Source organism: Squalius cephalus (genome assembly GCF_949319135.1).
Source record: "Squalius cephalus genome assembly, chromosome: 7".
NCBI classification, from domain to species: domain Eukaryota; kingdom Metazoa; phylum Chordata; class Actinopteri; order Cypriniformes; family Leuciscidae; genus Squalius; species Squalius cephalus.
Window position 1 is genome coordinate 9310812 of NC_137128.1, and position 72089 is coordinate 9382900.

The 72089-nt window shown below is 39.3% G+C and overlaps 2 protein-coding genes across 2 annotated transcripts; one reads left to right on the forward strand and one right to left on the reverse strand.

The window, feature by feature from the left end:
* The first annotated feature begins 15995 nt into the window (after positions 1-15995).
* LOC307161151 (uncharacterized protein) lies at positions 15996-28058 on the forward strand. Its single transcript, XM_079875703.1, has 6 exons — positions 15996-16530; positions 25682-25815; positions 26222-26369; positions 26472-26720; positions 27168-27432; positions 27758-28058. The coding sequence occupies exons 1-6, from the start codon at positions 16163-16165 to the stop codon at positions 27959-27961; spliced, it is 1368 nt and encodes a 455-aa protein (XP_079731829.1). The 5' UTR covers positions 15996-16162; the 3' UTR covers positions 27962-28058.
* Positions 28059-28299: 241 nt separating this feature from the next.
* Positions 28300-32861, reverse strand: LOC307161787 (uncharacterized protein; the record flags this gene model as incomplete). Its single annotated transcript, XM_079876731.1, has 10 exons — positions 32649-32861; positions 32347-32456; positions 31704-31873; positions 31325-31522; positions 31151-31237; positions 30698-30951; positions 29481-29609; positions 28939-29079; positions 28639-28753; positions 28300-28520 (listed from the first exon to the last, which is right to left on the reverse strand). The coding sequence occupies exons 1-10, from the start codon at positions 32829-32831 to the stop codon at positions 28300-28302; spliced, it is 1608 nt and encodes a 535-aa protein (XP_079732857.1). The 5' UTR covers positions 32832-32861.
* Between the last annotated feature and the right edge of the window lie 39228 nt (positions 32862-72089).

Below are 72089 nucleotides of genomic sequence, written 5' to 3' on the forward strand. Positions count from 1 at the left end.
AATTAAAATGCATTTTATTGCACTTTAAAACATATACAGTATATCAAGTAATGTGCATTAATTTGTCATATAGTCTATTTGCACATAACTAGTTCACTCCAAACAAGAAAAAATAATTTTCTAAATAAATGAAATCCACTGAAGGCAGTTCCTTTAACATTATATTTTTCAACACTAGTGCAGTAATGACAATAGGCAGTTTGAACAATCCACTTAAAACCTGAATGTGAATACCAGTACTTGCACACATCAATATAAAATATCAGGTATATATACTAGAAAAACTCTCTTACATGTTTAGTTACACCAAGCTTTCAACATAAATAGCCAAAAGAGGATAAATAATCAGTATATAAAGCATTTTATGCAATTCACTAATTCAAGTTTTTCATTGCAATACAGCTGCAATGATTTCAGTCCCTTTCAATTTTATTTGGCAGGGCTACGACATAAATCTTCTCTTTCAACTCAATCACACATTTTCTTTTCAAAGACTGCGTATGCACTGCATAAATAGTGTTTGACTCTTTTACCGCTTGAATAAACTTCATGTCAGAATCTCTACAAAGGTGTCCTGCAAAGCTCCTCAACAATAACACAACTCATTTGTGTATTACAACCTTCAGGGTTATATGCCACAATGGGGGGTTGGGCTCGGTTCTGATTCGGGAGTATAGATAAAAGCCCGCCCGCACTTACAATTGATTGGTTGGGTCAGTCTATGGTCCTTACATGCGCTTCGTGAGGCACACTAGCACACACACGCAAGGTCTCTCGCTCCCTCTCTCTACACGTTCTTCCCCCGGTAGACGTAGAATCCACGGCTAGATCAATGAGAAGTCCTATTACAACGACCATCATTTGAAGTGTCACACAGTTCTGAAATTATCGTACATTATAGGATTTTTTCCATTATTGATCGTACATCGTACAGAGGTCAAAATTATCGTACAAATACGATAATTATCGTACATCTGGCAACACTGCTCTTCTTGCATGTTTAATTGTGCCATAGCCATCGAGCACTGTGTCAAACAGCTTCTTCACTCTAGGGTGAGCATTTATCATCACAATCTTGCCAATGCACTCTACTTGCTTCAGTAAGAGAAAAGATGTTACTATCTGTAAGGGTACAGATTGTGTGCCATTGTATAGTTTCAGCAGAAATCCATTGCACCCTTCAATACTGTATGCACTATAACACCATAAGGGCCCTTAGTTTCTGACACTGTCACTAAGATGAAGAAGAATGTGAACATTGTATGTCATATGTGGTTGATTTACCATACAAGGTCTCAAAATTCCACACAAACTCATCCAGGTGTTGAGATGCGTAAAAGAGCTCCAGTTGTGTAATGGTTGTTGTTTGCAAGACAAAAACAGCTTGGCACAAAAGGAGGAAGTGCTCAAAAAATCTACATGTAAGAACAGATTTCAAAACAATGGGAGCATAAAACAAGAGAAAAGCTCGCCATTCTGAGGCTTTCCAGTAGGCTCTGGTTATGATAGATCTAGGCATTCTTGTGATGTTAGATGGAGGTTGAAAATGTCCCATCTTCCTATCTATCTCATTGATTCCTGTTCCTATATACCAGGGCTCTCTATGGTGAGAACTGTCGAACCACGGTAGACAGCTGTCTCATCACGCATAAATCAGTGCAATGCATGGAGTCAACAATAAATACAGAGACAATGTCAAAAAAGGCAGCGACATCAGTGGTGTGGGTCCTTTCACACCAAAGGTTTCACCAACCACTACATTTCTTCTGTATTCAACCGTATCTTTGTGAGAGCGTTCGGTCACTTCCTCCATATAAGGATATACTTGAACATATCCTTTACCTTTCTCAACTCTTTCCCCTGGATGTAGACACCAGTTGCAGCCAAATTTCCCATTGAATTGCTTGATATTTTGTATCATAGCCCGAGCTACACTATCACATGAACAAATTATAGCATATACATAAGATTTTATAATCTTTCCCTTTTAACACCACTCAAATCCTGCTGAACCAAGAGTTTTCATTTCACTGATAAATGGTCTAAAAAATGTGGATATGGTTGGTTTTTGCACATTTGTTCATACAATTTCCCATCCATAACATCTGAAATCGTGTCAGAGTTCCTTGGCCTGGTCTTTTTGTAGTTCAATGACTCTCCAAGATTCAAAGTCTCTAGGGCATGTTTCAGTTGGCCGATAAGCGGCACTGTAAAAAAGAAGTTACAAATTTCCATTAGTTCGGTTTTGCCAAAGAACTGATTGCACGTCTTGCATTCACTATTTTCCAAAACACAACAGCAGTTGGGGCAATAAACACTGTTTTGAAAAGTTTTTTTAACAGGTATTTGGTGGCTGGCAAGTGGCAATCTTGTGGTAGAATGAGAATTAACATTTGGAGAAGTGTTTCCAAACCATATGTGACCCCGCCTGTGAAACCCCGGCTAAAGTCGCAGAATCGAATTATGAGTTAACGAGCGTCAAAGTAGTCATAGCCATAAAAATGACAAAAATAGTCCATGTGTGTTTATTGCTGTAAATGATAGATTATACCATTGGTTTTGAGATGCAATACTTACATTTTCATTTATAACATGATAAATACTGAAATTAATGATTTTATTGACACTACGTTATACTTTTGCGCAAAAAAAAAAACGGACGTGGGCTTCCTAAACATTGATTTCAGTCGTCTCTGCGTTTATTTCGCGCAACAACACTGCTGATTCGTATATCAATCGGTTCAGGAACTTCTTTTCTGTGTATTTTCTATTAGAAAGAGTAAAAACAGACTTTAATATCAATCCGCGAGCGCCGGTAATCAGGTCAACACAATGCAAAAAAAGAGAGAGATGTCAGCCGCGTTTAGATGTCTGTGGTGATTTTTTCTTGTCATAGCCAATATTTTAAGAACTGCTTATTTGTTTTGTAGCTTAGTATTCTGCCAATAATATTAAACTTATTTTAAGGACATTTTTGGCCTGCTACGTGTTATTTGCTGGATGATGGTAACGTAATGCGTTGTTTTGACATCTGCCGGCGACACCGAAGTATGAGCAGGAACGGAAAATAGCTGCTTGCTTAAACAGCTTGCTTGATATTAATCTCGGTGGAATTGAACCCAAATTATGATTTAACCGGTTTTATTGCGGATTATTTTCTGGAGGATGATTGTGATGATGAACAGGACACTTCTTTGACGAAACTGACGAGGAATTTGACGGTAAGTTTTTGTTATTATTGTTTTATGCTAAATATGTAGGCCTAAATGTATACTGTCAGTGTCCAGCCAATGTAATGCTAACACATATCTGTGATGCAAAAATAGTGGATTTAAATGTTTATTACATTTGTTGATTGGGATTTAGTCAGTTTAAATGAATTACGTTTATGGCATGATGTTTATTTGTTTCATTACACTCTGAATTGAAGTCTGCTTACCAGCTATAGGCTGTTTCTTATTCCTATATGCCCTCCCCTCAATTAATCAGATCCAGTCTGACTAAACTGAAAAAATATTTTCTGATATTTTCATATAAAATGCTTCATTATCCATTTTAAATGTGAAATTAAACCCATTTCCCATTCTTGCATGTTACACAATCATGTTTTTAGGTATCTTGCTTTGAATTGAAAAAAAATGATCTTTGCTTTTTCAGGCAGTGACCAACATGATGAGGAGGACAAGCCAGTTTTGGTGATTGAACCCCAAGCTATTTGTCTGGCGAACATGAAGAGGGAACACCAGCAAGAAAAATTTGCTTTGAATGCTGGAAGTCCAGATGTGAAACTGAAAATCAGTTTCTCTTGCAACTGCAAGTATTTCAATGGGGAAAAGTGTTCTTTATTTTTCAAGGAGGGAGAGTTGCTGTCACTCAGGATTTTATTTTGCATCTAGACAATTTTAGAATGTGTACAAAGTTTGAGACTGACCTGTTAAAGGGATAGTTCACCCAAAAATTATTTACTCATACTCATACTCACCCTCATGTTACCCTATCCAATCCTGTATAAGTTTATTGCTTCTGTTTAACAAAAAATAAGATATTTTAAAGAATGTTGGTAACCAGACAGTTGGCGGCACCTATGGAAGTCAATGGGGTCCGTCAACTGTCTGGTTACAAACATTCTTTAAAATATCTTATTTTTTGCTCAGCAGAAGAAAGAAACTCATACAGGTTTGGAACAACATCAGGGTGAGTAAATTATGACAGAATTGTAGTTTTTGGGTGAACTATCCCTTGAAATGTTATTTGTTTATTTATTTTTTACTCCAGATTTACTCAATGTTACACTGTGGGCCAGTAAGAGAATGATAATTTCAGAGAATGAGAAATGGTATGTTATTTAATTGATATATTATTGACATTTCACTGATATTTCATTTTACTAATAAAGTTATACAAATCATTCCACTGAATTGACATGGTAATTGTTGCTACGATAAAGCTCTTGTGGTACCCCCATTCGTTTTCAATGTTTTTATGCTTTTAGCTTTTTGGACATGCACATCATAATAAATAGATCTGTTTTACAAAACTTTAAGAATTTTTCCACTGATGTGTCATATATCACTAAAAAGGGGAGAATCTCAGCTTTAATGTGTTATAAGTCACATATGCAGGATAACTATGGATCAAATGTGTTGCAGTTTTAAAAAATAACTTATCTTTAAATTGGAATTTCTCAAAAATATGATTTTCTGAGGCCGAATTTGAGCAAATCTTTGACATGGCCTTACTCAGTCAATTTTAAAGATATCAAGGTTATATTTTCACAGAATGTTCTTTACATTGTGTAGGATGATTTTATGTAAAAAACACTGAATCACAAAAAAATGACTTTAGCTGGGTTTTCACAGGCAGGGTCACATATTGCGTCAATCCCACAGTTCCAGCAAAGGCCATCAGAAGTAGAATGGTTTGTCCAAGAGTAACCAATGCACCTTTGTACAGTGGAGACCTCATCATGTCATCATTAACCTGGAAAAAAAACCAGGATCCCAATAAGTTATAGTTCTTGTGGTTAAAATGTAGGAGATGTGTTCGAACCATTTGGCATTTTGACAGCAAGAGCAATATAAATTCTCAGAAAATGCATTTAATACCAATATATTGAAACGTCTGTTTATATATTCATACTCCCTTAATAAAGGAGTCCAGACATTAGAAAAATATCAGTCTACACATCCGTTTTATATTTAATATGAGGGAAATACACATGTGACACAAAAAACTAACTTTTAGGTGGCAAAATATTTTTTAGTAATTCTGTGAATTACATTGCGCAAACCAAAGGTAATACTACCGACTGAAGAAGGGTTGTCTCTCCACAGACCATAATATATCCATTTTATTTAATTTTTCGTGTTCGCATTTATGAGGAAAAAACAATGTTACGGACATGACAGTTCTCCGTTACAGACGTGACCGCTCTGAAAGCGGCACTAAAAGACTGCATTAAAACTTTCACAGAGACCTCAAACAGCCTTTCTTTAAAGTGAATTTCGTTTTGTATTAATTGTACCTTAATTTTATTCAATGTTTCATCAACCAATTGCCTGGATTTAATAAATAAGAATATTTAATAAATATAGCAGACAATAGATAATCACAACACGGAGGCGCCGGCGTGTGAACTGGAGCTCATCTCATAAATTAACCGAAACTCAGCGTATAAGCTACTTGCCTCACAGACCTGAGAAATATATCTATAGAAAACAGACTGCTCTCTGCTTATGTAATCTGTATGAAATGTGCATTTCTCTCTGGCGCATTTACTACTGCAAAGTAGGGCTGGACGATTTTGGAAAATAATCTAATTGCGATTTTTTTTACCAATATTGCGATTGCGATTTAATATGCGATTATTTTTTAAGCTCTTTATCTTTTCTATTATTCAACAAAAACAAGCAATAAATCATTGTAAAATAGGGAAGGGAATCTTTAGACACCTCATGAGCCGATACATTTTTTTTCTTTAATTGATCTTATTAATAAAACTTAAAATATTTAATTACATAATTATAAGTAGGCCTACTTATAATAATTACACATTAAAAAACAAAATTAATACAATTACATGTTAATAATTTTAACAAATATAGCTTCAAAACAAATAACAAAGAGGGAAAAAAATATTACAAGCAATAAACAAAGAGTGCTTTCAGTATTTAAGAGTAGGCTGTCTGAACGTGTTCATCTCTTGAAATTATAAGATGTGGTTTGTCCTGTTTGTTTAATAACTGACTGTGTCACATTACCGGTAATTTCGCGTCATAAAAGCATTTTGAGATGCAAATGTAGGCTACATTTAACCACGTAAACTCGCTCACAGCCGCATACTCAAATGCTCTTCGCAAAACGCACGTGAGTATTTGAAATTGAAAGCAGCTTCTGTCGGTGATTTTCATATTTTTAATATATAAGCCAACTGCATTCCAAGACATATGATGCCTTCGTAGAACATTTGTAAGTAAAATACCGGCGGGCGAGACCGCGCACTACTGAAGTAACATCACGCAGACCGCGCGTAAGTTATCTCATATCTGGTGCAATGAAGCCTGCGAATGTCCTTGTAACTCGCTTCAACTTTTCCGAACTTTATTAAAGATTATTTCTCGTAAGGTTCGAGTGGTGTCGTGTGTGTGTGTGTGTGTGTGTGTGAGAGACAGAGGAATTAGAAGCAAGCAGAATACGGTTGTTTATGCACGCGCGTCGTACACGTCTGTGTTTAAAGCTCAGACATATACAATACAGAATCGTTGGAGAGAATCTATAACACAATATCACATAAATTAAACATAAACTGTTATTTCCTGTAGCCAGGTCTATATGTGTCGCGTGCCAAGTTGATGCTTCATCTGCAATACAGACTGGTTTACTCTCGCGTGTCACGTGACCAGACTATAATCGCAGCTTTGCAGTTTAAAAAATCGCATTTCATCATATCGCGATATTATCGCAAATGCAATTAATCGTTCAGCCCTACTGCAAAGATCGCGAGTCTGCATCGTCAAACTTCATCTTTGCAGCCGACCAACAATATCATTTTGACACTCTTTAATGTGGCGTGACAGATTGCTGTAGTGCCTCAGTTCTAGAGGCAGCATGGAGATCATCTTTTCATCTCTTCCTCTTTACTATAAGTTATAGCACCAAATAAACATTAATGAACACCAGGGAGGGTATGTTGAAAGACAGTATAACTAGAGCTGGGCGATAAACAGGTAATTGTCGCAATATAATTTCTCAATATAATTATAACAAAAGTTTGACAAATGTTCGATATAATATTTATGCACCAAAAGCAGAACGGAGCTACTCTTTTGAACCATGTCACACTGATCATTTATCAGCTTGACTCAAACAGCAGCACAGTGATAGCTTACTAGAAACTAAACAATACTTTGAGATTCAGTGAGAAGCGCTTGAATTCAGCGAAGAACACGCATGTCTCTGTGATTTAAACTAGTTTAAACCAGATGAAACAGTGCTGACATTCTCTTTTCCACTGCATGGTACGGCACGCTTTGGTGCTTTTCCACTGCATGGTACGGCTCGGTAGGGCTTTCTCAAATAGTAGCACCTCGGTTGAGGATCCAAACGAGCCATACCAATACTGAAATGTGACGTGTAAACACTGCAGATCACTCATTGGTCAAGATTAGCTTACCCTCGTGCACTGTCGAGCAAACTAAGCGATGTCATCTGCACTTTTTACTCATGGTTAACAACATGATCTAAATGGATGGAGAGAAATATCACTATTCATCATTCAGTCTCCACTCTTCCTCATCACTGTCATCTACAGCGTGCCCACTGGGTTGCTGAGAAAAAAAAAAGACATTTTTATAAAGACAACTTTATATTTAGCTTCATAAGCACAACTCGTGGTTCTGAGAGATCACCCTAAACATCACGTAAGACCACATAACTATTTCTCAGATGCAAAAACATTTCAAATTCGAACGGACATCAAAGTCAGAGTCCAAACAAGGGGCACTGTCTTTGCCAGCATGGTCATCAAGAGACATCTGAGGGGAGAAAATAATAAATGTCAATGCAGTAAGTGAGTTCAATGAATACATGAATTTTGCACTTAGTACAACCCTTATTTGTGCTATGTCCAAATGTGATCTTACCTCTGGATGATTCATGATGCTGTCATCTTCAATTGAATCAGAATTACAGCTGCATATACATTGTTTATTTCAGTGTAATTCATATTTGCATAAATATCTCTAATAAATCCAAAAATAGGATAAACAGGACTTCACGTTAAAGATAGCGTATATAGAGTGCCGAAGTTATGACGTCAATTTGTAGGACAACCCGGAAGTTAGCGGCGCATGGGTTCCCTCGATCGAAAAGCTATGCATTTTCCCCATAGACTTTTGGAAAATTGCAAAAAATAAGATCTGTGTTCAACAAAGAGTTGTGACCCTTACACGTTTTGTCTATCAAGATAATCTTTACAAGTTAATCCAAAATTTATACATTTTGAAGCCTAAATAAAGCCGTCAGATATAAAATGCTAACGGTAGGCTATAAACGGACTACAGCACACTAGGGCTGTCAACGAATATTCTAAATTCGAATATATATTCGAATAGTTTTAAAAAACAGGAATTCGAACGTGAAAATTAATATTCGAATGTGAATTTCGAATATGGAAAAACATGCCCGCGGAAGCAGAGGCGCGGCTGTCTGCTTTGCGAGTGGGCGCGCGCGCTGCCTGAGGGACAGGTCACACGAGTCGCACTGTCTAGCACAGCGTCACTGCTGAAAGTTGACAGTGCACTAAAAAGACAATGGAGTAAATTGCAGTCAGTTTTTCATTTTTTTAATACAAGCACCAAGAATGTAAGTAGGCTTTTTCTTTTTTAATAGCACTTTATTTTTTATGAACCTCAGGGTAAAATTTCTTTGTTGTCACATTTCTCGGAATTGTGTGCCTCATTTTATTTAACGTTAAACAGAATGTTTACCACAGCACAGCTCGCTCGGAGCGTTCAATGTCGGTTCTATACTGTAAAACTTCAATTAATGTTAATAAATTTGTTTCAATCACTGAATAAAGCCTGCTATATTTGGGACAAGAGTCGCGACCTTAAATTGCTTGCACAAAACTCTTGATCAGCACTCAACATGTGCTTATTGTTGTTGTTAATTTAAACCGTTATACGCAGAGAGAGCGCGAGCGCGAGGGCGAGAGAGAGAGAGAGTGCCTGCGAGTGAGCGAGAGTGAGGTCTGCGGTCTTGGCCATTAGTTTATTTACTTGGTTTTGTGTTGGTAATACATTGTCAAATATGTTTAAACTTAAATTTACTACCTATACAAGTAGTTATGTCTCTTTGTATTAATTTGTCCTGTTATTGACGTAATGCGCGTCATTGACAAAATGCGCAACCAGATGTTCGAATAGTTCGAATATTCATGTGTTTTTTAGAGGGAATATTCGAACGTCATTTTTGAGCAATTTTGACAGCCCTACAGCACACCATGGTCGCGGATCAACATCATCATCAAGCTTCCTCAAACTTTATTTTAAAAACACGCTGGCTCATTATGATCTGCGCTGTGTATGAACACTTATCCACTTTTTCATGAGAATCAAATATTGCCCATTCGTTTTTTCCAAAAATGTTAGAAACTTTAACATTGAATTTTGTTTATGCGTTAATGTTAATGTTTTATTTATTCGTTTATTATTTTGTTAGTTTATATAAACCTTAATATTATTTTCTTTGTGATTAAGATTATTATGCCTGATCATTCTGCCCCAAATAAACTTTAAAGATTATCTTTCACTGTATTATGTTTGATTGTATGTTTGCATACCATTTGCTAATTCGCCAGAAAAAAAACGCGCTTTTACAATCACAGAAGCACTAACGTTAGCTATGGCCGTATCAATTTCCAATCTTATGTTCTTTTTCTTAGATGATAGAAAAACCATAGATCGAGGAGAGAACCACTATAAATCTGGACATGTAGAACAGTGCAGCTTAGATGCTGGTTTACTTGCCGGTATTTTTCAAGGCAGTAACGTTAGAAGGTTCTGGAACTTTCGTGGCGCTTCCACATCCCGCGCAACTACGGATCTCCCAGGAACATTCATTATATATTGCTGCGTACATTTATCCGTTATCCGGAGTTCTGAATAGTATAGCCTAACGTTACCTAGATGCACATGGCATGCGTGAGCGGTGCGCGATCATGGTCGACTGACAACGAGATTAAGCAGCTGAACAAGAACGTGAACAAGAACGTACGGCCGTGTTCCGATTGTTCTCATCTCAGCTCCGCCGAGACAAAAAAGACATACCATTTCAAAAATCTTTCATTTATAATCAGAAATATGTTTTCAAAAGCATCACTTTCATCAAATTGTATGTGACATCACATAATTTCCAGTAGGCAACTGAATGCAAACAGGCACATCAGGACACAAACAAGCAGGCTTATGTGCCGGGGCTGAGCCCCGGAGATCCCCGGCCCAATTTAACCTAGTTATGTATATTAACTGAAAGGTAAACTTCTAAGAACGTGAGGCTGAAACGCGGGCTAGTGAGAGATTTCCTGTTTGTCATGATGACGTCTAAAGTCCCGGCCAAAGGATGTAGTCCCTTTTAGCAACTTGTTAGCAACCACCGTTTTTAAGACACAATAAAGTTTAAAAAATCACAAGCAGGTTATAACTGGTGTGTTTTATGTCATAGATCAAAACGTGAAAATATTTAGAGGCTTTGTTAACCACAGACCTTATTTCAGGCGATTTAGCAAAAACCCATTCAAAAAACCCATAGACTTTAGGGCGAGAGAACCGGAAGTGCTAAAATGCTAACTCACTTCCGCGTTTTGGCCTACAAAGTGACGTCATAACTTCGGCACTCTATTTATTTATTTATTTACCTGTCTCATCATCACTGGGATCTGAAATAAAGTCCAGTAATATTAGGTGTTCTGGGATTTGAAACTTGGAAATAAAACATATGGTAGACTTTTATTACTCAGCTCTCTGAAACACTTGATTCTGATGGGTCAATAGCATAGATAGACTAATAGCAACATCACGCTATCTGATAAAAAAAAAAAAAATTCTGTTATTCCTGTTTTTTCATGCCCAAATGTAAGACATCGTAAAATTATAATTAAGATGTTAGTAATCCCAATTAATATGTATGATCTTAAATTTCAGTAAAAAAAAATTCTAAATACATTTGTTGCGACTCTTCTATTTTAGTGGCAAACTGACAAATGCGACTGGATCGGTCTGCACTGTCGAGCACTGGATGGTGCCCTTTCAATTAGTATATAGTTCATATTACCAATTTTCTCCATACGGTATTTTGTCGTCAGGGGTAAGGGTTCGTTGTCATCTCGCAAATATCTTCTGTAAAATCTCCTTCTTTTCACAGATGGCTCCATTTTAATGCCACATTTACACATAGCCGTGGTATTTAGAGAAACAAATATTTCCCCCCCTCCATTTTCAATAATAACATCGTGCACACAACATAGTTTTCAAAAAAGTTGTCATTTACATTAACCCGCATATATACGCCGTTGAGCGCCAAACAAACTGTAAACATTGGGCGCTCACATGACGTTAAGCATTTTCTGACGCATAATGTGACGTTTGAGAACCTAAAACCCTGTTTCTCCCAGTTGACACGTCAACACCTAACTGGCGTTATCAGAAATCTCCACTTTGGCCGGAGTTTTTAGAATCGATTTCTATGATAAAAACAGGGTTTTCGTGTAAATGAGAGGCCAAACCGCAGGGAAATATCTGCGTCTTCCCTTCGTGTAAACGGGTCCTAAAGTCCTCTAACTTCAACTCTTCCATCAGTGTGTGTGGAAAAACCGAGTAAGAAAACCGAGTAAGTGTGGGCTTGGAGAAGCATGTGAAGGACAGAAAAATGTTAAATGACCCAAAGAGGAATGGCCTGGTGTAACACGGAGCGTTGGGAGTAAAACCACCTAAATGTGGCTGGAAAGCTTTTCCGGCCTAAATACTCATTGTTAACGGTAAGTGAATCAATTTATCTTTAGCGCTATAATTTTTATGGTCGATGATGCCCAGCTCATTGTTACTTAACCTTCAGACATCGATTTGGTAGATTCGTAAAGTGATTTTGTGACGTATTTAACTAGCAAGATTGCGAAATTTTTTAGTTAACCTAGATTACTGTATTAGCCTCGCTATTAAGACATACTACATGCTTTTGATTCGGTATTTTCCTCACGGTTTTTAATATATGTTCAAAATTCTGCTCAACACTTTTATAATCACTTTTGCTTTGTTTGAATACAGAGAGCCTTGGGCAAATAAAAAAGGCTGAGTGTCAGTGGATAGAGACGCACAAAATGGCGACTCCATCAAAACCAAAGGTATGTTACACTATCATTGAGAGATATGGGCTCTATAATAGTCACATCTAAAATGTAATGACCTTAATTCGCAATTTCTCTCATTTTACCTCCTTTCTATTACTTTTGTCTACATTACATTCTCTTCTGTCTTCTCTTCCCCTTAGCACTTGCTGTTTTGTCAGACTACAATAGATATTGAGGAAGATAGGCCTACTCACATCTTCTCTCATCACATCTTTTGACCATATCCGATTGTTGTTTTTTTTTGTCCAGCCTATTACATTTTCTTTAGACACTACTGGTATCCGATATCTGTGTTTACATTAATAGTGGGACTGATTATAATATTTTAATAATATAAATACTACAACTAATAAGTCACAACTCAATTGATGTGTGTGTTAACTGTTCATTCCTTTGATTTGAATGTAGGACTTGCTGATGCAATCACAAAAGCTGTCAAAAAGCTTGACCAATTGAGCGTGTCCATGCGACAGGTAGTAAGTGCACTGTCACAGGTTTGAAAAAATGGCAAAGCACTGCCCTTAATGCACACTAATCTCTAATACCAATTTGGAGTGGTATTTGAGGCTAAGTGTATCCCATCCATTACTTTAGGGCTGGGTGATATGGCCAAAAAAAGTATCATAATAAAAAAAAATTCATATCAGTTGATATCAATAATTATCACGATAAATGGCAAATCTTCATTCAAGTTTAAAGGTAGATTTTTGCTGCCAAGTGAAAGTTGTAGAAAACAGAAAGTTAATTCTGATTTTATAATTAGAAAATAACAAACACAATGTTGACAATTCTGTGAATGTATTCTATTTATTTTATTATTTTTTGCTTTGCAGAACAAGTCTGTGACTGACTTAATGAACCCAGTTGCTTTGGATCATGCTCAAAGATGTGAGAACATCAGAACTCTTATGGACTCCATCTTCTCTCTCGAAGAGATGGCAACATGCTCCGTCACTGAAAAAAAAGGGGTTGTTGGTGAAAAAAGAAAGAGATTTGACCTAGAAAAAGTGCAGCTAATAATTGGTAAGCATGTCTGAATATTTTTTATATCGTTAAATCAATAGTTGTGATATATGACAAGCGCTGAGCGCGACCGTCTTTTGCTCAGCATCAGCCATAGCGCGAAAGGAATGGGAATGGGACACTTTAAATGCAGTTTCAGTATTTTATATTTTGTTCCTGGAGTTCATAAAGTTTGCAAAGTGTTTTGCACTAAAAATATCCAATGTTTGTAAAGATCATTTTCTAATCTTACCTCTTAAATGTGTAAATATCAAGCACACAAAAATTTTCTTTTTCACATCTCCAATGCAAAGAGAGGTCATACTCTAATGAAAATAATACTATTGCACTCTTGGTTGAAACACTGACATCTGTTTTACACAGTATTATTATTGGATTATTTAGGCCCTCTTTGGCAGCTAACTCCAAACTTGTTTTCAAATTTTAATGTTATCAATCTCATTTCTTACAGACCATGTCAAAAAGACACACCCAGGCATCGGAGGCACTGAGATCAAGGTCTGCATGGCACAAAAGTTAAAAGATCTGAGGAGACGAGCAGAAAGGTAATCTTTAGATAATCCGACATCCAAGTGTGATCCCCATGTGGTCTGATCCATCTATCCTGAACTCTAACACTGAAGCAGACACAGACTGCGCTGAGGTTCAGGTCCCCAGTCATCGTAAGCTATGTATACTAGGGTTGTGCCGATAGACGATAGTATCCTGTATAGACGATAGTCAGACATTTTGCTAAGGGCAATATCAAGACGATTATGGCTCGTTTTCCCATTATTATTTTGTTTATCGTTTTCTATATTATTATTAATATTATTATAGGGTTATTATTATTATTATTAAATTAACATTAGGACCTAAAATTAACTTGCCGTGCCTAATTTTATAAAGACATCACCACATTATCACATTTGCGAAACCGGCATGCGCGAGGACTGAGGACTCAGTCTATTCCTCAGTTTATTTTGTGATCCATTCACAAATTGTCAATAGTGCTTTTTATAAAAGAGACGCATCACTCTTATTCAGTAGTTTAAGCCAAGATGAAAACAGCATTGCTGTTCACCAGCATTTTTTGTTTCCATAGCATATTCACAAAACGTTTAATGATTCTAATAACACTAATAACAATACAATTACAAATTAACAATAATAATATCACTAAAATTATATAGGCTTAATAACTAACGGTCTTTAGATCCGAACACAGCAAATCAGTCATCTGTGAAAATCAAAAGCAGCTTCAAACACCGCCTTAAAAGAAAACGTATATCATGAAATCAAAATTGACCCTATTTACTTTGTTAGCGCACATTACTTTGTCTTGTGGTGAACAATTAATCCGTTTAAGTTAATCTTTAATCAAAATTTTAAAATTTGCTTCAGCCCTGGAATGGCGTCCCTTCTCTGATGCCGTCTGTTTGACGACTTGGGTTTGAATATCCTTAACCCTCCTGTAACCCAGGTTAGAAATATAAATACACAACCTCAAAAGAAACAAGTAATAAAAACTCAGTGAGTGTTTTAGCGCAATTTTCTGACGTCATGGGATCACAACACTAAGAGATAGTAAATGTTTTTATGGTATTTTTTTTTTATTTTTTTTTATTTTTATTTTTTTGTGTGCGTTCCCGAGATTAGACCTTCCTTAACATAATGCCGAAAACCCGAAGTCTCTAGGTGGTCTGGTTGAGGAGGAGATAGAATTGCAAGATTGGTGCGCACAGACAGAAGAGAAATCATGAGTTAACAATCGCAATTTTGTCCGTAGGAAAATTGCGCTAAAAAGAGGACATCTTAAAATTACGTTCTGTGACTTAACTAACCAATTTAGCACTTTTACAAGTTGATTATACTGAAATGTGTGTTGGCAGTGCCTGTACACAACCATCATAAAATGATAAAAATCCATCCAGTGTTTTTTTTTTATCTCCTTATATGTTTTCCCCTCTCTCAAATCAAGCCGTTCGATTTTGTGACGTCACAAAATTGACGCCCCTCCCACGATTGTGATTGACAGCAGCGTTTCAACACAGACCCGCCCTCGCTCGTGAGCGAGCTGTCTGTCCTCATAGTCCGCCATTGTTGATACGCTGGAGCACTGTCTATGAGCAGAATGGCGTCTAAGCGATTGTGGTGTTCTGTTCTTGGGTGTAATAACGAACACAGCAGTCATTTTGATGTTCCTAAATCCGAACCGCTGAAGTATGGAAGCATATGTGTAGCAAAATTCAATTTGCAATGCAATATGCAAAATGGCAATACAATATGCAAAATGACAATGCAATATTCAAAATGTAAATGTAAATCTGTATTTAAATTTACATTTTCCATCAACTCCATGCATGCAAAATTTGGTGCAGAATGAAATTGAAAATTAAATTATATTATTTACATTTGCCATTTTCAACAGTAGTCTTAAATTGTAAAGTGCATACTATTTTAATGCTTTATAAGTAGCAAAATGAAAATGTATAACCAAATTGATTTGATATGTGAAACGTGTCCAAGCACAAACAGTAGCAAAATTATCATTTAAATGTTATTTGTCCTAAATGCATTTAGACTAACAGTTAGGACACGTACGATTGCATTTTCATCATGACGCCGTGGGATATTTGTAGCAAAATTCAAAGCGGCTTTGAAAATGCATTCCGAGCTGACCACGCCCACCCTACGTCACTCATTGCGTCAAGGCGGGGATTGGCGGAAGCGTGTTACGTTTAGATCGTTTGAAACATGGTGGCCGGAGATCTGATAAGATCGTTGAATGCATTGGCAGATGAAGTGGAGCGTGAACACAGAAATAATGTTTCAGAAGAGTTTAACGCGTATGTAGGTGACAGGACAAGATCAATATTGGAGCATCTTGCAGAATTGTCGGCCTTAACAGGCCTCGACACTCGTTTGGCTGCTGAACCCTTGAGAGTGGTGGAAGATCGATTATCTTCGTCTCTGTCAAGGGGAATGGGAAGACCGGCCGTGGAGATCCCTGACGAGGCCATAGAGGGGTATCTTATGTATGGTCTTAAAGTTAAAGACATCGCGGCCTTGTATGGAGTTAGTCGCTGGAAGGTACATCGACGAATGCAACAATGTGGACTAAGGTAAACATCAACTTAAATGTTTATATTTTATGGTTTCATAGAACGTAACGTTAAACGCCCTGACTCTAAACATTAGGTCATGAATGCCCTCTTTTTTTGAAGCATCATAGAAACACATAGGCTGACTCAGAATAATCTGATATAAATTTCACTAGGAAATTCAGAGGCATGTTTCCCTGCTTGGAAAAAACAACAACAAAAAAACCCCAATAGATCCCTGCCTAAAACACAATAGAAAACAATGGGAATTGCATTGGTTTTAATGGTGTATACTGGTATGTGATGGATTTTATTGGTGTTAAATCCTATTGGAAAAAAGCCCAAAACACACTACAAAAAGGAATTTTGTAATGGTTTTACATGAAAAAGTTAATGGTTAATAATGGCATTTTAATGGAAACCATTAGAATTTCTGTGATGATTTCAATTGGGCTTCTATTGTATTGTTTTGTTTTGTTTTGTTCATTTCACAAATATCTGATCAGGGGCGGCTGGCCAATAGAGGGCGCTAGGGCGCCGCCCCCCCATGAGCAAATACCATAGACTGTAGGCAAATACATGTAAATACATAAATAAATCATATATAAAATTATCAATATTTATGTGTTTGAGATAGTAAATGCACCTAGTATATGTGAAAAATATTATAGAAATTCAAAATGTCTGTTTTTTCTACACGTCCTGTCTAGATCTGTACATGTGATCAGCTCTGGGGCGCTGGAGAAAGCGCCCCAGAAAGGCGGGTCTTTGGAGCAGTTTAGCCAATTGCTGATTTTAGATATAAATGTTTGACATAAACTGTAGCCAATCAGCGAGCTAAAATCTAGTCAGCTATGGGCGCTTCGCCTAGCGCCCCAAACTGAGCGCGGCCACGAGGCGCGAGCAATGGGCGCGAACCACTACTAAAGTATCGAGTTTCATTCTATAGGGCGCCATTTTTACTGTATGATAAATTACAACGGCGAACAAAATGACTCCAGACGACTCTAACTCGATTCAATCTCTTGTCCAATATCCGTTTGAAAGACGAAGCTTAGTAAATAAACTCCGTGTGAAAGAGCTGGGCCCAGATCAACCAGATATTTCGATCAGACAACAGGCAAGTGATAAAGGAAAGCAGTACGTGCGAGGCTTCTCACGCAGCTGGTATACCAGAAAGGCTTGGTTGGCTGGATGTTCTCATGCTAATGCCTTATTTTGCTTTCCGTGCATACTTTTCAAAAATACGGGGACAGATCCAGCATGGACAGTTACCGGAGTGAGGGATATGAAGCACTTGTCAGAGAAAGTAACGAAACACGAGAACACCAAGGTACACATGGATAATTCCGTCAAGCTAGCTGTACTGGGAAGGGTTAACATTGCAACGCAGCTTGATGAAGGCCACAGGGTTGCGGTGAGGAAACACAACGAGGAGGTGGATAAAAACCGGCACATCTTATAAAAAATAATCGACTGTGTGAAGTTTTGTGGGGCTTTTGAGCTGGCCTTGCGTGGGCATGACGAGACTGACACCTCGAACAATCCCGGCATTTTCAGGGGACTGGTGGACTTCGTTGCTTCACTCGACAGCGTGCTGGAGGAGCACCTTAAGACAGCCACCGTTTTTAAAGGTACGTCGAAGACAATACAAAACGAGTTATTAGACTGCATGCTGTCAGTACTGAAGGATAACATTCTGGAGGAAGTCAAGAGCGCAGATTTCATCTCCATACAAGCTGATGAGACAACTGACATTTCCACCCACTGTCAGCTGGTGCTTGTGCTACGTTATTTAGACGGCAAAAACAACATACAAGAGCGGTTTTATGAGTTTATTTCGATCCAGAATGCCACGGCAGACACCATCGCTACAGCGCTTCTGGAGAGGCTAATACTCCCAGATGGACAAAAAGCCAAACTTATCGGCCAAGCTTACGACGGAGCTAATGTAATGAGGGGAGACACCGGTGGAGTGCAGCGCAAGGTGATGGATGTCCATGTAAACGCTCATTACGTCCACTGTTACGCGCATCAGTTAAATCTCATCATGCAGCAGGCAACGTCACACATTCCCAAAATCGGCACTTTTTTTTCCGATCTTGCAGGATTTTCTGCTTTCTTCTCCAGGTCACCCAAGCGAACCACCGTACTTGACCAAGTGGTTGCCCATAGACTTCCCAGAGCCTCTACAACACGTTGGAACTTCCACAGTCGCGCTGTAAACACCGTGTACGAACAAAGAGATGACCTCCTAAAGTGTTTTCAGACCATCAGAGATAATGGAAACTTTGATCCCCTAACTGTCAGAGAGGCTGGGGGCTTTGTGAGGATGCTTGAAGACGAGTCTTTCTGTTTTTTTCTGGCACTGTTCCACAAAATCATGCCACATGTGGACATGCTGTTCAACCAGCTGCAGAAAAGGAACATCGACGCAGTTTTCATCAAATCACTTGTCCAGAGGTTCACAGACAGCGTGCAAATGATCAGGTAAATAACTTTATTTACGATTGGCTGATAAAACTTTTGTTAGAAATGTGATTTGCTTATTTCCAGATTTGTGTCTAAATGTGCCTAGTCATCCAACTGGATGATTATCATAAGCCCATTACAATTATATGCGTTTCAGTATTTTAAAAGCAAAGAGACTATTAGATTTGGATAATAATGAAGGTAAAGTAGTTATCAAAAACAGTTTCTAACAACAGGCTTATTCAGGTGTCCACCAGGTCAATTTCTAGAAGGTTGTTATTAAATATTAACTTCTTGTCATTTAGAGACTATAATTTATACAGGACACATCAGAATGCATCCAGCTTAGAAATATAATAGAACAATGATAACAATGTAATATTATGTACATCACAGATGACTAGCTGATAGGCATAGTCCTTATGTGTGTGTATATGAGTCAGTGGATGTGCACTTGTGGGAGTTAAGAAGTCTGATGACAGGTTAACAACTTAAACTATATTTTTGGACCAGGGCCTCTATTCCCTCTTTGTGTGGTGATGGTGCATCGGACCAGCAGCAGCCTATAAAGCGACGAAGGATACTGGGAACAGGAGAACAACAGAGGCTGGCTACAGAGGTAAGTTGAGATGTAACAGTCAGTGTTTCCTCTACAAAGATTTTTATTTCTGTGGTGGTATGTAGCTATGTAATAAAAAAATAAAACAAACCTTAGGATGGCGTATTCCCACATCTGACTGATCGATTGATGGACCAGGTGGTCTAGAATTTATATTCTTGTTAGTTCAGTAGATTCAGGTTTATGACAAAGCAGTCACAAGCAGCAAAATAATAGCAGTTTTCATTGAAAAGAAATTCAGTGTGTAAAGAATTGTCACATGTGACAGAAAAAAAAAGTGGTTTATATATTTAAATTAAACCTTGTTTTGTAATGGAAATCAATAGGGAACTAGTGAGGAGAAGTAAACGTAGTGTAAAGTGCAATTAGAAATAATGGTGTTAAAACCTTTAAAGGGATAGTTCACCCAAAAATGAAAATTGTGTCATCATTTACTCACCCTCAAGTTGCTTCAAACCTGTATGAATTTCTTTCTTCTGCTGAACACAAAGAAATATATTTTTAAGAATGTCAATAATCAGACTGTTGATGGACCCCATTGACTTCCATAGTTGGAAAAAAAAAATACCATGGAAGTCAATGGGGTCCATCAACTGTCTGGTTAACGACATTCTTCAAAATATCTTTTTTGTGTTCAACAGAAGAAAGAAATTCATAGAGGTTTGAAACAACTTGAGGGGGAGTAAATGACACAATTTTCATTTTTGGGTGAACTATCCCTTTAATAATCATACTTGACTCGTTCAGTCAGAATCACTTTCATTAAAATGGCTTTATTGGAAATTTATGCTGATGAATCTTTTACAGGTATGTGATACCATCCTGACCCATGCCAAGGAGCGGTTCTCCTTCACCCAGCACCTCATCAGCGCAACACTTGCTGCATGGAGAGCTCTTCCCACAACACTGTGTGAAGTTCCCTGACACAGCGCTTGAAACAACAGTGGAGGCATACCCCATGCTGAACAAGGCCAAGCTCAAAACAGAACTGTCCCTTATCTATGAGAACGACGAGTTCAATGCTTGCAGTGGTGCAGTACCTCTGTACCAGTTTTTCATGGAGAACAACCTTCAGAGCACTTTCACAGAGACTGTCAGTCTTCTCAAGATCCTCATCACCACACCCATGACTAGGGCTGCTCGATTATGGAAAAAATCATAATCACGATTATTTTCGTCAGTATTGAAATCACGATTATGTAAGACGATTATTCACATGACTTTGGGAATGTGTTGCATTTATTAAAAAGACACCTTTCAACAATTCTTAAAATCAAAATTTGAACATTTATTGTATTTTTTAAAATAAAATAAATAAAATAACAGATATTAAAATCAAAGTATAAAAGTATTCAAGTACAAATTATAACCACAAATAAATAAGATCAACAATAAAGTGCACTTCCACAATCTCTTGAAAAGAGACAAAATTTTGGCTAAATATATTCAACAAATTCCAGCTAGTAACTCAATCCAAGAATATTAAAGGCTGGCCCACCATCAGGCCCCAGCATTAACAGCAAATAAGTTAACTAAAATGTAAGACAAAATAAAAATGATTTAAGTCAACATGCTGGTAGGGCTGCTAGCCTGCTAATACAATCTCTTATAGGTTTTTAGCCAGAAACACCAGTCTGTTAACATGATCTGGTTTAAGGGATGAACGCAAGCAGGTGACAATGTTTCCACATGTACTAAAGACCCTCTCTGAAGAGGAACTTGTAGCTGGAATGCAGAGGTATTTTCTTGCCAGGTTTGAAAGCCGAGGGTATAGCCTCTGGGATTCCATCCACCACTTCAGTGGGTCTTCCTCAGCATCCAGTATTTCCCTCTGGAGGTAAGACTGTAGCTCACTAGCTATGGCCTGGTCCTGTTGCTGAGGAGGTGTGACTGTGGCCTTGAAGAAGCTGCTTAGGCCCTTCTTCTTCTTCTTTGGAGCATCCTCTGTATCCTCAGCAGGCGTTGCTGCAGTCTCAAGAGGGATGTTCTCCTGGAGGGAACAAATTATAAATTTGGGAATTTAGAATTTTTATTTTTAACCTGACCGTTATGGCATTAATGTTCACAATATTTGCCAACAAACATGTTAATGCACTTAATATTCTATTATTAATATTATTATTATTATTATTACCATGACAGTCTTCATCTCCGCTATCAGTCTGTCTTCAATGGACCCTCGCTTGTCTTCATTGACATATTTAAGTTTGAACCTAGAGTCCAGGGCAGAGGCCATGTCAAGCAGTTCTTGTGTTGCTGTGTCACTGTATTTGTCATTGAGATAATGTACTATCTTCAGTTTGATGCTTTTGGCAAGGTCTGTGTCTTCCTCCTGCACTTCCAATATTTGGTTATTGAAGAGGTGGAGGGTTGGTTTCAGGAAAGAAACACTTACATATTTCTCTCCAGAAAGGGCATCAGTGAACTCAACCAGAGGGCTGAGTGACTTGTTGATGGCCTCCAGCACATCAATATCCTGCCATGTGAGGGTGAGATGTCTAGCCTTCCGGTCACCAGAGAAAACCTGGGCAATGGCCTTCTGTTGTTCAAGGACTCTGTCGACCATAGCCTGTCTAGATCCCCATCTGGTCGGGCATTCAGTCTTTAGCGAGTGTTCAGGCAGTTTCAACTGCCTCTGAGCCTCTGTCAGAGCCCTCTTCTTTTTCCAACTGTAGGAAAAGCTACTGACCACCTTCTTGCAGACCCCCATCGCCCGATCAATCCTGGGATCCTTCATTGCATACTCTAAGATTACAACAAATACATATTTAGCATTATTATGATTATCACAACCTTCATCAAAGCATTATTTTATATAAGCATTTATTTTATATTATTATAGTATAATATAGTATAATATTATAGTCTATTATTATAGTATAATAGACAGTATATAATAGTAAGCTTAGACTAGTTAGGCTAGCCTAGTCACAACCTTCATCAAAGCATTATTTGCCATTTGTGGTGTGTGTTGTTGTTAATAATAATAATAATAATAATATTATTATAGTTTATTACATGGCTTGGTTGAATTGTAACGTAGAATGCGGTGTGTTATTTCTTGATAACAGACCGCTGCGGCTGCGCCATGAAAAACAGAGCGTTGCTATGGACGCAGGATTCTAACTGTAGAGACGGAACGGACTATTTTCTTTAGCGGAAGCAATACAATCGTTTTTTAAATCAATATTTTGCTTCAAATTATTGATTTATTTGGTAGGTGGCCATGTAATAAGCGGGATTAGAGCGAGGCGGTTGTTATAGCGTCGGGGTTGTATTCCTGTGTATGGTTGTATTCGCAACCGCCTCGCTCTAAACGTTACATTATCCCTTAGTAGTAGGCTAGCCTAGTTCTAGCCTAAGCTAGTAGTAGTAGCCTAATGGTAGAATAAGGCTAGTGTGAGAGAAACAATCACATGTATCCTAACTGACATATTATTATTTATTAGTATTCCTAGTATTGTTTTAACTGTTGTTTTACACAAAATTAAAATCACCACATATCACAAGTCACTTCCTATAACACTCACTCACCTATAGCCAAGTGGAGTCTGTGCCCGAAGCACTGAAGCCTTATCCATCCATTTAGCTCTGCCGCCAGCTTTATGTTTGAGGCATTGTCTGAAGTAATGCAGATTAGCTTTTCTTCGTTTAAACCCCATGCAGCCAAAGCTTCCCTCAGTCCATTGGCGATGTTTTGGCCCGTATGGTCTTCGGGAATAAACGCCGTTTGGAGGCATTTGGTATTCAAATGGAAATCGGCATCAATATAGTGGATTGTGAGGCTAATATATGGCTCCTTGGTTCGACTAGACCATAGATCCGTCGTGATTGCGAAGTATTCTGCTTTGGTCACCTCGTTAGCCACTTCTGCATGGCATTTGTTGTACAAATCTGGCAGAGCAACTCTCGAGAAATGGTGTCGAGATGGCAAAGCATAGCGCTTATCCAACATATTTACCATTTTCTTGAATCCAGGGTTGTCAACTATGCTAGTGGGCCGCATGTCTTTAGCTAAATAATAGGCAACGGAATCAGTTATTTTTTTGTGCCTTTCCGAATTCAACGGATAGGGAGTTGCGCTGTACAGTGTGTCTGTTATGGATGCCTGAGTTACGGAGGATTTTGAGGGGGTTGTGGATTGCTGTTTCTTTATTAGACTGTCATAGGTCACTCTGTGTTTAATTTTCAAGTGGTTAAACAAATTGGTGGTGTTCCCATGCGTTGCAGCAACTACCATGTAACAAATCCTGCACGTAGCATGTTTCTGCTCGTCATCGGATTCCTCAAAGCCAAACTGTTCCCAGACAACGGAGTTGGTTTTGCCTTTTTTGCTCACCAAACGCTGCTGTTGCTGCCCTCCTTCTGCCATCTTTACTTGCGCCGAGTTTTCAAATTTTAGCGGATGATATCCACACGACTCGCCCTCCCTGACTGATTTTATGGCTTCGGGAGGGGCGGATGTGCGCGTTCGCGTGCGCGTGCCATTCAGAACACAATACAAAATAAGAGTGTTCTTGCAAAACAGAACATGGCAAAATAATCGTTTTTACTCGATTATACTATTTTGGTGATCGTGGGGAGCCAATATCGAAATCGAAATCGAAATTCAATTAATTGCACAGCCCTACCCATGACTACAGCTGAGTCTGAGAGGTGCTTCTCTACTTTAAAGAGGATCAAGACTTTCCTGAGAAACACCATGACGCAGGATCGCCTGAATGCTCTGGCGATGCTCTCCATGGAGAAGAAACTTATCAGGGACATTCCTGACTTCAACAAAAGGGTCATTGAGAGGTTTGCCACTCAGAAGGAGAGAAGAGCAAAATTCCTGTACAAATGAGATCACACACACACACACACACACACACACTCACACTGTTTCTTTGTACATAGTAATTTTATAAATATAAATTGTCTTAAAGGGATACTCCACTGAAAAATGAAAATTCTGTCATCATATACTCACCCTCATGTTGTTTCAAACCTGCATTAATTTCTTTCTTCTGCTGAACAGAAAGTAAGATATTTAGAAGAATGTCAGTTACCAGACAGTTTTAGATACCATTGACTTCCATAGTATATTTTTTTCTTTCTATGGAAGTCAATGGTATCTAAAACTGTCTGGTTACTGACATTCTTCTAAATATCTTACTTTCTGTTTAGCAGAAGAAAGAAATTCATAAAGGTTTGAAACAACATGAAGGTGAGTATCCCTTTAAAGGGATAGTTCACCCAAAAATGGTTCGGTACGTTTTCGATACAGCAAAAAGAAAGAAATGCCAGAGAAATTTCCTTTTTTATTACCGGTATTCTTTTTTCAAAAAGAAAAATGGTTTTACCATTTGTGGGTGAACTATCCCTTTAATATTATGTTTGTTATTTACTGTACATTTTGTGGAACATTTGTTTAAAATCACTCAAAATTGTTGCAGGTAATAGTTGTATTTAATCAGCTAATTAATCACTAAGTATTTTGTTTGAGTTAAATTTCAAATGCAAATAGAAAGTTTGTGCAATATGTTTGTTTTTGTGCAAAAATGCCTCAACCTTTTAATATTGGCATTAAATAATTACTTTTCACAGAGCACTGGTATCCTGGGTGGTTATTAATTATAATAGGATTTTTTTTATTTATATAGCCTTTCCAACAAGGTCGCTTTACAATATAGGCCTAGGTTAAGGAATTGAACTAAATAAACCTCAACATCAAAGATAGACATACCAAGGATATAAATATACAGAGGTCAGTTACAAAGTTAGGTTAAAGATTCAAGCAAGTAACATAAACATTCATAATAAGGTAAAATGTAATGATTCTGAGCTAAAGAGTAATATTCAGACAAAAAAAAAGGTTTTTGAAGGAGAGAAGGGTGAATGCTTGACAGACGTCTTGAGCAAAAGCATTCCACCACCTGGGAGCCACAACGCTATAAGACCTGGTGTCCCATGGTTACCAAGGCCAAGCTATTTAAAATAACCGAATATGACACAGCCCCACCTAACATATTTTTCACCAGCCGCCACTGTATCTGATACATCTAATGCCACTTACCACACAATTATCCACCTGTTCCACAGAGTATCAGAGTTGTACTCTGGCATTAACGATACAGAGCTGGACCGTTTGGTGTTGGAAATTCAAAGGGAACACCCACAGTGTGGATATCGTATGATGAGAGCTTTCCTCCAAGCAAGTGGGCATTTGATTCAGTGTAAGTTTGTTTTTGTTACATACTTGCAGGCTTGTTTATACTTATGTGTTGGACCTATGGCAGACCTGCATAGCCACTATGCCAGGGATCACTAACCCTGTTTCTGGAGGGCTACTGCAATATGCAAGGGTAATATAATACAAAGTATAGTGTAATAAATGTTCATGCATTTTGTAAAAAATAGCAAATATAAAAAACTTTGGAGGATTTATTCTTATGAAAAGTGTCAATTGAGTTATGGAAGATATGTCAGCCATTAGTCATTAATTTTTATTGATAAGTCTTTTTGAAAATTGTATGTGTATATATATATATATTTCACATCAAGTAGAAGTAGATTTTACTTAAATTTACTTTAACGTAATGTAACATTACAAGAAGTGTAATAACATCTCATTATCTGAAGTTGTTAGGGTTCCTGATTCACTACAAAGAGTGGATCCAGAGGGAACTCGACTCCGAGCACTGGCTAACCGGACACTTCATCGCAGACAGTACTCGGTTCCTGCTCCGAACTGCATGTGGCATATTGATGGAAATCATAAATTAATACGGTAATGTTGATGGGGGGGGGGGGGGATAAAGGCATGGAAGTTTGCTAGTCAAAATGTGGTCAAACTCTGATGTACCTTTCTTGTAATTTTTTTTCAAAGTAGCTGGCGATTTGTGATTCATGGAGGTATCGATGGATTTTGTCGTCTTATAGTGTATCTGAATGCTGCTACTAACAATAATGCGACCACTGTGCTTGATGCCTTCCTTCGTGCTGTTAGCCAGTTTGGCTTGCCCTCTAGTGTTCGTTCAGATAAAGGTGGAGAAAACATTGAGGTGGCCCATGTTATGATACAGCACCGTGGAGAAAACCGCAACTCTCACATCACTGGAAGAAGCGTGCATAATCAGAGGTAAATGAAAAATTACTTTTATGGTTTGAAATAATACTCGTGCATTTCTATATTTATGGTGACTTGACATGTTTGCTGAGATATGATGAATGACCCATGTCAATGCAGCTCAGTGGTATCTAATAATTACTAGTATCCATTAAATAAGAACTAGAATCTGAAGAAAAGTATAAATATAGATAAATTTGTGACAAGAACTCTGGAATTTCTATGGCATTAAAATTTTGCTATTACAAAAACCTTACTTAAAGTTAAAATAACTATAATGTGATATATATATATATATATATATATATATATATATATATATATATATATACACACACACAGTGTGTGTGTGTGTGTATAGTCATATCGCCCACCCCTCATTCTCACCTTTTTATTTTTTATTATTTTTAGCCTTAATATTTGATGTTGATACTTGTTCTGTTCTATTTGTTTTTTTAGAATTGAACGTCTCTGGCGAGATGTTTACACACAAGTTCTCGATTTGTTCCACATGTTGTTTTTCCATTTGGAAGTGACTGGACTGTTGAATCCTGATGATGAGATCCACCTCTTTGCTCTGCATTGGGCATTTTTGCCCCAGTTACAACGTCAGCTTAACACTTTTAAAGAAGCATGGAACTTGCACAGGCTGAGAACGGAGAATGGTTGCTCTCCATACCAACTCTGGCTGCAAAACAGAGAGGCTGCTGATGATCTGGAAGCTGTATGTTTGCACATTTTAAATGATTCTTTCATCATTTACTCACTCTCAAGTTATTTCTTTGTTCTACTGAACTCAAAAGGAAGATACATTAAAGAATGTGTGTAATCAAAAAGCTCTGGGGCACCACTGACGTAATGGAAACAAACATGGAAGTCAGTGGTGCCCCAGAACTGTTCAGGATATTTTAAAGAATTGTTAACAAAAGTTATAAAATATCCTCACTCATACCTACATCAGAACAAAAAGTATATGCGACAAATGCTTGTAATATTTACTGGGTGTTTTGGTAGATAATTTAAAAGCATCTGTCATTGTATTTTGCAAGGTTGATGATGACTATGGTGTTGACTGGGATGGACCACATGCCGTGGAAGACGCAGACAGCATTTCAATCCCAGATGTAGAGTTACCACGAGATCTCACTGCAGAGGAGTTGGCAGGTCTTCCGAACCGGGAAATGCCACTAAACGAGGCAATCGATGCCTACATGAGCACAGTAGCCCAACTGACAGAGATTTTTAGACATTGAACATGCATGGACACCACAAGCAGCTTTTCCTTTATTTTATTTTAACAAATACCTGAACTACAAAATTTCTTAAGAACATGAATGACAATGTATGACGATAAACAAAATAAAAAAAAGTGAGTGAAACAAGTAGTTTTAACATTTGTAATTAATTTGTTTTTCACTTAACTCATAAGGTTAACTTTCCATCACTGCAATAAGAGCTCTTTAAAACTTCCTGTCAAGAACATGCATTTTTTTTAAGCAAGAAATGCGAAAAATACTAAAGACAATGAACATAAAATTTTAATTTTTTCTTGAAAATGCAGTTCTCCACATGAACACTTAAATATTACAACTCAGATAAGGCCAAAGCCAAATCTTGTGGATGAAACCGCTGATCTCATCGCTTGTGTAAATGCAATAAAGGTTTTGCATCTTAAAGGAAGTTTCAGTGTTGTGAGGCAGGTTGAAGCCACTGGGAGTGATAGGTCAGGTGATACTTCGACATACAGGTGTTGAGGGAGAACAGCCCAGCCAGTCCAAAACTTCAGCAACTCGCACAGTTCAGCAGGTGATCCTGCATCAGTTTGGGTAAAATAATATTTTATAGCATAATTCCTACATCTGCAACTAAATTTCAAATGCACATTAATTTTATGTTTTTAAAATCTAACATTTACAATAGCACATTTTACCTGTTTGAATATATTCATGCAAGAAAGCCGTAACAACACAAGATTGCTCCAGGTTCGAAGGGGCTTCATCTTCATCACTGTCAGGTTCTGGCCAGATGACTCTCCTAAGTATCATCTAATACAAAGATAGCAGCACTGAATACAAGCCTTAATATGGAGTTGCAACAATGTATTTCATCCACTGACTTAGTGTTTTATTAGAAACAACCCACTGTATGATTAGATACAGAAAATTTAATAATTGATTTAGTGCAACGGCTTCCATACAGTCTGTTCTTCTAAGTAAAATAGACCAATTACTTCTGGTTCCATCAGCAGTGTTGAAGATCTAGGAAACAGTACTGCAGTTAAACTGGGTCGTTCTTTTATCATTCTCAAAACACCCGTATCTTTGAGTCCTCTCCGCAGCTGAGAGATCTGTTTTTCACGTCGACCAATAACCTAGAAATGATCCACAAACCATAAAAAATTATAAACACTATGGCCCAGTTTCATAGACATGGTTTAAAAAGGACATTTAAGTAATTTTTATAAACTTGCCTTAGAAAAAAAAAACATTACTTGTGTGCATCTTAAGACAAAACAAAGGCACTGACATGTTTAAAGGTCAGTCAGTGCAAGTTTCTTTCAGTTGAAACAGCTCAGATTTACATTTAGTCTAGTACTAGGGTTAAGTCATGTCTGTGAAACCGGTGGTATGCAAGCCTTGACGAAAGATCTAAGCTTTTATCCTAACTTAATGGTTATGTAAAGAGGCTTATGTAGAGTTAAACTAAAAAGATAAACTACATACCCAACTGCAATTAACATACTTTCACCTTTATATGATAAGACATACATACCCCGTGGTGGAGAATGGTTTCTGCCAACCACCACCTGTTGCTGTTGCTCATTGCTGGCAAGTCCCAGTTGATGGCCAGGTTGTTTATATTGTCTATTTCATTCTGATTCAGATCATTCTGGCTTTCCAGCTAAGATTTACACAAAGTGTGAAAAAGGTAAGACTTTAAATGTATACTCATATACATATATTTATATATACAGGTGCTGGTCATAAAATTAGAATATCATCAAAAAGTTGATTTATTTCAGTAATTCCGTTAAAAAAAGTGAAACTTGTATATTATATAGACTTATTACATGCAAAGTGAGATATCTCAAGCCTTTATTTGTTATAATTTTGATGATTATGGCTTACATCTTATGAAACCCACAAAATCAAAATCCCAGAAAATTAGAATATTACATGAAATCACACAGTAATTACACAGTGATACCATGGTCATTGAACCAGGTTTTGGTTATTTTGGCAGTGTGGGCCGGTGCAAATCCTGCTGGAAAATGAAGGAAGCATGAAGTGCTCTGGAAATGTCCTGGTAGACGGCTGCGTTGACTCTGGATTTAATAAAGCACAGTGGACCAAAGTCCTCTTTTCTGATGAGAGCAAATTTTGCATCTCATTTGGAAACCAAGGTCCCAGAGTCTGGAGGAAGAATGGAGAGGCACACAATCCAAGATGCTTGAAGTCCAGTGTGAAGTTTCCACAGTCTGAGTTGGTTTGGGGAGCCATGTCATCGGCTGGTGTTGGTCCACTGTGCTGTCCACTCAACGCAGACGTCTACCAGGACATTTCCAGAGCACTTCATGCTTCCTTCAGCAGACAAGCTTTATGGAGATGCTGACTTCATTTTCCAGCAGGATTTGCACCGGCCCACACTGCCAAATTAACCAAAACCTGGTTCAATGACCATGGTATCACTGTGTAATTACTGTGTGATTTCATGTAATATTCTAATTTTCTGAGATTTTGATTTTGTGGTTTTCATAAACTGTAAGCCATAATCATCAAAATTATAACAAATAAAGGCTTGAGATATCTCACTTTGCATGTAATGAGTCTATATGATATACAAGTTTCACTTTTTTAACGGAATTACTGAAATAAATCAACTTTTTGATGATATTCTAATTTTATGACCAGCACCTGTGTATATATATATATATATATATATATATATATATATATATATATATATATATATAATAAATATATACATACAAGGGACACAACTTCAATCACATCCATATCAGGACAGTCCTTCAATTCCAAAACTTGAGTATCATCCTTAACGCCACTTAAAAGGGGGAAGAAAGCTGGACTAAGTCCTGAGTAGAGTGGACCTTCATTAATAAATGTATGTCCTATCATTCGTCCCACAACTCTGAACAGATCACCATCCAAGAGTGCTCTAGATGTTGAAGGAACCTTGTGATCATCTTCGCCATTGAAGAACAGCGTTTTGCCACAGTTATCTGAAAAATGTATAACAGGTATAATGCACTCAGATGAACATAATCATCTCTTCCTATAATATGCACATAACTATTAAATCTACTAAAAAAAAAGTTTAAATGTATTATATCCAGTATGTCTGTATTTCTAATAGTGACTAAAAGTGGAGGTGAAGGAAAGTCTGCACAACATTTGAAAATGTTTACAATTATAACTCACCAATGTCAAGTTCAAATCCATGGTGGAGCTTTTCCATTATCAATGTGAAAAAGTGCCGTTTAACTCCGTCCCCTAATGCAGCATCACCTGTTTAATTGAGGATTATTAAATTGTATGTAATCTCTAAGTACTAATGCAAACAAGCAGAGCTACTTTGCACTAATAAATACATACCTTTAAGTTTTACCGTTAATGGACTTGTCCAATCAACATTTGGACGTTTATAAAAAGCTAACATTTCTCGTTCACGATCCTTTTCACAGCTGTGCAGATCTAGTGTAACAACTAGGTCTGGTTTGTCATCTGCATTCTTTAAGATCTGTCTTCGATACATCCGGGCAGCTGATTCAAGATCCGGTTCAATCTTCCACTCTATGAAAACACAGATTACTGATAACAATTCTTGATATAAAAAATATATGATTAACTGATATAATTAACATCCCTGATTGATGTCCTGTTGTTTTGTAGTATGAGAAAAATTATTTGTATGCTAAAAAAGGTAATACAGAGAAAGGTGTGCTCAGTGGTATGGTCAATATGATAGGGACACCTTCAGTGGCAGGCTCTGCAGATGTGCTGGCACTGGCTGAGAAAACAGTATTGAGTGATGTTGAGGCCCTTTCCTCCCTTTCAGCATAATCCTCTGACATGGTTGCTGCCATTTCTTCCTGTCTTGTATTGCCAGTTCTATCTGATATCACTTCGCCTGACTCATGAAACCTGATATAACCATAACGACAGTACAGCAGCTAGATTAGTGAAAGATATAAAATTCAACATCACTCTCTTTGCAGCTGTATTAAACCCTCCCACAGTACAATCAAATGTTTTGTACCTGACTTAAGTTACGAAACATATAAATTAATGAATTATTGCAGACAGGCGTCACCGCAATTTATGAAAAAAAGGTCAAGCAAAAACTGTTAAATCTGTATGAAGAGATTTAGAGTCCCACACAGATATCCCACCTCTCACAGAAGTTGCGGAAGTCTCCCACAAATTAACAGTGGCTCCCTGGTGCAAATAATATACAAATGCCGAGAATTTTGGCGAGTAAGTGAGAGAGAGACAAAGAGGTGGGATATCTGCCCACATTAATTTAAAATAATTTTACATAAAAAAAATAAATCTATGTATCTACATTGTTGAGTGATAAACACCACCACCACACACCATTTTTTTAAGTTACCTACTTTTCACAAACATCAACATGGTCTTGTATTTCTGACAGGCTATACTTCTCGTTGCAGTACAAGCATTCTGTCAGTGGTCCAGAGGATATAGGCTGGTCACTCTCAAGAGTCTGAATCATTGTAAGAACATAAAAAGTCACATTAGCAGATAGATAGTAGGGTTAGCTTATACAAAGAAATATTAATTTAGGAATTTCCTAAATCACTTTATTTAAAACTAGTGTATTACTTAGTTTTAGTGGTTTAAACTGTCTAAACAACCACAGTATTATTACTAACCAGAGATTTTAACCTTTTCCTACCTGCAGATCTATATCTTTCTGGAGTGGCCGGATATATATGAGAGCCTGCCCAACCATGACAGACTCACTTAAGAGGTACTCAGGGGAATACCCATCATCTGGACAGGGTATTGTCTCTAATTTTTTGGAACGTGTTGATCCTCTGGATCGCAACAGCTGGAAACCGCCACAGTCCTTCAACATAGGGAAATGCTGAAAGAGATGGTCTGAAAACTCCTGAGGAGTGCAGTATTTGTCTAAAACAAAGATAAAATAAAAATACAAGTTAAATTCAGGTGGATAATACATTAATGTAAGCATGATTTAAGCAAACCCTTAGAAAGAGGGGAAAAAAAACTGACCTGGAATGGTGATCCTCTTCTCTCCTATTCCTGCCCTCTCTAATTTGTTTTTCACTGATGGACTTGGAACCTCACATTCCTTTCTCTTGGACAGGCAAAAAAAACGATGGGTGTAGAAAACACTTTTAGATTTCTTTGCTGAAGGTCCAGCAGTGCTGGGACGTCTCGGCACACGGCCCCGTGGATTTGAATATGGTGCAAACAATCTTAAAACCTCTGCTGCAAGAAAATGATCATAGAATATGAACACTAGTTTGTAAATTCAATTACACAGTCAGTGTCTGGTCTGCAAACTGTATGGTAAACTCTGACCTGCGAATTTGTATGTCGTGACCAATACCGATCACAACGCAACCTTTAACTGAATTAAAATAATAATAAAGTTTTTGCAGTAAAGTGAAGCTTTAAATATTTGTACTTTTTGGGTTGAATATTTATTTTTTTGTTGTTGTTAAGTAAGCTACGCCTGCTCAAAGTGTAGTGAGACCGTGGCTAAAGCCGTCATCCCATTGTTTTGTCAAAAACGAGCATTTCTCATACAGACGATTTTTAACGAATGTGATCGTCGTCAGTTACAACCCACCTCGCCAGACCCGAGTGAAAGTTGGCAACCCTAGGTCAAACTGTTGCCTCGGTCTTTATCTGCCAACTTACCCCGTGTCCCGCCACTTCGATCCGGAGGCGTCGTGCTCAGACCAGACGATGGGTTTTCTGAAGGGCCAACATTTGCAGTTTGCCGCTCCAGTGCTTGGGCAGCTTCTCGGAGAAGCTGTGGAACAGACTTCGCCATGTTCCTTACCGCCAATTATCAAAATACCCACGACAACGCAAAGTAAGCCCCGCCTTGACGCAATGAGTGACGTAGGGTGGGCGTGGTCAGCTCGGAATGCATTTTCAAAGCCGCTTTGAATTTTGCTACAAATATCCCATGGCGTCATGATGAAAATGCAATCGTACGTGTCCTAACTGTTAGTCTAAATGCATTTAGGACAAATAACATTTAAATGATAATTTTGCTACTGTTTGTGCTTGGACACGTTTCACATATCAAATCAATTTGGTTATACATTTTCATTTTCATTTTGCTACTTATAAAGCATTAAAATAGTATGCACTTTACAATTTAAGACTACTGTTGAAAATGGCAAATGTAAATAATATAATTTAATTTTCAATTTCATTCTGCACCAAATTTTGCATGCATGGAGTTGATGGAAAATGTAAATTTAAATACAGAATTACATTTCCATTTTGAATATTGCATTGCCATTTTGAATATTGCATTGTCATTTAGCATATTGTATTGCCATTTTGCATATTGCATTGCAAATTGAATTTTGCTACACATATGCTTCCATACTGAAGACGCAGTGGCTGAGTTTTGTTTTCGAAGGGAATATTCCCCACGATCAACAGCAATGCTTTCATGTTTGTGCGAATCATTTCACCAGACTGCTTTATAAACGAGAACATTGAAAAAGGTATTAGCTCCTGTCTGAGTATGTGTTGTTTATGTGGCTAATGACTGCCATAGTCTCACAGACTGCTTATTTTTTAAACAGATCAGTAAAATGTTAGTGCCTCAGCCCTGACAGTTGTAACTAACAACACTGCATAGATAACGTTAAGCATCACGGACAAGCCTACATTTACCGGAATTTTTTTTTTCATGACCATTAGCTGTAACATCAATCTGTCAATGAACTAACGTATACATCAGCAAACACATAGCCTTCTTATCTCACTACTCTACCCTGCCAGTACACACAAAGATAGATCAAAGTGACATTACGTTAACCAACCATTCAGAAACGTCCTGTTCGAGCCTTAATTATCGAATTTCTTCGAGGCCGTCATCTTGTTCCGGGTCCGATACGGTTGCACAGTGTCCTCAGAGACTGCCGCTGACATTTTTCAAAATATACCCTCAACTGTTGTCAAGGCAACACTCCACATGTGTTGTCAAAACGCCCCACAGAGCAGAGGGGCAAAGCTCATTATCATTTAAAGACACATGCACTTAAACGGCGTGCTGAAAACAGAGCTGTTTTTGACCAGGTAAAATGAGTGTTTTCTTACAATACTAATGAGAACTTTTAATTAAAGTATATTACAAACTTTTAATTTAGACCCTAAAGAATCATATTAGCTTGTACAAAAATGGCATTATATGACCCCTTTAAATGTTTAAAACACTGTTTTAATGTGAGGAGAAAAAAAGAACACGGCCCCTTTAAGAATAATGCACGCGCTGATTAGGGAAGGGAGAGAATGCGCTAGATGAAGAGATGAGAGGTGACGCTGAGAGTGATCAGTTGAGTAAAGAAAAATAACTTTGATTTTATGCTTGTAAAAGTAAATTTAATTTGTTCTGAGGTGCTACATTGGTGAAATCTTTTCCATTTACATCTCTGGGATTGACTTGAGGTATATTTACGTTTGTGAATTTGAGACAAAACGGATTTGGTGAGTTCTCTAAATTGTTAAAAATATGTATGGTTCCAAAAATGTATTTTATTTGTAACTGTTATTAATGAGAAGTAAATGTTTTGGTTAATTTATGTGGGAATGAGATGTGGATTATATGGTAATGTATATCCACATGTGCTGCTTTAACAAACGTGCAGCCACCATTTTGAGAAAATATCATTCACCTAAAGTGAAGTAAGTGTGAGGACTGGTTTCATCCGTCGTGCATTGGATATAAGGGTATTAAGGATATTGCTGGGATTTCACCCTGGTTTTGTCCAAACTGCACAACAAGACAGAAAAAAAATAATAAAATAAAAAAACTAAGCTTTCCTTTACAGCAATGGAAAAATGATCTACATCAAACAGGACAAGACAAACTCGAAGAAACAAATAATGGAAATGTCATTGAAGACACTGAGAGAAAGGTTTGTGATGAACGTAAAAAAAGGACCACTCGCGATTTACAGTTACATTGACAAGGGAAGAGTGGGCAAAGATAAAACCCAGTGTAAGACAGGGGTGCAGGCATCTAAACCATGGATGGACAGACGTGTTATCTAAAATGGATAAAAAAAATGCACTGTGTCCTCTCATTTAACTACAACAAAGTAAAGCTATAAAAATCAAGAAAACAGCAGTCTCCATTTTGGAATGGAAAGGCGCATTGCAAATTTCATGGATGTGCATTTTTCACATTTTGCATACGCAAGAAACCAGCAAAGGATGTGCCCACAGTACCAGTTACTGTGAGAGTGTCTGGAAGAATTGATCACTCGAAGGCAACATTTTTAAGGAGGCGGACAAGCAATATGGAGAGAGAAGACTTCAAAAAGATGCTTGGGGAATTCATGCCTATGCATGTACATACAAAAAAAAACTTGCTGCTGCAAGAGGAAAAACTTGCAATGGGCAATTCAAATCAGGTCCCCCCATTATCATCATAAAGAAGATTTCAAGGCAAACAAATTTGGAAAATCGAATGGATTTTAATCAATTTTTTGGATTGTCTAAAAATGCAAGATGCACAGGACTTAAACCAACAGTTTACACCCCTGAAGCACCAATACCTCCAGTGTGTGGCAATTTTGCCATTTACACTACACATGTACACTACAACACAGCTTCAGCTCTTAAGAGATTTACGACAAAAAAGGACAAATTTTTTTTTTGTATCTAGATGCCACAGGAAGTGTTGTGACAAAACCACAAAGATGTAAAAGTGTATTGTATTATGCACTTTGCTGCCCAGTTCAGTCTACTTCAGCAACAACAGTTGCTGTAGCTAAGATGCTCTCATCAGATCAGAGCACACCGACAATTCAGCACTGGTTGACCTGCCTGTCCTGCGATTTTATGTACATGTACTGTATAAACAAAGCCTCCAACCACAAAAAGTGGAAACCGATTTTAGTTGGGCAATCATTCATGCAACCCTACATACGTTCTGTCAGTGTAATATACACGAGTATCTGCAACAGTGTCTTGAGGTATGTCTGGAAGGAAAATCATGTGCATTCACTGTTGTGCACGTTAGTGATGCGCGGGTCGTCTCATAACCCACGGACCCAGCGGGTAACCTGAAGGTCAGGTCGGGTCAGGTCGGGTCGGCATGGGGGAAAAAAAGTGTCACTTTTTGCGGGGCGGGTTGGGGCGGGTCATTAAGGTTTTTTTTTTTTTTAATCCATGTATGTTGCATGCAATTTCCAGCCTATATTAAATATTTGGGAATATCTATTTTCATATTTTATTAGGTTCTTTGACAAGGTTACAATACGAAGGCCGTGGCAACGTAACTTGCGTGATGTCCCCAAACCTTTGGCGTCACGTGACACGTCACGAAAGCGGCGCGCCAATAAGCTCCCGCCGCCAGCCACAACAACAAAAATGAAGAAATAAAAGTGATGATGGAAGATGAGGTGCGGGAGAAATTGAGGTCGGGAATTTACATAATTAAAAGAAAAAATGGTCAGGCTGCTAAATCTAATGTTTGGGACTGGTTCTCAGAAACAGTTGCAGCAGGAGACAACAGCAGTATCGGCTATGTGAAGTGCAAATCGTGTGAAAAAATATACAAACACGAGAGCCTCAAAACGGGCACTTCCAGCATGTCAAGACATATTTGTGGGGGGTCTAAGAAAAAGGACCACAGTGACACATCTCAAAATATTACCACTTTCCTCAAAAGTAAAGTACTAGCATTTGTCAAGTCCGAGGTCACAGACGCTTGTATTGAATTGTGCTGTCGAGATCTGCGGCCCTTCGACATAGTATCTGGAGATGGATTTCATACCGTAGCCCAGTGTCTAATTAACATTGGTTCACGTTATGAACGTGTGGATGCCAGCAGTGTATTCCCTCACAGGCAAACTGTTTGCGACAGCCAAAGCGACCGCGCAAGAAAAAAAAGAAATCCTCTCAAAGAAGATAAATAAAGCTCTGGATTGTGGCATAGCTATTACCACTGACATGTGGACTGATGAGTTCAACAAACAAGCATACACGGCGTTTACTGGTCACTTCATTAATGACGACTGGAAATTGGAGAGCCATGTCATAAGCACAGCTGAATTTGACTCTACTCTCAAAAAGACAGCGCACAACATCCACAAGCAAATTATTAAGGAGCTGCATGACTTTGGAATTGAACCTGCTCGCATATCAAAAGTAATGTTTGTAAGTGACCAGGGCGCAAACATAAAAGCTGCCCTTCGCAGCTACAAGTGGATGCCGTGCACAGCCCATGTCATTAACATCGTTCTCAAATACACATTTGATGTAAAAGAAAACACGCCAACATACATGCGCGACGTGAGTGATATCATTGCAAAGTGCAAAGGCTTGTGACATACCTGAAAACATCCGGCACTGTAGTACAGCTCCCACACACCGTGACAAAGGAATGCAAAACCCGTTGGAATAGTAAAGTTGCGATGATGCAGTCAGTTAGTAAACAGTACCGTGAAATCCAACAGGCCTTGCAGGAGAAAGATCAGCTCCACAGAATGGATGGCATTCAGCTGGATGTGTTAAACACAGTTACTGAGTTTTTGTTTCCTTTTAAAACTGAGAGTGAAGAGATGGAGGGTGATACGTATCCAACTATTCAGCTGGTCGAGCTTTGGTTTTTTAAACTGAAGAAACACTGCGAGCCCCAATACGGTTATCCGGAGTACATGGTTTATATTCGGGCAAAGGCAACACAGCTGCTAAACGAGAAAATGTCCATCAGCGTCACCCACAAGCTTGGAACGTTTCTTTGTCCCCGTTTTAAGTCCATGAAGATGTTTCAAGCGGAGGAGAGAAACGCTTGTGTACGACCAGGCCAGAAGACTTGTCAGGGAATTTGACAGTGTGCCGCTTACACCTCCAGCAAGTGTGAGGGAGTCAGAGCCAATGCCTCGAGGTGAGTAGCACCAGCAAACAGATAGGCCTATAGGCCCGAGTCTTGCGTTTTAGCTACAGTGGTCTAATGTATGTTTAAAAGGTTAAATATCGTTATGTTTTATTTTTACTTGACGAAGCAGAGCGAGTCAAAAGAAAAATAGATGAGTTTAGTGAGTGGGAGGATAGTGAAGAAGTTGCCGAGAGAGACGAGGTTCAGCGCTACATTGAGGGCCAGTTCTTCTGGCCTTTCCTGTGCTTGCCAAGGTGTTAAAAATGATTCTCTATATCCCGGCCACAAGCGCATCAAGCGAGCGCACATTCAGCTCTGCTGGCCGGGTGCTGGAGTCTAGGCGAAATAGATTAAACCCCGGTACAGTGGATGCCATTCTTTTTTTGCACAGCGAACGTAAAAACGCTAAATGAACATTTCCGTGTGTTAAATAAAACAAAAGTTCAGTGGTTATGTAGCGTAGGCTGTAAACTGCTGGCCTATACAAATCTGAAATAAAAAATTGTTTAGCCTATTAGATGAATACAAACACTGCTTTGTAAATGTTGAAAATGTTTATCATTATCTTATTAATCTGACCTGATTTATGGTTCATATTCATAATCGTCTGTTGTTGCCAGTTTACAGGGCGATGTTTCCAAGCACTTTCAGGCTGAAATAAACATTACATTTACATTACAATGCCTAGTATGTCTATTCAATGGTCGAAACCCTTTTACAGCTGCTAGATGATGACTACACTTATTTGAAAGTAGAAAAAAAAAATAAAAATTACCACAATTAATTTAAACAAAAAACCATAATGTCTAACATATGTTCTTTTGCTCCCCCTAGAAAATGAGACTAGTCCTTCTTTGGAAGATGTCCTTATGTTTGGAACTGGGCCGAAGGAAGTTCCTCCTGCAGCAATACAGCCACAGCTAGTTTTTCAAAAGAGCTCACGCTTTCCCATGGCAAATGTATGTTCAAATACAATCAAAATTCCAATCTTACCCAGTTATAAAGAGTTTCAAGTAGCCATGGATTATGGCATGCAAAAGTCCCCTGGATTTGGGCTTCCTTGAAACTAAACATCTTTGGCTGATAGACCGAGGTTTAGGTCAGAGTTTACGGTTTTATTGAAATGTGCCATCTTTTCTTTGCTAATTTGAAATGCAGGCGTGTTTGTATAACTTGTACATTTTAACCTGCACTTATGTTATAGTTAAACATTTCAAGCCACTCAATTAAGCAAGGAAAACGCAGGTTAATAGTTTTGATAGTACTGATATACTGACGAGTTTTGAAGAATAATATAACAGTTTTATTTTCACAAGTGACATTTTTCATCAAGGACCAAAAGTTTTTTGTAGTACAGAAATTCATGGCATGTTCTTGGCACAAAACTTAACATTTAATGTTATACACAAACTTCAATCACTGATGTTCAGAAAAAACATTGGTGTAAACATGCAGCGAACAAATAAAGTTGTTTGAAATGTATGAGGCTGTTGGACGTACGTCATTCAGAAATAACAAAGAGTTTATGGCCTTCTACAAAATTTAAAAAAATACAGTCTTCTGACTTCTGCACAAGTGTCTACCCAGTCAGCAGTTAATACGTTTACACTATACTGTCCAGATGAGTAAAATAGCGATGATATAACAAATACTGTGCTTTATAGTGTGTGAATGTTGCTCATAGGATCTCCAGAATCAATAACCTCCTGCATGACATATTTCATGAATGTTCTTTGCAAATAGCACATCAAGCTACCCATTAGATTGTGAAAATACTTAACTGGAATGGCATGGGTAACATATGCATGTGTAACAGACAAATAATCGTATATCACAGAATCAGAAACTAATGATTTTAGAGTCCAGACATATTTTTGAGTGTTATGTAATTTTCAACAGCAGTTATCCAGTTGACTGGTGGAGACAGCCCACTCTGTCTCTCTAAGTCCGCAAAATGAACTTGGAGATTACCATCACCACAAGGACTGCGCTGCGGTGGCAGGATGTCCTCAGACTCTTGAATGACTTCCTGGGCACTGGGAATCCACAATCCCTTGCATCAAACCTAAGGCCAGTCAGAAGTAAAAACACCATGAGGCAACTAATTACAAATTTTTATATTAAAAAATATAAAGGCTTAGGTTAAAAAAAGCTCATTATTTAAGTCAGTTCCCCAGCTGTAATAAATTATAACCCGACACCTACATTTTTTTATAGTTTTGAATTTGATGACAAATCAGCCAAAGTTTGACTGGGAGGCCCTCATCTGTTGGCAAATATGGCCTCATTATATTTGCTTCAACTACAAAGACACTGAATCAGAAAAACCACCTTTTTGCCTTGTACATTTGGGGTTTGTTGTGGAATTGTGTAAATTTAATCAAGTGAAAATGCAATCTGATTTTTACTGAACATGGTCACACATTGCATGGATTAAATGCAAACCTGTGAGTTAGGTGATACATTGCTTCTGGTTTACCAGAATGACAATGAGACTGACGAACAAGTCGGATGGTGTGGTTATTCCAAAGTTCTCTGTACTTATCAAGGTCCTTCTGCAAGATGCTCAAGAAGACATGCCGTAGAAGGCACTTATGCTCATGGCTGCTACTGAAAAGGTGCCTCTCTCTCAGGTCACTGAAGAGCTCAATCCAGAACTGGAGCGGAGATCAGCGAGTGGCTGCGTCCAAAACCGCATACTCACTGAGTAGGTACTTAATTTCAATGAGTACTTAACGAGCACTAAAAAAGTAGGTACTTTATAGCCTGATCTCATATGAATGCGAGCCGTACATCATCCGCCATGTTGGCGTTATCATGTGACCTACGACATTATCACAAGCGCAACAACTTAAAAGATATGAGTGACAGGTTTAATTCATCTATCTGTAAATATCTTGATATTGATGAAACTTGCTCATTTTGTGGTATTGAAGAAACAGCTGCCCATTTATTTTGTGATTGTAGTATAACCACTCAATTTTCGTGCTCACCTCATGCACGCTATGATTACTGGAGGAGGACCCCGAATCAGAGTGAGACGAGGTGTGTAGCCAGTAAGTCATGCTTTAGTGTAAACGTGAAATCCTGTTACATCCAATAATTCGTTTACCAGTCATCAAGATCTTAACTATTATTTTTATTTTGTGACGTTGCAAAAGGGATAATCTAGATTATTTGTCCAATTTTATGATACTGAATTTGCTTGTTGAGTCCAGTCACAGATTTACGATTAGCTAGCTATATTTTCTTCACCATGAAAGTTGGCTGGGCTGTCATATTACTATTACATTTTTGATAACTGTTCGGTATAAAATTGGTGCATGGTATTCATATTTGTACTTTAGTTGTTAAAGGTCCCATGACATGAAATTTTCACTTTCTGAGGTTTTTTAACATTAATATGAGTTCCCCTAGCCTGTATATGGTCCCCAAGTTTCTAGAAATTTTAATCGGTGTAAATCGAGCTTTTGCTATCTTTCTCTGCCTTTGAGAAAATGGAAGCTCAACCGGGCTGATCATGAATCGTTATGACCTTATGACGTTATAAGGAGAAATGTTACCTCCCCTTTCTCTGCTTTGCCCGCCCAGAGAATATTTTAAGCCCATGAGAAAATGAGCTAGGAAGTAGGAACGCGCGCGATTTTAGTTTGTCCACGAGCGATATCATGGCTTTTGAGCGAGCGAAGCATAATAATTGCTCAATAACTGGATGTACAAATGAACACCGAAGGGTCAATACAGAGCTGGGCTTGCTGAACGTCTGAAACTAAAGTCTGGATCAGTACCAACTCTCTTTGGCTCAGCTACACACCTCGGACAAGTAAGTCAACTAATATAAGTGTATATATATATAAGTGTGTTGCTTTACTGTTTATGGTTACCTAGCTTGTTACACGTAGAATGTGGCTGTAACATTAGCTATGCAGCTATGCAGTTACTTGCGCTAATGTAAAGGTAGACAGCATCAAGTATGTGTGTGAATACACACACTGTAACCCGAGTGTTGTACACTTCTTTGTTATTTGTATTTCAAGATCGCAGAGCTTGATGTAATTGTAATAAGATAAATTACAGACGTTACAGATGTAACGAATACGACTCTGGGTAAATATGAATTAGCTCAAGAATATGGGGAATTTTGGAAATATTAATAATTATGACTCATGGTCATAATTCATAAGTCGCATGTACATTTATTTTAGCAATTATAGAGATTAACTGGTTCTGTAACTGATCTAATCGTTATTCGTCCAGCGAATAAAGGTGAGATTATCACAGTTAAGAAGGGTTATCTCTTTACAAACTCCAAGAAAGTTTAGGTTCTGGCCACGAACAGTAAACTTTATGAGTTTATTAATTAAAACTACTGAATGTAGTCTAATATCGAGCTTGTAGCTGGATCTTTTGTTTCATTGACTTTAGAATGGTGGGTTTTCAAACACAGAGACAGTGAAAAGTATAAATGTATTTTAATAAATGTGACTAAAGATTATATGAGCTACGAATATAAACGTACGTAAAAATACAAAACAATAAAACAAACACACATTTAACCAAACAAGAAAATACGTGATCAGGATAACATGAAATGAAAGAAAGAAAGAAAGGAAGAAAGAAAGAAAAGCTAGTAATTATTACATACAGAAACCTAGATTCATGAGACAACCTGGAAAGCAGTTTATCAGATAAGGTTACCGTCACTTGCACGTTTGTTCTCTGTTCGGCGCGAGGCTGAGGCAGGACAAGAGGGTGGTGTCGATCCTGTTTCTGTTGCGTCTTCAGGTGGCGCGAAGTTTAAAGGCTCACTGGATGTAACATTACCGAGAAAGTTCGTCTTCCGTGCGGAAGAGGCCAGAAATCTTGGTTTCTAAGGCAGCAGGCTTTTACATGGCGCGGGGGTTTGTGTCCCAGAGGCCACGGCGAGGCCTGTTCAGCTGGTTGCCATGGAGCTGCGCTACACGTGGATGAGGTCCGGGATGAGAGCGACCGGAGAAGAGAGGAAGTGGAATCAGCGGGGTCGAAGAAAGAAGAGTAAGAGCAAGAGACAGAGAAGGGAAGCATGATATTTTGAAGGGGCCAAAACTCACGCCCTCTCACGGACGTGGGCCAACCGTCTTTAACAACGGATCGGGCACACCTCCTGACGTTTCGAGATCTATACCCCCCTTCCTCTTAGAAATTGGAACGATAGATTCGTTCGTAACATTAATATCACTGGTATTAATAAAACAATGCATCCTCTGATATGTTGCGTTAAACATTCGAGACCGTTGGGATATCTGGAACAAGACGATACCATGAATGGCACTGCTATGACATAATTACACACAGATACACGATTATAGTCACATCACATTGATTACAAACCAATAAAGTTATATAGGCATAAAATTTGGGACAAGGGATCATGCACACATCAAGAAAATACATTTTAAACATTGTACCAAATGATTTCGATCACGCGTGGTAGGATCCATGTGTGTTTCTGTGTGTGTGTGCGTGTGTGTGTGACCAGGACTGAGAGTTCATGCTGCCGCTGAACTTTTGCTCTCTTGCCTATGTGTGTGTGTGTTTGGTTTGATGAGATCATTAGCCAGCACATCTGGCCGGACAAAGTCTTGTTGTTTTCTGACGTATAAATCAGTGTCCAAGAATATCCCTAGGGGATCTGCGTAATCTCAGACATCGTGGCGCCTTGCGCTCGTGGCTTCCCGTGTAAACTCATAAAAGAGGTGTCTATAGACAGCCATCAATGAGTTACTTGAGCTGATAGATGCCATCTGTTGTTTGTAGACAGTTCAAGAAGGACAGAGTCCGTTTGTTGGTACTTTCAGTAATTTAAATATATATAGAGAGAGAGCTGGTAATCTGACCATCTTCTTTGCGTTACATAGATCTCTCATGTAAAGGCAACAGTAGGTTAGCGTTAGCTACATGATAATAACTGTAAACCATCCGAATAAAGTACCGTATCCAGACATAATATTTTAAACTAACCATTCGGAAACGTCCTGCTGGAGCCGCTGAGTTGCAACTTCTTCATCCGTTGCTTCTCCATCTGTTGCTTCTCCATCTGGATCAGATTCTGGGTCAAACTGAAACGCTTGAACGACTGCGTGTCTTCGTGCCATTGCAATATATCCAACGTAAACATGCATGGTACTGTTGCCGCAAGACGGTCAAGGCCACACCCACCCTCCACCTTGCGCCGCCTTTCTCCTCCTCATTAGCATTTAAAGCTACAGACACCGAAACGGCCCGTCTGAAGGAAGCTCATTCTGGGACTGGCTTGTAGTGGCTATAATTCTGCACCGAGGCTGAATTTTTGGAAAGAGATTTCAGATACAGTACTAGGGACCACTAAGGCCTATAGTAAAGCCTACAACAAGTAGCATGTCATGGGACCTTTAAATAGAAAGTACATTGGAGTTTGCTATGCTCATGCTTTATTGCTGTGCATATATTAGCTTGTGAAGTTTAGATTTTTGCTGTTGAACATGTTAATCTGTCACTTCTGTAATAATGAGAGCAGTACAAGAGTTTTGTGCAGCATGTGAAATTACATAGAAATGTGCCTTAATCAGGATTTAGATGTGGTGTACCTTCATTGAAGTTTTCATTGGTAGTTTTCTTCATTGAAGTCCCACATATACAGACATCACTGGGAACATCACCGGTCTGCTAAAGAGCATCAGGCACTGATGTGTGATAAAACATTTAAATGCCTTGTAGTCTTTTGTGAAGCTCAATGTGGGACCCCCTAACACAGTTGTTTTCTCATTAAAGAGCCATATTCAGTCAGGTCTGGAGATCCGGTGCCCATTTGGTTGCAACAAGACATTTAAGGTGAGATCTACATTTGCATCACATGTATCACGGACACATAAAATGTGCTCTGTAAACCATCTGATAGAGCCCACTGAGCAAAGACACGTCCAAAAGACGTCATTCTAACGTCTTTGTCAAACGTTCAGAAGACGTCCACTGAGGAGCCAGAAGGAAAGTTTTTGTGACATCTTTTTTAGACGTCTTTTTAATGTTCACTATTGACGTACATAGTGAACATTCCTTAGACGTCTTTTTTAAACGTCTTTTAAATGTTCATTATTGACGTCCAAGTGACATCTTTACAGGGTTCTTAATGAACGTTTTTACGACGTCATTTCAACGTCACTTACGTTGTTTTTATGACACATTTCTTGAACTGATTTCAGATGTCACAAATCAACTGTATTATTTTAATTGTAAATGAGGCCAGAGTTCAATCCTGTCTTACTATTAGCTTTATTAAACCATGTTTTGGTCATCAAACCTTCATCAGGTTCCAAGGTTGGATGACCACATGGTATTCAATAAAAATCACTCTAGTCATAGTAAAAGCAGTGTGCAGAACTACTGCTTTAAAATTGTAAATAAATTAGCTATCCTATAGCCATAAAAAGGACAACAACAAAAAAAAAGTTTGAAATGACAAAATTTTTTTTTTTTCATCTTTAATGGTTTTCAGCAAAATATGAACAGGCTGATAAATAAAACAAATCTATGGTTACAGTGAACTGGCAAGTGAACAAAACAATATAAAGTCCCCTAAACTACACACATACAGTACTCATGCAAAATTCCTACACCCCTGTATGCCCTCCACCTCCCTTCCTTCCCGGCGCATGTTTGAGGTGTTCTGCTGCATGAAGCTTGATTGTAGCCTCTGTAGCTTCTTTGTCCCATTTCAAGACTGCAGCTGCAAGAGTTGAACAGAAACAAAAAATATATAAATATGTAAAGAAAACCAGTGTTACATTGCAGTATGAAAGTTTACATACAATATTTTTATGTGAAAACATCCAGGTTTGAAGTTCCTTATTCCTCCTGTCAAATATCAATTAAGTGGCAATACTGCACAGACCAATGGTGACTGGTGTGGTATATGGCAGCATACACGTGACTGAGGCCCCGTTTACACGTACATAGCTATTTTGAAAAACTGAGACATTTCCCTTCGGTTGTGCCCCTCGTTTACACGCAAAGTTTCTGCTTCTTCCCCTTCCAATTCATATAAAATTTTGCCATCAGCCGGTTGGTAAAGAGCCTGAGGAAACAAATTCACCATTTAGAAATTACATGTGTGTGGTAATCTACAGGAACTGTAGCATGGGTGAGAGTGCCAAGAGCAGACTAAAGAGATGTGGTTCTGTTTAATCGATTCCAGAAAACAACACAGAGAGGTGACCATTTGATAGCTCCAATGACATACTTTCCCTGTCCCTACACCTGTCGAATCCCCTCCTCTTTACCTTCCATGTCAAGTTTCTATGCGGTCTCATGATTGCATTTCAGATAATTAAATAGCATTTAATCTCCTCCATCGTCTCCAGCTGCTCTATATGGGCGGATGACAGAGGAGGCTTGCTTAGATTTTTTTATCAATTTGCCCTTTTATGAAATATAAAAATGGCAGTCAATGCAGTTTTCTGGAGCTCTTCCTATTTTTCCACAGCTTTCTTGTTTCAGACAATGGTCTGGTGAATAACGTGTATCGTATAAGTTGGTTTAGATAGGTCACATCCTCTGTCAACCGGCAAACTGTGACAAGAAATGTAACGTGTTTTGTGTTATGCATGTTACATGTTCCTATATGTAGGGAGCCTGTTAAAAATACCTGTCAAGAATTTTGTCGACACAATCCTTTATATCTTTTCCTCCAATTCTGGTAAGTTGCAACACCTTTAAAGAGAGGGGGTAACATTCCTGTCATGTTAGAAAAACAATAACAAATTTCACTGATATACCACAGAATAATATTTATAAATAAAACATAGCATAAAATTTAGTGCTGTCAAACGATTCAAATATTTAATCACGATTAATCGCATTAATGTCATAGTTAACTCGCAATTAATCACACATTTTTATTTATTCTAAATGTCCCTTGATTTCTTTTTGTCCCATTATCTTTTCTCATTTTAATGCTCTTATCAACATGGAAAAGTGGATCGGCTTGCTTTATGCAAATGTTTTTTTTTATTGAAAACAACATTGGCATGTACTGTAGTGTTCAATTTCACACTAACATTCTCACTAGGAGCAAACAATCGCATCAGAGAATTCGCATCAGCTGTGTGCTTGGCCATCAAGTGTTATTTCAGACTGGACGTGCTGCGATGATAGCTCAGTTCACAACGACAAAACGCACAGATCACTTTGGTCTTGTCAATGGAACCATTTGACAACTTTTTAAAAGTAAACTTTCCATTCAGAATCTTATTGGCATCCATTTCGGCGTCTCGAGCTCGCCATCTATTCAAAACATAACGTTAGCCTACTACTCTTTGGCTGGCTCGCAAACCCAAAATAGTGTGTGCATGCGACGTGCCTGTTGTTTTATTTCCGGCCATTGTGGCTTTCCACGCCCCGGTGGGTGCTATATCATTGGGTCGAGACCCCCTGATCATATGTTTCCTTCGTGGCACTGTTACGCCCCATCTAGGGGAAAAGGGTGCAACATGAAAGACTCAGAAATATGCAGGGTATTTGAACAAAGGTCAATTTATTTACTTAATTTGGGACTTTTGATTCAGGAGCTGACTAGGCCAAAATAACAAACAAAACAACCTTGTCTTTAAACCTCTTTCCTAAACTCTAACCCAAAAGAAAATAAGAATACAATCTGTAAACCTGACTCCCTAACCAAAAACGGAGATCAAACAGTTTACAAGAAACAAAAATGGCATACTTTCCCCAAAAAATCAGTATTTACAATATATTTACAATCAGGCAAACAAACTGAAAAGGGCAGTCTAAATCAGTGTCAGAAACAGGCAAAGGGTCAAATATACCAACAAAGATATACAAGATGTTTATACAAGATGTTTGTTTTGATACAAACATCTTTCAATTCAAACAAACAAAACTCACAGTCTCAAATATTCTTAACAATCTCAAACTCTGAAAATACTCTTAACACTCTCAAAATCACAAATTCTCTCTGCTCAAACACAAGATCTCTCTGTAGAGGAAGTGATGATGTGTCTTTTAAAGTACTCTGCACCAATCAGGACAAGGCATCAATCAGCTTGCAGGAACCAATCAGATGGCGTTCCTAGACAGACACACACAGAGACTCACAAAACAGAGATATAACAAAATACAAACCATAGGGTCGTAACACCCCCACACATATGAGTAAACATGGTACATGGTTACAAGTTTACAAATGACATCTGGACAAAGAGTCTGCAATAACATTGTCAAAACCTTTTTTGTACTTAATTTGCAAATTAAAGCTCTGACAAATGAGTGCCCAACGCATAAGTCTCTGGTTTTTGTTACACATACGTTGCAGAAACATTAGTGGATTATGATCTGTGAATATATCAATGGGTTGCAAACTGGAGCCAACATAAACTTCGAAATGTTGTAGAGCTAACAAAAGAGCTAATGCTTCTTTTTCTATGGTACTATAATTGAGTTGATGGCAATTACATTTTTTTGAATAGAAACATACTGGATGGTCAATTCCTTGTCATCTTCCTGCAGTAGGACAGCACCGGCCCCGTACCACTGGCATCCACTTCAAGTTTAAAAGGTCTAGAGAAGTCTGGGGCAGCTAAAACAGGAGCATTGCATAACAAATCAAGTTCACATTTAGAATTCCAGTTAAAAGACACAACTTTACGAAGGTTGTCTGTGAGAGGTTTTACAACGTCAGAAAAGTTTTTACAGAAATGTCTGTAGTAACCAGCCATTCCGAGGAACCGTCTGAGTTCTCTTTTAGATTTGGGCACAGGAAACTCAACAATGGTCTGAACTTTAGCTTCTAAAGGGCGGACGGAACCGTGACTAACCTGTTTACCCAAGTATGTGACAGTGGCATGACAGAATTCACATTTTGCCAAATTAAGGGTAAGATTAGCAGCTTGCAACCTTGAGAACACTTCTAGGGTTTGTAAATGACTCCATGTATCGGAGTAACACACAACATCATTGAGGTAAGCCTCACAATTGTTCACATTGGCTAAGACTTTATTCATTAAACGTTGGAAGGTAGCTGGAGCATTTTTGAGGCCGAAAGCTAGGACGTTATATTGCAGAAAGGTGTCTGGTGTGGCAAAGGCTGAGATCTCAGAAGCACGCTCTGTAAGTGGCAACTGCCAATACCCTTTAAACAAGTCCAATTTAGTCACAAACTTAGCGCGTCCAATGCGATCAATACAATCCAATACAATACAATCTGACTTCGTTAACTGATTAATTTTCCGGTAATCAGTGCAAAAACGTGATGTCCCATCATGTTTTGGAACTAACAAACATGGAGAACACCATGGACTAGAGCTTAGCACAGCCAGACCATTTTCAATGAGATACTGGGTTTCTTGTTTCATTACCTCACGCTTTACAGGATTAACACAATAAGCGTTCTGCTTAACAGGACGATGATCACCAACATCAGTGTCATGTTTCATCACATTAGTCACAGTAGGTACATCTGAGAAAAGTGCAGAATATTTGTCAATTAACTGTATAAGTTCATTTTGAGATGATTTGGATAAATGGGAAAGTTTAGAACTGAGACTTACAAGAGTTTCAGAATTCCGCAAACGAGCACCAGAAAGACAAGCACTTCCTAAATGATGATCATCCATGCAGGGAGAATATTCAGAAGGAACCACATCCACAGAAGTTACAACAGCAAGAGTAGAAACTGGAGAATCGGCATAATCTTTAGAGTTAGGACGAGAGACATAGTGTTTAAGCATGTTTATGTGGCACATACGAGTCTTTCGCTTTCTTTCAGGAGTTTGCACTACATAGTTAGTATCACTTAATCTTTCTTCAATCACATACGGCCCCATAAACTTTGCTTGGAGAGCGGAGCCAGGCAAAGGCATCAATACAAGAACTTGATCACCAACCTTGAATGAGCGTTGAACAGACTTTTTTGGGACTGGGAGGTTGCTAGTGACTATTGTGTTGCCACACTGAATGTAAACGTTCACAAAATTAACTCACATGATCTAGCACATTCTTAGAATGGGTAACCAACTGATTTTCAGAGAGTAATTGTTCTTGTAACACCTTTAATGGTCCCAGCAGAGAATGGCCAAAAACCAATTCGGCTGGACTGAATCCAAGTGATTCTTATACCGTATTTCGAACAGCAAACAACAGAAGAGGAACCTGTTCATCCCAATCTTTTTTGTGCTGGAGACAGTAAGTTCTGATCATGGTCTTAAGAGTCTGATGAAACCTTTCAAGCACGCCTTGAGACTGGGGATGATAAGTACTGGATATGCAGTGTTGAATGTTCAACTCTTTCAGTACCTTACAGAATACTCTAGACATGAAATTAGATCCTTGATCAGACTGAATAAACTTAGGCAGACCAAAGGTGGTACAGAATTTCACAATTGCTTTCACAATTGTAGGGGTCTTCAACGAACGCAGTGGGATGGCTTCTGGAAACCTAGTAGCAGAGCACATCAAAGTTAATAAGTACGAGTGACCAGACATAGTCCTTGGTAAAGGACCAACACAATCAATCACAAGCTTCTCGAACGGTTCATTCATCACTGGAATAGGCTGTAAGGGGGCTGGTGAAATAACCTGATTCGGTTTTCCAGCAACTTGACAATCATGGCAAGAACGACAATACTGGGACACAGTGGACTTCATTCCAGGCCAGAAAAAATGTTTCAGGAGATTAGTGTAAGTTTTTTTTAATACCTAGATGACCAGAAAGTTCATGGTCATGAGCCACACTCAGTACATAGTCTCTGTAGGATTTTGGAAGGACTACCTGAAAAACAGCACTCCAGTCATGCTTCAGGTTCTCAGTACTCCATTTACGCATGAGCACACCGTCATCTAAAAAATAAGCAACATCATGATCTGGTAGTTCAGACTTGTCAATCACAGCAGAAATAAATGAAGTCAAAGTATCATCAGCATTTTGTGCCTCTATTAACTGTTTTCTGTCAAAAGGAAAGTCAAATCTAGGTCCAAAGCTCAAATTCTCTGAACAAACATCCACAGTTGAATCCTCAACACCTGGGAAATCTGAACTCATGAACGAGTTAGAGAGATCAATTTAATTTTCAAATTTGCGAGCTTGCGCTCGAGTCACAACACAGGAGTGGAATACACTGGGAAATTCCTGAGTCAATACATCATGTTCTGATGCACAAGGTACATCAGTAACCTCGGGGAGACAAGAAACTTTACTTCCAGCTAAATCATTCCCAAGGATAAGAGAGATTCCTTTCAGAGGTAACTGAGTACGTACGGCCACCTTAACTAAACCAGTCACAATATCAGAACATAAATATACAGAATGCTAGGGAACCCTGACCACACCAAGTTCAATTCCCTGAACTAAAACATCCGAATTACAGCTAGACTGTGAAGAAAACGGGAGCACATTTGCCAGAATAAATGACTGTGCGGCACCCGTATCTCGCAAAATACGTACTGGTTTGGGTTCTGAGTCTAATTCCTTCACACACAAAGGGTTCAAACGAGGGATCAATAGATAGCAAAGAATCGGAAGAGTGAGTACGCACAAAGGCTACGCTTTTTCTCAGATTTTTCCGCTGCAGCACAGGACAAGCAGCAGTCAAATGACCCTGCTCATGACAATAAAAACATTCCCGCAACATCATTGAAGATTTTGAGCAGCTACACTGCAGTTTTACAACTGTGACGGCGATCTACAACAGTGTGATGTGAAGAACGTGGGGGTGGAAAATAAACTTTGTGCGTGAGCCAGGGGCGTAGCCAGAATTTTATTTTTTATTTTTTGGGGGGCCCATCTTAAAATGAGGGGGCAACTAATATATATATATATATATATATATATAGCCATATAGCCTAGGCTATAGCAGCCTACGACATAGCTCGGCGATTATCTTTTACATGAGTCTACGAGGGCGATTATAAAAAGTGTCAATGATGTCATCTTACTCAGCAAATATATGAAGAGTTTGGTTCCAAAACGTGACAAACGTTAAATATATATATATATATTTAGTTCCCGCAAAAATCTGTATTGTATCTGGTCGGTGTTGAAAAGTCCATTTTTAATTTTACGTAAAATGCGATATCCGCCGTGTTATTCTGTCATGTTTTCTCCCTTTCCTTTTCCCTTTCTCTGCAGAATGCGATACATCCGCTCAACTAATCACAGCGCAGTGAGCGCACCATTCCACGCTTTGTAAACCGTAACGGCGGCACTTTGAATAAACCTGGCATCCTAGTTTTCCTTCTACTTTGTGATCCACAAATTTATTTATTTTTTTTTATAATAATTTTGACGGCATTGGTGACCCTGTGGTGGTTTCTGTGGTGGGGAAGAAACGTAAGCCATCGAAATCTAATCATTTAGGCTACTTGAGGAGATTAAGAAGATGAGGCACGCGGGAGGAGGAAAAATGCCGACTGTTGCTTGTTCTCACACGACAGCATCAAACTTCTGTCACCCTGACACTTTGACCCCAGATCTTTTGAAAAACTTTCAATTGTTTTACTCAAAGTCAACGGAAACCGAGCAGGACCAAGCCATTTTACAGCTGATCGCCGTAAAAAAAGTTCAGGAGGTATTTCTTAGCGATGGTGATTTAATGTCGGCTATTTTTAGTCCAGTGCCTGTAAGCTATATAAGATTAGTATTGACCAAGTTCAGAGGCTGTCATATGTGGATCAACTTACTTTGTTGTGTATTTTCAACAGTTAAAATATGAAAAATAACTTTTATATTGATTCAATGGATTAATTGCATTTTGTAAAAAAAGTGTCATGAATTTATTGCATTTTGGGGGGGAACTAATCCTTTTTTATAATAAATATTTGAAAATCAAAATCTGGATTTGAAATTTTTATGTTATTATAACCTAAATATGCTATGTGAAAGTTTGAAACAAAAAATAGTGGTTTTCATCTTTCCACTCTCTTGGTAAAGAAAACACATTATTACTCAAAATAATCATAATGGATTTATCGCGTTTTGAAACCAAACTCTTCATATACAACAGATATAGGCTATACAGGAAATGCGGTCATCACTGGTTGTGAAGGCGGTTCATCAATTGCAAAAAAGTCATTGCGCATTGTGCCGATCTGAGTCGAAGTCTCACCGCAATTCCTGTGATGAAATATGTGCGTTTCTGTCTCCTAGCCGCTTCACTCGCTGTCATCTTGTAGTAAGCTGAAGCAAACTCAGACGTAGATGGCTTATTTTCTCCTTCTTGCTCATCTTTTCGTGCGTAATATTGTACTTTGCACAACGCTGCCATTGTCACCGCATGAACTCTCACGCGAAGATGACAGCGTAGGTTACGCACAACACGTCAAGTTTCAAGTTTGAAAACAGCCGCATTTTACCGCGCAGTATTTTGATTGGTCAATCTATCAATTAGACTAACACATCAACAATTTCTTATTTTTATTATTTTATTTTAAGCAATCAGAAATCTGAGGGGCTCCCACCCACCCAGGCCCCCTCGTGGCTACGCCACTGGCGTGAGCACAAACTCATCAGCAAAAACGGCAGCCTCTGACAGTGACAAAACTTTTTTGTTCATTCAAATAAACTACTATCTTTTCCGAAATGCAGTTTTTGAATTCTTCCATTAAAATTAGCTCTTTCAACTGCTCAAAAGTTGTAATTTTATTTTTCAAAAAGTGTGGTTTTCGCTCGTGCAAATTCAACAAATGTTTGACTGGGGGTTTTCACATGTTTTCTAAACTTCTGTCGATAAGCCTCCGGAACTAGTTCATAAGCTCTTAACTAGGCCGTTTTAACCACGTCATAGTCCAAGCTTTGCTCAAGCGTCAATGCAGAACACACTTCTTGCGCTTTACCTACAAGTTTGCATTGTAACAATAAAGGCCAAATATTTCTAGGTCACTTTAATGTGGCTGCGATGCGCTCAAAAACAGTGAAATAGGTGTCAACTTCACTCTCTCTAAATATAGGAACTAACGAAATTTGCCTACTAATATCGATTTCATGACTTACCGGCAACGCATGCGACTCTGTAGGGAGAGGAGAGGAGGCGCCTACTGGACTCAGCACAGGAGTACTTCCCCGCAACTCCGAAGGTGGATGCTGAGCCTGCTCAAACTTTAGTTCAAGCTCCAGCTCTTTCAGCCGGATGTCTCGTTTCGTCTCGAGCTCAACAGCTCGGACATGTAACAACTGACTCTGGTATTGTTGTCGGCTTAAGTCAAGTCAAGTCATCTTCATTTATATAGCGCTTTTAACAATGTAAATTGTTTCAAAGCAGCTTTACAGAGATAAACGTATAATTTAAGGTAACAGAGATTGTTTTGGCTTTATAGCGGTTCTTTAATAAAGTTTTTTTCCAGCTAAAGTTAGTTTTGATTGATTCGCTTCCGTCGCAACGATCATTTGTTATTAAATTAGGGGCCGCTAAGATGACACCATTCTCTCTACACAGACTTTAAACGCGAACCTGTGAGAAACGCTGATGGCGTTCACATGCGCATTAAGAATTGGTTCTATAGTTATGTGCGTTTGAATATATGTGCGCAGGTTTGGAATTCCCTACAAACCAAGCCTAAACAAAGTACTGGTGTTTCCTTATAATTTTTGATACAGAATTTTATTTTATTTTATCAATTCGGGGTAGGTACGCGAATTGAGTTTCCCGACGACGCTTTATCTGTAGAGTGGTAAAGGGATCCTCCATAGGGAGAGACTAGGTGGCACTTCAGCCCTGCGTTGTCATCGGTCCAGGCGAAGGTCCTTCATCAGATCTGGATACGGCCTGGATCCGGCAGGCTGCGGGAAAACCTCGGGATAAACAAAGACACTAAAATTAGTGTAGATGCCATTCTTCTTATGATGTAACGAGTACATCAGGATTTATGGGAAGTGTTCCCGGTTCCAGCTGACCTAATCTATGCAGCCTAACATTGAATTATAGAAGTCTATAATGTATTATGTGAATGCTAGGTCAAAGAGATGTGTCTTTAGTCTAGCTTTGAACTGAAAGAGTGTGTCTGCTTCCCGGACAATATTTTAAATAATTCCACTTCCAGTTCTTTTAACTGGATCGCCAACAATTGGTCTTTCGGTGCAGAAGGATTAACAGGATCCATGCGAGCCCCATCGTCAAATTTGAACTCTGCCTCCACAGCATCCAAATCCTCAGATAGTGCTGGAGATGCAACACCCGTAACCACACTCTAACCACCAGGCAAGATCTTTTGCTTTACAAGTTCCATGTGCAGTGCCTCTTTAATCTCACTTTTAAGCGCATTTCGAGGTATGACTATATCAAAGAAATCCGCGATTAACAACAAATCGTCTTTACGACATTTTCCAAATTTCTCCTCTGTAGGAGCGATCGTGAATTTATCGAGTTTGAATTTTGATGCCATGTCAATCTCTATATTTCCTCCCACACAAAAAGAAAACCCCCCAGACAAACACAGACAAAAATAATCTAGCAAGATAAATTCGGCTAATAACTAGGGCTGTCAAACGATTAATCGCGATTAATCGCATCCAAAATAAAAGTTTGTTTTTACATAATACATGTGTGTGTACGGTGTATAATTATTTTCTATATATAAATACACACACATGCATGTATATATTTAAGAAATATTTGCATGTATATACTGTGTATATATATTTATATTATATATAATTTATATGATATATAAATATTTTATATATAAATAACACATTTTCTTAAATATATATATGCATGTGTGTGTATTTATATATAGAAAATAATTTTACTCCGTACACAGACATAAATTATGTAAACACAAACTTTATTTTGGATGCGATTAATCGTTTGACAGCCCTACTAATAACATATCTAGCCAATGGACGAGCCCCCAATTTCATGTTACACCCCGTCTAGGGGAAAAGGGTGCAACATGAAAGACTCAGAAATATGCAGGGTATTTGAACAAAGGTAAATTTATTTACTTAATTTGGGACATTTGATTCAGGAGCTGACTAGGCCAAAATAACAAACAAAACAACCTTGTCTTTAAACCTCTTTCCTAAACTCTAACCCAAAAGAAAATAAGAATACAATCTGTAAACCTGACTCCCTAACCAAAAAAGAGATCAAACAGTTTACAATAAACAAAAATGGCATCAGACTCCCTACTTTCCCAAAAAAAAAAATCCGGATCCGGAAAAAAAAGAATCAGGCAAACAAACTGAAAATGGCAGTCCAAATCAGTGTCAGAAACAGGCAAAGGATCAAATATACCAACAAAGATAATAAGATACAAACATCTTTCAATTCAAACAAACAAAACTCACAGTCTCAAATACTCTTAACACTCTCAAACTCTGAAAATACTCTTAACACTCTCAAACTCTGAAAATACTCTTAACACTCTCAAAATCACAAATTCTCTCTGCTCAAACACAAGATCTCTCTGTAGAGGAAGTGATGACGTGTCTTTTAAAGTACTCTGCACCAATCCGGACAAGGCATCAATCAGCTTGCAGGAAACAATCAGATGGCGTTCCTAGACAGACACACACAGAGACTCACAAAACAGAGATATAATAAAATACAAACCATAAGGTCGTAACAGCACCTTGAGGCTGAGGCCTGCAACTCGCACTAGGATGCCAGCTTGGGACATGGCAATAGTTTTGGAAGGCCTTTCAGGGGCTCCCTTCGAGTCCCTGGAGTCAGTTTCAGAAACATTTCTGACATTCAAGACCAGGCCCTCTCGGTTTCTCCCACCTGCCTTGAATTTGCACCCGGGATGGTCAAGGCATTCTTATACCCTAAACAGGGATACGTCCCTAGGGTGCCATCCAATATTCCGAGGCCTATTGTGCTGCAGGCTTTCTGTACTCCTCCATTTGCCTCTTCGGACCAGGAAAAACTGAATTTACTGTGTCCAGTGCGAGCACTGGATACTTATGTCCACAGGGCTGCCCCGTGGAGAAAATCTGATCAGTTGTTTGTCTGCTTTGGATCACCTAATAAGGGTCTTCCAGCCTCTAAGCAAACGGATAGTTGAGGCTATCTCTCTTGCCTATAGGTCCTCTGGCCAGCCGTGCCCTTTGGTGGTCAGAGCTCATTCTACTAGGGATGGCGGCCTCTAAAGCCTTATTATCAGGAGTTTCCCTTCAGGAGGTTGGTGATAATCAGTTTAATCAGTGGTACGAGCAGGCCACCACCTAGTTTACTACCAACAAGGACATTTTACCTCAAATGAAGAGATGGGACAAAATCCTCATCGGAGCTGTCCCCATCTTCCAAGCCCAAATTACTTGGGTGAGCCCAAAAATCATCCATGACAATGCTGTGAATTAAACATGTATAAACACCTTAGAATGGTTGTATAAATCAGTGGATCTAAATGAAACACAATGTACATTACTAGGTATTCCTCAAATCATTCACCGCCTCTTCATCTGGTGAATCTTGGTTTTCGTGTTTACTAATATCCAGGGAGTGCATGCTGCAAGCATAACAATAAACACATGACCAACTAAATAAACAGGTGGAAAGTAAACAGAAAAGAAACATATCAACCCAAATCAAATACAAATACATTACAACACAGTATGAGGTGCAAAGCAAGCTCACCTGTTTTCCAAAATCTCAATTTCTCCCTCTCTAACCAGTGGTTGAACACCAAGCTCATGGGCATTCATTTCTCTGATTGAAAAGATGAACAAACCATCAATAAGTTTCTGCAGTATCGGCAATGTCTGAAATAGTAGTGCTTTGGGAGAAAAAAAACGTACAGGTCATGATCCGACTCCTCGCCGATACTCGACTCTACTGGTTGTGGTGGTCTGGACTGGCCCTTGTGTGGCGTGGACATTGTCGCTTGCCAGCGCTTGTAGCTACAACAAAATCGCGAGGACAAGCGTCACCTTTACACAATGTGTAAATTTTCTACACAATGTAAAACTGAACAGACATTGATGACTAGTGCTAATCCATTATGAAATCTGATGCTTCGAATTAGTCTAGTTAGCAGACACGTATTTTTGACCTAGGCTAAAACACGAATGCAGAGACACATCCAGGATCAGGGTTATTAGCCTTATTATGTAGCACTATAAGGCCCAAGGTAAAATGCAAATATGACAATAGTTGTCTAGCAACCCAATACAACAGCTAGCAATCTACCGTACTCAAAACAAACACGTTGGCTTGCTAGCCAGCCAGCTACCACAGACGGTCATGGATTGAACACATTTATAAACACTAACAAGAATAAGGAATAAACAGAAAACAAAGACGTACTTACAATTGCATTAGCAGAAATGCCAGGTCAGCATCTGTTTTGCATGCTTCACTTTCCCTTAGCTCTCGCCACTCAGTGAACGCACGGCCAATGTTTACTCTTGTGCGGTCCCTTGCTCGGTCAAAAAGTTTCTTCCTCTCCCTCACCTCTTCCGCCGAGAACCGTCTCTTTTGTCTTTTCGCTGGAACATGTGAAGAATGATCCATCATCGCTTGTTATTATGGTTAGTATTGAGGGGGGCGTGTGTGTTTATGTCGAATTGCCGTAAAGCAGTTCGTGTTTCGCACTCGTTCTTGCTTCTCACGAGACTTCCAATTTTCATCTTACCGGGACGTTAGTCCCCATGTTGCAAGGTTGGTTTTCCGCCTGGGGACGTTGGGGGGAGCAGGGAAAGTCACCAATTTCACCAGAACAGGTTGTTTAACCATCCAAATGGTTTCTAGATGGTTTTATTAAGTTAAAATAGTTGGCAAGTTCCCCTTTAATATTTTGATTATATTTCACATCCAATGTACAAAAGAAAAAAATAGAATAGAATATCAAACACATACACTATATGGACAAAAGTATTTAGACACCCGATCATTACACCAAAAGGGACTTTATTCTAAATAAATATATATTAATATTGAGGTGGCCCCCCCCTTTGCATATATAACGGCTTCTACTCTTCTCGGAAGGCTGTATATGTATTTAGATATGGTCGTGTTCGTGTTGCTGAGATAGCTAGCTAGCATCCAGTTCAGTTTACCCTAACTGGGCAACTCAAACGAGCGGGCACGCATTTTTTCTGCAGTAACACAGAGAAAAATTGTATCACCACATTGCTGCCATTCAAAACAATATACTGTTAGGATGTCTAGAACATGAAATCTGCTTTAAAAAAAAAGTGTTACCTCAACTTTAAACGTCAATTTCAGCCAGGGTTTGAAGAGAGGCGTTGTGTCAGTCTGTTTTTTTTTCCAGTTTCTCAGCAACAATATATTTTAACAGCATGGCCACCCAGTGGATATAATTGCCATTACACACTCTTTTCAATGAAGGGTATAAGGACATAGAGCCAAAAATGGGGTTTGGCGAGTTTTAATTATAGCAATTTGATCGTGAAAAAAGGTAAAACATGCGATTATAATGCACGTTAAAGGGTTAAAGAAACATTGTCCTCCGGTGTGACAGTATAGGTGTCACACCGGTGGATAATATCTGTCACACCAAAGGATGTTTCAGCCTTTTGAGTCAGTTAATGACCTTGCAAATGCATAGCTAGCCTGTCATTAGCAGTTAGCAAGACACATTTGTATAATTTCCCACGATTAAGTAGTTTAACATACAGTTTTTAATTAAACAATATAATTTAGGGATGTCGCACCAAAGGACAACAAAACATAACACTTTTATAGTGGTTCCAAAAAGTTAAATATTAAAACAATTCTGAGACAAAAACTTACCATGTGCATATGGGCTTCACAGGGACTTCAGTGTAACTGGATCCCAAATGGCACACTCCGGCCTTGTGGACCTCCTCCGAGTTCACACTTGGTGACGTCACGAAGTGCAGACCTAAGGGGTGCTCAAGTCCACGAGAGAGTGTATTTTGGGACAGGCTAGATGACATCATGCTATCGAAAGTCAAACAGCCATGAAACTCCTCCCCTCATTTATCTGATTGGATGTTCGCAATGATGCCTAGGTAGGTAACTCGTGTGGAGAGTACGAAAGTGTGGGCTTCGCTGAAGTCTGCACCGAGGGCACAAAGGCGGTGCTCGCGAGCACACTTCTGAGTGCTGAAATGCCGAATGGGACACCCTACAGACTCGTACACTTGGCGAGCACGCGCAATTTAAGGCCACAAGACCGCGAGTCCTCATGAAATAGAGCCATTTGGGATCCAGCCTAACATGATCTTGAATGGGGTCCTTCAACTAATTAAAGTTGTTAGTGGAATTGCCCGATTTAAAATCAGGATATGGTGTCACACTGGAGGACAAGGTTTTTAGTGACAAAATTAATCAAGTTTCTATGCTCTTAGAAATATATGGATTAAAATAATGATTGTCATTTACTAAAACACTTGTAAAGTATGCCTGAGGTATTTATTACAATCTGTATGCTTTTCTTTTTAATTTATAAAACTTGAAATTTATTGAACCATGCTTGAGACAGTCACACTATAGGACAGTTTTGAGATTTGGCTCAAAAATTTACAAAATCTAATTACACAGCAGTTTTTATAACAACAGGTCCATGTAAGACAAATAAATGTTTAACTATTTACTGCATTTTAAATGATGACAAAATTAATTATATTCATTTTTAACTTGTGTGACAGTGAAAATGCCATGTCACCTCAACAACCCAATTACAAATCAGAAAAAAAGATATGAAACCAAGTTTAAACAGTCAAATAAACAGTTAGACTCCAGTTTGATTGCATCTGGGACGGCACATAAATAATGGGAACAATAACGCATCAGGCAAGAATTGCCGTTCATAAACATTGTGCCCATATAAAAGAAACGGGAGAAGAAAAGAAAAAGAAGAAAAAAAAAATACTATCAATAATAAAAGATTTTTAGAGTGCAGACCTTTTTAGCAATTTAATCATAGAAATATTGTGGAATGATGCCATATTCAAATTAAGATTTTAAAATAAAAATGTTCCCATATTCAAATAAAGGTTTTAAAATGTAGGCTCAGTGTCACTAATTAAACTAGTATATGTTCAGCTAATTGTCAGTGTTCTGTACCCTGTTTCACAACAAGTTAATTTTGGTCTGAAACTGCCATCTAGTGGACGTTTAAGAAACTGTGGCTAATATATAGCAGGAAGTGAGCAGCTGGGCACATGGCTGGTGTGTGTTGCTCAGACTGGGAGTTTTCTTGGATACCCCTCCTCAATCCTTCCTTTTGGAAGTTTTGAAGAGCAATAGATGTAAGTTTTCTTTATCTACTTGCTTTGGGTAACTCAGAAGTCTATTTTTTACATTAACCTGGAAAGTAATTAGAAAAAATAATGTAATTTAAGCATGTGACGTATGATCTTAAGCTTTTCAATGCAAATCGTAAATATTTTAGGAAATATACAATTAATCTATTTTAATATGCAAATGTGTTTAATGTCAACGGCATTACTGTAATCTGTGAATTATCATTTGTGTTATTTGAAGCTATGTTTAGTCATGAGTCTAATTGGAGATTGTATTTCTTTATCTCTTTATTTCTTAACTCTATAATGGATGAGATTAACTTGCTGTCAAACTTTGCAAAGATTAATTGGCAGAAGAGTGAATTCATGTCTTTAAGTGCTGATCTTGATACTGAATTCTTACACAATCTCCCTTTCAAAATTACAGACAGACTTAAGTATCTTGGAGTTGTTTTGCCCAAAAACCCTAAATTAATTTTTAAGTTGAATTTTCTTCAGAAATTGGAGGATTTAAAGATAGACATTGGCAAATGGAGAACTCTTCCTCTTTCTATGATAGGCCATATAAACGCTGTTAAAATGGTCTCTCTGCCTAGATTCTTGTATCTCTTTCAAAACATTAGATTCAATTATCCTGCCTTTTATCTGGGGTTTTAAAGCTCACAGAATATCACAAATACATTTACAGAAACCAAGGGAGAGGGGTGGGCTAGGGTTACCTTGCTTCTGGCATTACTATTGGGCAGTGAATGCGAGGGCACTTGTTTATTGGCAGGGGGATTATAAAACAGAAAATTCTATTGACACTCCCCCCTGGGTTGCTATTGATAAAAATGGTGTTAAAAATAGTTCTCTTCCAGCACTCCTCTTTTCAACTCCTGTATTGCATACATCTGTTAAGGTGGATAATTTTATTGTTTCAAACTGTTTGAAAATATGGCACCAAATTAAGAAGGTATGCAGATTACCTGACACTGCTATTTTCGCCCCAGTATATGGAAACACGCATTTCCCCCTTCTCTCTCAGATGCAACATTCAACATGTGGAGGCTGAATGGTATTGTTACCTTGGAGGATTTATATATTAACAAACATTTTGCTTCTTTTTCTCAATTAAAAGAGAAGTTTTCTCTACCCACAACACACTTTTTCTGACATTTACAGATTAGAAATTATGTACGCCATGCAGTGCCTAATTTTGAATCTCTGCCAGAGGAAAGGAGGATTTATAGACTATTGTTGGGCTCGCCTGATTCCAAACATTTGATTTCAGATTTTGTTATTGTGTTTTCTGAAGAAATTAGTTATTCTACACATTCTTTAAAAAATGCTTGGGAGGAGAAATTGGGTATACAGATTAGAGCTGAAGTGTGGGAGGAGAGCCTTAGCAGGGTTCGTTCTTGTTCTATTAACTCTAGGCATCAGTTAATTCAATTTAAGGTGATGCATAGATTGCACTATTCAAAATCTAAATTACATAGAATTTTCCCCACCGTTTCTCCTACATGTGACCGGTGTAAATCTGCAGAGGGCTCTTTGGGGAATTATGGGTAACCTTGAGAAATTTTACAGTATATGGCAACCATTTCTGGATCATCTTACCCAGTTCAACACTGACTCTGACCAGTAATGTAGAGCATTGTATGCTGTCTGCTCTGCCCTCTACTGAATTTTTGCTTGTGCTTCATTACTGAAACTGCATACGCCCTGATTGTTCTTAGTTTTTAATTTATCCTTTTTTTTTACTTTTTTTTCTCTTTTCCTTTTTATATTATCATTATTAATGGTGGATGATATTAATAATTATTTATATTCTTATTTCTGTTGATATTATCATTCAATGAGTTGTATACATTTTCTAAATGTATTTTGTTTTCTTTTGCTTTTTTGTAAAATGTAAAATTCTAATAAAAATACTTGGAAAAAAAAAACTTCGCAAAGATACATGAAGGGAGGGCAGTATAGTCAGCCTCTTACATGTCTGCATCTCGAGAGATTGCAGAATTCAAGCGACAAATGATGTTTTATAAGTTTAGGAGGAGCAGGTCTAAACGGTCTATCTAATCAGCTCGAGAGGAGGTGTACAAACTCTGAGCCCTCGATCCCCTTGGACAGAACGCCAAATACGCTTATTATATTTGCTTACTCTATTTGATCAGTTGTAAGTGTGAAAACAACTGCTACAGAATAAAATCTATAAATCAAAACATTTATTGCGTTTATGAAAAGTTGCTGCACCCAAGGCTCTATCACTGTTGTCTCAATGGTGTTCAGTGACTTTGGTCGGATATCTGAGGCGGATTGCCGGCAACATCCATTAGGAGTAGTTTGTGATTTGGTCTTAATGACTTATGAGTCCTCTTGACTACTCCTAATGTTTCACAGATTTAGCTGGTTTTAGAGCTAAAATTCTTTGTGAAATACTCGAAGAGACAAAATTTAGGAGTCCTAAAATTACGACTGACATTGTTTTTAAGAGTTTCTCCTAAATCACAAAGTTATGAGCTACTTTACCTTAAAATGTTTTGTGAATACGGCCCCAGGGCCCGTATGTATAAAACGTCTAAGAAATGCTCTTAAGAGGAGTCTTAAGTTTTGACTTAAGTGTCTAGGTAAAAAGTAGGACTTCTCTAAGAGTAGGAGACTTTTATAAAGAAGCTAAAAGCAACTTTCAGTAAAGTATAAGACTGATTCTCAAGTGCTGACTGAAGTGTTGTGAACTAAGGACTACAATGATGTCAACCCAAAATGGCCGCCCTCAACCACTGAACCAGCCAATAGTGAGCCTGCAAGGGTGAGGTCACCGCAGCATGACACTAATCATTTAATGTAATTCTAATAAAATCATTTAATTAAGACACTGAAGTAGATTTTATTTTAAAAAATTACTTTGCATTGTGCAAAATTATCACACATTTGTAGATATCTCCTCATTTACAGTTGCGATGATGCAAACATGATCCATCAATGGACCCAACAACTCCAACAAATTGATTTTGATCCAACAAAGCCTGAAATACTCATAAAAGTGGCTTGATATTGCTGCAAGATTTGAAGATCATTTGGAAAGTCAATGAACACAGTAGCCAAACGTGAGGCAGAAACGTCTCAGGTTACGAATGTAACCTATGTTCCCTGAGAACAGGGAACGAGACACTACGTCATTGAAGCTTTGGGGAACGCCTCAGGTGTGACAGGTGTCTGAAATCAAGTATCAACTCACAGCAATCATGTTGACCGGCGACAGCCTGTGCATCATCAGCTTGAATGATGAGCGCGCGACCTGGATGTATAAAAAGGGCGCCTTGAAACTGTGACAACATCCTATCGTCTTCAGGGACTGTTGCAGGCAGGCCCCAAGGCATGGCAGGGAGACGTAGTGTCTCGTTCCCTGTTCTCAGGGAACATAGGTTACATTCGTAACCTGAGACGTTCCCTTTCGAAGGGAACTCGACACTACGTCATTGACGCTTTGGGGAACGAAATACCCACTCCGCCATGCTGAGGGGAGTGCATGCCCAAAGGCAGTGACAACTGTCAGAACCAGTAATTAAGAGAACACTGGAACCACTCACCCTTAGGTCACATCGGGCTGTCAGTGACAGCACTCCCTACCGGTCATAGCCCAAGCTAATGAACCAAGAAAACTGCCAGAACATAGTTAATGGAGGGTATATCTGGGCCAGCTCAAAGGCTTAGGACCACAACTTCCAAAAGAAGGGGTCCCTTCTAGGGAGTGTGGCTAGGGGACCCAAGGGACTCCCAGCCAGTCACTATTCAGGGGAGCATGCCTCCTGAAATGCCACCAGGCTGGCCTGGTGATCTAAACTAAGACACACAGTCTGGCCATTGCCTGTCTGTCCAAGACAGAGCCTCTGGAAGTTGCCATGGATAAGGCATCCAAAAACCGAAGGCCTGCGAAGCTGGCAGAAAACCATTCAGTTCCGGATCACAGAGACGGGATCTCCCGAAGAGTGTGACTCGACCTCAAGAAACAACGGAATTTGTCCACTCAATCCACGGGTCTACCCAGTGCTCGCTCCGAACACTAGGGAAGTAAGAGAGGGTACAAAACCAGGAAGGTCTACTGAGGCCTAAGACCTGATGACCCCCTCATGTGTGGAGCTCCAGTACGTGAGAGCTCATATCAGGAAGGCCGGGTGAGGCCTGTAACCTGGCGACCACAGTATGTGGCAGCCACACAGTGTGGGGCTACCTTCAGAAAGACCTAACGAGGCCTGTAACCACAGAATGTGGGAGATAGCTTAAAAGGGAGGCGCCTGTCGTAATACATTGCGACAGAAGACGCATCTAGAGTGGGACCCAAGGTGAAGAACCGGAGTCTGAGCCACGTAAAAAATGAACGAAGCGTACAGCGCATAACCCTTACCATAAATATGGATTTTAGAAAGTACACGAAACGAAAGTGCGTGTACTTAGCCATTCCGAATCCAGGAAGGCCTGGTGAGGCTTCTAACCTGGCGACCACAATATGTGGGAGCTCATACTCAGGAAGGCCAGTGAGGCCTGTAACCTGGCGACCACAATAGGTGGGAGCTCATATCAGGAAGGCCGGTGAGGCCTGAAACTTGGTGACCACAACCTGTGGGAACTTACTTTCAGGAAGGCCTGGTAAGGCCTGTAACCTGACAACCACACCATGTGGGGGCTACTTTCAGAAAGGCCTAATGAAGCCTGTAGCCTGATAACCACAGAATGTGGGAAATAGCTCGAGAGGGAGGCGTCTGTCGTGAAACATTGCGACAACAAGACGCATCTAGAGTGGGACTCGAGGTGAAGAACCGGAGTCTGAGCCACGTAAAAAAGGGAACGAAGCGTACAGCGCATAACCCTTACCATAAATATGGATTTTAGAAAGTACACAAAACGAAAGTGCGCATACTTAGCCATTCCGAATCCAGAAAGGCCTGGTGAGGCCTGTAACCTGGTGACCACAATATGTGGGAGCTCATACTCAGGAAGGCCTGTGAGGCCTGAAACCTGGTGACGACAGTATGTGGGAACTCACATTCAGGAAGGCCGGAAGAGGCCTGTAACCTGACATGTGGAAGCTCATAACCAGGAAGGCCTGGCGACCATGGTGTGTGGGAGCTCATACTAAGGAAGGCCAGGAGAGGCCTGTAACCTGGCGACCACAGTATGTGGGAGCTCATACTCAGGAAGGCCGGTGAGGCCTGTAACCTGGTGACCACAATAGGTGGGAGCTCATATCAGGAAGGCCGGTGAGGCCTGTAACCTGGCGACCACAGTATGTGGGAGCTCATAACCAGGAAGGCCGGTGAGGCCTGTAACCTGGCGACCGCGGTATGTGGGAGCTCATAACCAGGAAGGCCAGTGAGGCCTGTCACCTGGCGACCACAGTATGTGGGAGCTCATAACCAGGAAGGCCGGTGAGGCCTGTCACCTGGTTACCACAGTATGTGGGAGCTCATAACCAGGAAGGCCGGGTGAGGCCTGTAACCTGATCACCACAGTATGTGGGAGCTCACATTCAGGAAGGCCGGGTGAGGCCTGTAACCTGGCAACCACAGTATGTGGGAGCTCATAACCAGGAAGGCCGGTGAGGCATGTCACCTGGTGACCACAGTATGTGGGAGCTCATAACCAGGAAGGCCGGTGAGGCCTGTCACCTGGCGACCACAGTATGTGGGAGCTCATAACCAGGAAGGCCGGTGAGGCCAGTCACCTGGTGACCACAGTACGTGGGAGCTCATAACCAGGAAGGCTGGATGAGGCCTGTTACCTGATCACCACAGTATGTGGGAGCTCACATTCAGGAAGGCCGGATGAGGCCTGTAACCTGATCACCACAGTATGTGGGAGCTCACATTCAGGAAGGCCGGGTGAGGCCTGTGACCTGACATGCGGAGGCTCATAACCAAGAAGGCCTGGTGAGGCCTGTAACTTGGCTATCACAGTATGTGGGAGCTCAGCTCACTTTTACAATACATTACCTGCTTGCCAAACATGTCCCAGGCTCTGTACAGGAGACGAGTTCTGAAAAAGAAGAGAAAAATGTTATTTGCGCACAAAACATTCACTCAACATAAAACCTGCTGCCTGCGGAATGAAGCACGCCAGGACTCAGAAACTCTGAAGCCTGAGTACTACTATTTTACAAGCCTAGTTGGAAGGCGCTCCTATCAACCAAGCTGAAGCGGGCCATCAGAGAATTCCTGAACTCATCATGGGCCCCGCCCCAGGCCTGATGTAGGAGGAGCCTGGGAGCGATGGTGGTTAGGAGGCAAGATCCAGGGAGGTGATTTCTAACGTTCGGTCTGAGAACGTTTACTCTGGATCACCTCCCTGAGATCCTGCCTCCCGCGCACCCTGCTCCCTCTATTAGGAGGAGGGGGTGCACGGGAAGCGACACTGGCCTTCTGGGTCTGTCTGTGATCCTCAGACCACGACGGACCAGGCCCTTCCGCCTGCCTGGGCTGGGCCGAGGACCTCCGCGGAATGCAGCTCTTAAATGCCGCAGAGCGCACCCTCGCCTCCCTGAACTTATCGATCACCGTCTCAACGGAAGGTCCGAAAAGCTTGGAAGGCGAAACCGGCGAATCGAGGAGAAAGGTTTTTTCTTTCTCCCCGATGTCAGCCTGGTTAAGCCACAGATGCCTCTCCGTGGCCACCATAGCCGCCATCGCACGACCGATGGAAACAGCTGACTGTTTGGTGGCCCGGTGAGCCAAATCCGTGGTGCGGCGCAGCTCTGCTACCGCGTCAGGGGGCAGGCCGGCCCCCTGATAGAGGTCCCGCAGCAGGTCGGCCTGGTAGGCCTGAAGGACCGCGAGGGTGTGCAGAACCGCACCTGCCTGACCTGCTGCCGTGTACGCTCTGCCATTCAAGCATGATGTTGTCTTCCAACGGCTTGGATGGCAGGGTCGGAGCTCCCAGTGACGATGGCTGACCAGAGGCGAGATAGTTGGCCAACGTCTCATCCACTGGCGGCATCGACACATACCCGTGCTCTGCGGCCCCGTCCACAGCAGCGAAACTAGCCCGCTGATGCAAATGAAGGCGCGCAGAGAACGGGTTCTTCCATGCCTTCTCGATCTCAGAGTGGAGATCGGGAAGGAATGGAAGGCTCGTCCGAGCCGGTGGCCTACGGGTGGGGAGGAACCGATCGTCCAAAATACCACAAACAGGTTCCTCCCGGACGCGCCTCCACTGCAGCTGCAGTCTGTTGGTGGCGCGCCCCATAACGTCCACCAGCTCAGCGTACACTGGGCAGGAGGGCTGAGGTGATTCAGTCTCAACTAGACTGACATCATCGGCAGCCAACTCCTGCCCGGCCCGAAGAGAACCAGTTACAGATCCATCAGAAAGAGACAGAACATCTTCTACATCGACCTGTAACTCACCCTCATCAGCTGGCAGATCATCCGTGAGGTTAACGCCCCTCTCCAGCTGATCTGCCAGCTCCATCTGAGAGCCCCACGAACTCAAGCGCGGCCGAGCCTCAGCCCGAGCGGGACCGAAACCGCGGGGTTCAGATGCCGCGCTCACTTCCCTCGAGAAGTGTGACAGACGAGAGCGGAGCGTTCTCAAAGAAAAACGCTCACAGTTTGCGCAGGAAGCTCCCTTGAGAGCTTCCCGCACGTGCTCTTCCCCCAGGCAGAAAACGCACAGATCGTGTGGGTCCTCCGGTGTTAAATATCTGGGACACGGGTCGGCACACTTGCGGAAGGAATTTTTCCTCTTCTCTGTACGTTTCATTTTTACGATTGCACTCGAGAAAACACTCTCAAACAAACAAAACAGTCCCTGAAGACGAAAAGGATGTTGTCACGGTTTCAAGACGCCCTTTTTATACATCCAGGTCGCGCGCTCCTCATTCAAGCTGATGATGCACAGGCTGTCGCCGGTCAACATGATTGCTGTGAGTTGATACTTGATTTCAGACACCTGTCACGCCTGAGGCGTTCCCCAAAGCGTCAATGACGTAGTGTCGAGTTCCCTTTGAAAGGGAACGATTATTTTTTAACGATTATTATCGCTCCTAATTATCAATGTAAATCCGCTTTGAAAAAAATCTGTATTGTAAAAAGTGACTTGAAATAATTTTGTCAGATAAATACCCTCACTAAGTTTAGTGTTTGTTATTCCCTCATATTTTAAAATATTTAAAACGCATAAATATAAAAATAATTTGGTGGTTCAAGCAAACTTGTTGGGTCATTAAAAAAAAAAAAACTGCACATCACTTTTGGCCACTACTGTATGTTTGGTGTGGTCAGTGTCACAATAGTGCTACTGTATTTCAGACCCTGCTTACTGTGGACTGATGAGCTTAAGTCATCACCAGTGCACTGCTGCATTTTTCCAGTCGCCAAAAATGTCATTATTACTTTCATTTCATTGCTATAAAATTTCTTAAAGGTTAGTTACAAAAAGAATACCCTGATGATCAACTCCGTTGTTGTGATGTCAGTCTGTGTTCCCCTGTCTTCATGTTTATTAGTCTCCCCAGGTGTTTCAGATTAGCCACGCCCCCTTGTTATCTTGTTTAGCTTGTTTGGCCTTGTATTTAAGCCCGGTGTTTTAGTCCAGTCTTTGTGAGTTCTTGTGTTGTTACTGTTGATGTTAGTTGTACTGCTTCTGAGTCCTGTTCCTTGTCTGAGTCTTTGTATTGTGTTGAGTTTATTGAATAAAGTGTGCTGCATGTGGATCCTGCTTCCTCCCCGTTTCTACCGCATCGTGACATCCGTAATCATTTAACTACAATACATCAGCCTCCTCTCTGCTGCCATCTTGTTACTCCTAACTAGGTTAAGAGACCTCTCCAGCACTATTGAATAATTTAGGAGCTGTGAACTATTGACACTTAGGAACCTTTATGAATCACACTTATTCTTAAGTTTATGATTAAGAGTAAAATTATGTAACTTTACTCTGAGTGGCTTTATACATACGGCCCCAGGTCATTTGAGGTACTATTATCTTCACAGTCGGGGGTTTCCTGTATTGTCTTTAGATGCTTTTGTTTTAGTGGTTACTTCTAAGGCTGTGTGTAAGGTGAACACATTTAAGGCCTGACCTCTGAATTCCCATAAATTACAATGCATACTGTAGCTCCCTTAGTCAGACTTGACTGCAGCATGAAACTGAACGTTCTCAATAAAGAGTCCTGTTGAAGATGAGTTAGTGTTGAGTTAGTGATGAGTTAGTGAAGAAAAGTTAATGTTGGAATGAGTATTTTGTATCGATCTCGAAATTGCTTCTCTTATAGTGTTCGTAAGAAACTAGTTGCTCAATTAATATTTCCATTTTTTGATTACTGTGATGTGGTTTATCAGACGGCATTAAAATCTGATCTTGTTTCACTTAATTCAGCATATAATAGAATTATAAGTAATAATAATACAAAATAATAATAATTTGCAGATTTGTTTTAGGATGTTCTTTTTCCACTCACCACTGTACAATGTATGATGCACTTCAGTGGCCATCTTTGAATGTGAGAAGGCAGATTCACTGGCTCCAATTTATATTTAAATGTATTTACTTTGATTATCCTAGTTATCTACAGCAATACTTTGTACTCTTTTCTTCAAACTACCAAGTTAGGTATTCTGTCCAGACTTACTTTTTCGTTCCCTGTATTAAAAAAACAATAGGTAAGAGAGCATTTATGTTTAAAGCCCTATCAGACTGGAACAATTTGCCTGTAGATATTAGATCCATTACCTCATTTTGGCTGTTTAAACAATCTTTACTATCTTATTTTAAAGTAGACTGCACATGCTATCATTGAAACTGTCGTTGTTATGTGTAATGTTGCTTTTTTTTTTTTTTTTTTTTTTTTATTGTTATATTTATTTATTTATTTATTTTTATTTTATTTATTTAAATTTTTTTGGGGTGTTTTGTTGTTTGCTTGTTTGTTGATGTATTGTTAATTGTAATCTTATGTGCCTTAAGTTGTAATTGTGTTTCTTTGTAAGGACCCCCTCGAAAACGAGATGATACATCTCAAGGGGTTAATCCTAATAAATTCTAATAATAAGATACATCCA

Bases quoted from the DNA above. Each gene is read 5' to 3' on its own strand.
- LOC307161151 (XM_079875703.1), top strand. From the start codon at position 16,163: ATGGTGGCCGGAGATCTGATAAGATCGTTGAATGCATTGGCAGATGAA. The intron at 26,721-27,167 runs GTAAATGAAAAA...TTGTTTTTTTAG, and splicing joins AGAAGCGTGCATAATCAGAG to AATTGAACGTCTCTGGCGAG. The intron at 27,433-27,757 runs GTATGTTTGCAC...GTATTTTGCAAG, and splicing joins CTGCTGATGATCTGGAAGCT to GTTGATGATGACTATGGTGT.